Genomic DNA, 72,089 nt, shown 5'->3' with positions numbered 1-72,089 from the left:
GCTAGGAAGAATTAATATCGTCAAAATGGCCATCCTGCCCAAAGCAATACACAGATTTGATGCAATCCCTATCAAATTACCAACAGCATTCAATAAACTGGAACAAATAGTTCAAAAATTCATATGGATACACCAAAGACCCCGAATAGGCAAGGCAATCCTGAGAAGGAAGAATAAAGTTGGGGGGATCTTGCTCCCCAACTTCAAGCTCTACTACAAAGCCACAGTAATCAAGACAATTCAGTACTGGCACAAGAACAGACCCACAGACCAGTGGCATGGAATAGAGACTCCAGACATTAACTCAAACATACATGGTCAATTAATATATGATAAAGGAGCCATGGACATACAATGGGGAAATGACAGCCTCTTCAGCAGCTGGTGTTGGCAAAACTGGACAGCTACATGTAAGAGAATGAAACTGGATCATTGTCTAACCCCAAACTGGATCATTGTCTAACCCCATACACAAAAGTAAATTCGAAATGGATCAAAGACCTGAACATAAGTCATGAAACCATAAAACTCTTAGAAAAAACATAGGCAAAAATCTCGTGATAAACATGAGCGATTTCTTCATGAAAATATCTTCCCCGGCAAGGGAAGCAAAAGCAAAAATGAACAAGTGGGACTATATCAAGCTGAAAAGCTTCTGTACAGCAAAGGACATCATCAATAGAACAAAAAGGTATCCTACAGTATGGGAGAATATATTCATAAATGACAGATCCGATAAAGGCTTGACATCCAAAATATATAAAGAGCTCACGCACCTCAACAAACAAAAAGCAAATAATCCAATTAAAAAATGGGCAGAGGAGCTGAACAGAGAGTTCTCCAAAGAAGAAATTCAGATGGCCAACAGACACATGAAAAGATGCTCCACATCACTAGTCATCAGAGAAATGCAAATTAAAACCACAATGAGATATATCACCTCACACCAGTAAGGATCGCCACCATCCAAAAGACAAACAACAACAAATGTTGGCGAGGTTGTGGAGAAAGGGGAACCCTCCTACACTGCTGGTGGGAATGTAAACTAGTTCAACCATTGTGGAAAGCAGTATGGAGGTTCCTCAAAAAGCTCAAAATGGAAATACCATTTGACCCAGGAATTCCACTTCTAGGAATTTACCCCAAGAATACAGCAGTCCAGTTTGAAAAAGACATATGCACCCCTATGTTTATCGCAGCATTATTCACAATAGCCAAGAAATGGAAGCAACCTAAGTGTCCATCAGTAGATGAAAGGATAAAGAAGATGTGGTACATATACACAATGGAATATTATTCAGCCATAAGAAGAAAACAAATCCTACCATTTGCAACAACATGGATGGAGCTAGAAGGTATTATGTTCAGTGAAATAAGCCAGGCGGAGAAAGACAAGTACCAAATGATTTCACTCCTATGTGGGGTATAAGAACAAAGAAAAAACTGAAGGAACAAAACAGCAGCAGAATCACAGAACCCAAGAAAGGACTAACAGTTACCAAAGGGAAAGGGACTGGGGAGGATGGGTGGGAAGGGAGGCATAAGGGGGGGGAAAGAAAGGGGGCATTACAATTAGCATGTATAATGTGGGGGGAGGCACGGGGAGGGCTGTGCAACACAGAGAAGACAAGTAGTGATTGTACAGCATCTTACCACGCTGGTGGACTGTGACTGTAATGGGGGTTGTGTGGGGGGACCTGGTGAAGGGGGAAACCTAGTAAACATAATGTTCCTCATGTAATTGTAGATTAATAATACCAAAAAAAATTGGCACACATCAAAGTAAAATTCATTATGTCTACCACCCAATCCTGCATATTATCAGACATGCAAAGGCACAGCAAAACATAACTCATAGAGAGAGAAAAAAATCAATCAAAACTGACCTAGAAATGGCAAGAAACAGAATTAGTATATAAGGAAACTCAAGTAATTATGAAATCATATTACATATGTACAGCAGGTTAGGGAGATGAAATATGTGAAGTAGAAAGAAGGAAGATACACAAAGACCAAAATCAAACTTTCAGATATGCAAACTATAATGGCTGAGATAAAAATTACACTGCATAGTAATAAAAGCAGATTATATTTGTAAAACAGAATATTAGTGAATCTGAAGACACAGGAATAGAAATAACCCAAAATGAAACATATGGAGAAAAAAAGATAGAAAGAAATGAACAGAGCCTTAGTGAGCTATGGGACAACTTCAAGCAGCCTAATATAATATACATGTAATTGGAGACCCTAAGAGGAGAGGGAAAGAAAAATAAAACTTAAGAAATCACGGCTGAAATTTTTCCAAATAGATGAGAACTATAAACACACATCCAAAAAACTAAATGAACACCACACACAAGAAACATAAATAAAACTACAGCAAAGAACATCATAATGAAGTTGCTTAAAACCAGTGATAAGGGAGCCAACATGGCGGCGTGAGTAGGACAGTGGGAATCTCCTCCCAAAAACATATATACTTTTGAAAATACAACAAACACAACTAGCCCTAAAAGAGAGACCAGAAGACGCAGGACAGTGGCCAGACTGCAGCTACACCAGCGAGAACCCAGCGCCTCGCGAAGGGGGTGAGATACAAGCCCCGGCCCTGCGGGACGCGAGCGCCCCTCCCCCCAGCTCCCGGCGGAGAACAATAGGCAGAGCGGGAGGGAGACGGAGCCCAGGACTGCCGAACACCCAGCCCCAGCTATCCGGGCCAGAGCGCAGACACAGTATATGCCCAGGGGGCCCTGGATACTGGGAGAACAGGGGGTAGACCTCAGAGCGGGTGCTGAAGCTGATGCCCCTGTGACAAAGAAAAGCGGGGGCTTTTTTGAAAGTCTTAAAGGGACAGGGACTTAACAGCTTGACGGAAACAACCCAGGTCACAGTACGGCAGCTGGAAATTACAGGGAAAACCGGGTGCACTAACCCCCTGGGCAACAGCTCTGAGACCCCTCACGGAGGCAAACAGTCAAGCAGCCCCCCCATCCATCACCCCACCGGGCGCTGCGAAAGCAGAGAAGCAGCCTGAGACAAATTCCGCCCACAGAAAGGGAAATTTCTCCCTTCCGGCCAGGCAAGACACAAAGACCCACTCTACACGCAATTACCCAACACAAGCCACTAGGGGTCGCAGTTGCCCCAGTAAAGAAAGGCCAGTAGTAAGTGAAAATTTTGGCCCTCCCAGCTGACAGTCAATAGCACCTGTCAACATGAAAAGGCAAAAAAAATATGATTCAGACAAGACTAACCCAGACAGCTTCGGCATCTGCTACATCTTCCCCTGAGAAGGAATCTGGGGAGATAGATTTAGCCAGTCTACCTGAAAAAGAATTCAAAACAAAAGTCATAACCATGCTGATGGACTTGCAGAGAAATATGCAAGAACTAAGGAAGGAGAATTCAGAAATAAAACAAGCTCTGGAAGGACTTCAAAACAGAATGGACGAGATGCAAGAGACCATTAATGGACTAGAAAACAGAGAACAGGAACGCAGAGAAGCTGATGCAGAGAGAGATAAAAGGATCTCCAGGAATGAAAGAATTTTAAGAGAGCTGAGTGATCAATATAAAAGAAATAATTTAAGAATCATAGGCATTCCAGAAGAAGTAGAGAGAGAAAAGGGGATAGAAAATGTCTTTGAAGAAATAATTGCTGAAAATTTCCCCAAACTAGGGGAAGAAATGGCCTCTCAGACCACAGAGGTACACAGAACTCCCATGACAAGGGATCCAAGGAGGGCAACACCAAGACACATAATAATTAAAATGGCAAAGATCAAAGACAAGGACAAAGTATTACAAGCAGCCAGAGAGAAAAAAAAGGTTACCTACAAAGGAAAACCCATCAGGCTATCATCAGACTTCTCAACAGAAACCCTACAGGCCAGAAGAGAATGGCATGATATACTTAATGCAATGAAACAGAAGGGCCTCGAACCAAGACTACTGTATCCAGCACGAATATCATTTAAATATGAAGGAGGGATTAAACAATTCCCAGACAAGCAAAAGTTGAGGGAATTTGCCTCCCACAAACCACCTCTACAGGGCATCCTACAGGGACTGCTCTAGATGGGAGCACTCCTAAAAAGAGCACACAACAAAACACCCAACATATGAAGAAGGGAGGAGGAGGAATAAGAAGGGAGAGAAATAAAGAATCATCAGATTGTGTTTATAATAGCTCAACAAGCGAGTTAAGTTAGACAGTAAGACAGTAAAGAAGCTAACCCTAAACCTTTGGTAACCACAAACTTAAAGCCTGCAATGGCAATAAATTCATACCTTTCAATAATCACCCTAAATGTAAATGGACTGAATGCACCAATCAAAAGACACAGAGTAATAGAATGGATAAAAAAGCAAGATCCATCCATATGCTGCTTACAAGAGACTCACCTCAAACCCAAAGACGCGCACAGACTTAAAGTCAAGGGATGGAAAAAGATATTTCAAGCAAACAACAGAGAGAAGAAAGCAGGTGTTGCAATTCTGGTATCAGACAAAACAGACTTCAAAATAAAGAAAGTAAAAAAAGACAAAGAAGGACATTACATAATGATAAAGGGCTCAGTCCATCAAGAGGATATAACCATTATAAATATATATGCACCCAATACAGGAGCACCAACATACCTGAAACAAATATTAACAGAACTAAAGGAGGAAATAGAATGCAATGCATTCATTCTAGGAGACTTCAACACACCACTCACTCCAAAGGACAGATCCACCAGACAGAAAATAAGTAAGGACACAGAGGCACTGAACAACACACTAGAACAGATGGACCTAATAGACATCTACAGAACTCTACATCCAAAAGCAACAGGATACACGTTCTTCTCAAGTGCACATGGAACATTCTCCAGAATAGACCACATACTAGGACACAAAAAGAGCCTCAGTAAATTCCAAAAGATTGAAATCCTACCAACCAACTTTTCAGACCACAAAGGCATTAAACTAGAAATAAACTGTTCAAAGAAAGCAAAAAGGCTCACAAACACATGGAGGCTAAACAACACGCTCCTAAATAATCAATGGATCAATGACCAAATCAAAATGGAGATCCAGCAATATATGGAAACAAATGACAACAACAACACTAAGCCCCAACTTCTGTGGGACGCAGCAAAAGCAGTCTTAAGAGGAAAGTATATAGCACTCCAAGCATATTTAAAAAAGGAAGAGCAATCCCAAATGAACGGTCTAATGTCACAACTATCAAAATTGGAAAAAGAAGAACAAATGAGGCCTAAGGTCAGCAGAAGGAGGGACATAATAAAGATCAGAGAAGAAATAAATAAAATTGAGAAGAATAAAACAATAGCAAAAATCAATGAAACCAAGAGCTGGTTCTTCGAGAAAATAAACAAAATAGATAAGCCTCTAGCCAGACTTATTAAGAGGAAAAGAGAGTCAACACAAATCAACAGTATCAGAAATGAGAAAGGAAAAATCACAACAGATCCCGCAGAAATACAAAGAATTATTAGAGACTACTATGAAAACCTATATGCTAACAAGCTGGGAAACCTAGGAGAAATGGACAACTTCCTAGAAAAATACAACCTTCCAAGACTGACCCAAAAAGAAACAGAAAATCTAAACAGACCAATTACCAGCAACGAAATTGAAGCGGTAATCAAAAAACTACCAAAGAACAAAACCCCCGGGCCAGATGGATTTACCTCGGAATTTTATCAGACATACAGGGAAGACATAATACCCATTCTCCTTAAAGTTTTCCAAGAAATAGAAGAGGAGGGGATACTCCCAAACTCATTCTATGAAGCTAACATCACCCTAATACCAAAACCAGGCAAAGACACCACCAAAAAAGAAAACTATAGACCAATATCCCTGATGAACGTAGACGCAAAAATACTCAACAAAATTTTAGCAAACCGAATTCAAAAATACATCAAAACCATCGTACACCATGACCAAGTGGGATTCATCCCAGGGATGCAAGGATGGCACAACATTCGAAAGTCCATCAATATCATCCACCACATCAACAAAAAGAAAGACAAAAACCACATGATCATCTCCATAGATGCTGAAAAAGCATTTGACAAAGTTCAACATCCATTCATGATAAAAACTCTCAGCAAAATGGGAATAGAGGGCAAGTACCTCAACATAATAAAGGCCATCTATGAAAAACCCACAGCCAACATTATATTGAATAGCGAGAAGCTGAAAGCATTTCCGCTGAGATCGGGAACTAGACAGGGATGCCCACTCTCCCCACTGTTATTTAACATTGTACTAGAGGTCCTAGCCACGGCAATCAGACAAAACAAAAAAATACAAGGAATCCAGATTGGCAAAGAAGAAGTCAAACTGTCACTATTTGCAGATGACATGATACTGTACATAAAAAACCCTAAAGACTCCACCCCAGAACTACTAGAACTGATATCGGAATACAGCAAAGTTGCAGGATACAAAATCAACACACAGAAATCTGTGGCTTTCCTATATACCAACAATGAACCAACAGAAAGAGAAATCAGGAAAACAACTCCATTCACAATTGCATCAAAAAAAATAAAATACCTAGGAATAAACCTAACCAAAGAAGTGAAAGACTTATATTCTGAAAACTACAAGTCACTCTTAAAAGAAATTAAAGGGGACACTAACAGATGGAAACGCATCCCATGCTCATGGCTAGGAAGAATTAATATCGTCAAAATGGCCATCCTGCCCAAAGCAATATACAGATTTGATGCAATCCCTATGAAACTACCAGCAACATTCTTCAATGAAATGGATCAAATAATTCAAAAATTCATATGGAACCACCAAAGACCCCGAATAGCCAAAGCAATCCTGAGAAAGAAGAATAAAGTAGGGGGGATCTCACTCCCCAACTTCAAGCTCTATTATAAAGCCATAGTAATCAAGACAATTTGGTACTGGCACAAGAACAGAGCCACAGACCAATGGAACAGACTAGAGAATCCAGACATTAACTCAGACATATATGGTCAATTAATATTTGATAAAGGAGCCATGGACATACAATGGCGAAATGACAGTCTCTTCAACAGATGGTGCTGGCAAAACTGGACAGCTACATGTAGGAGAATGAAACTGGACCATCGTCTAACCCCATATACAAAAGTAAACTCAAAATGGATCAAAGACCTGAATGTAAGTCATGAAACCATTAAACTCTTGGAAGAAAACATAGGCACAAACCTCTTAGACATAAACATGAGTGACCTCTTCTTGAACATATCTCCCCGGGCAAGGAAAACAACAGCAAAAATGAACAAGTGGGACTATATTAAGCTGAAAAGCTTCTGTACAGCAAAAGACACCATCAATAGAACAAAAAGAAACCCTACAGTATGGGAGAATATCTTTGAAAATGACACATCCGATAAAGGCTTGACGTCCAGAATATATAAAGAGCTCACACGCCTCAACAAACAAAAAACAAATAACCCAATTAAAAAATGGGCAAAGGAACTGAACAGACGGTTCTCCAAAAAAGAAATACAGATGGCCAACAGACACATGAAAAGATGCTCCACATCGCTAATTATCAGAGAAATGCAAATTAAAACTACAATGAGGTATCACCTCACACCAGTAAGGATGGCTGCCATCCAAAAGACAAACAACAACAAATGTTGGCGAGGCTGTGGAGAAAGGGGAACCCTCCTACACTGCTGGTGGGAATGTAAGTTAGTTCAACCATTGTGGAAAGCAGTATGGAGGTACATCAAAATGCTCAAAACAGACTTACCATTTGACCCAGGAATTGCACTCCTAGGAATTTACCCTAAGAATGCAGCAATCAAGTATGAGAAAGATCAGTGCACCCCTATGTTTATCGCAGCACTATTTACAATAGCCAAGAATTGGAAGCAACCTAAATGTCCATCGATAGATGAATGGATAAAGAAGATGTGGTACATATACACAATGGAATACTACTCAGCCATAAGAAAAGGGCAAATCCAACCATTTGCAGCAACATGGATGGAGCTGGAGGGTATTTTGCTCAGTGAAACAAGCCAAGCAGAGAAAGAGAAATACCAAATGATTTCACTCATCTGTGGAATATAAGAACAAAGGAAAAACTGAAGGAACAAAACAGCAGCAGAATCACAGAACTCAAGAATGGACTAACAGGTACCAAAGGGAAAGGGACTGGGGAGGATGGGTGGGTAGGGAGGGATAAGGGGGGGAGAAGTAGGGGGGTATTAAGATTAGCATCCATAGCGGGGTGGGAGAAAGGGGAGGGCTGTACAACACAGAGAAGACAAGTAGTGATTCTACAACAGGTTGCTACGCTGATGGACAGTGACTGTAAAGGAGTATATAGGGGGGACCTGGTATAGGGGAGAGCCTAGTAAACAAAGTATTCGTAAGTATTCGTCATGTAAGTGTAGATTAATGATTAAAAAAAAAAAAAATGCAGTTCCTATGTGGTGACCTCTAATGAGTTCTACACAATAATATAAAGGACATATAAAAGTGTAGGCAAAGGGTCTGTTTGTGTTTATACAGAGGATCAAAGCCTAATTTGGCTACCCCGAAAATGAACTAAGAAACGATATGAAAGAGAACTTCCAACATCAGCACTCTCGGGAAGACTCATGCCAGAAGATGATCATCAAAAAACCCCAACAAAGATCCACGCACTGCTACAGCTGTAGATGCACTCATCCCACCAGCTCCTGGACTTGCCATGGGAATGAAGGAGATATCTAAGCTGGCCTGTGCATACAGTAAAACAACAAAATTGGACTGGATCTATACTGTTGGAACTCAACCAAGAATTAGGAGAAGTGCAAATTGTAGCGCTCCAAAATCTTACAACTACAGACTATTTACTGTTAAAAGAACATATGGGATGTGAACAGTGCCCAGGAATGGGTTGTTTTAATTTGTCTGATTTTTCTCAAACTATTCAAATTCAGTTAGATAATAACCATCATATCATTGATAAGTTTTCACAAATGCCTAGGGTGCCTAACTGGTTTTCTTGGTTTAACTGGAGATGGCTGGTAATTACAGGTATGCTTTGGTTATGTAACTATACTCCTATTATGTTAATGTGTGTGCGCAATTTAAGTAGTAGCTTAAAATCTATACATGCTGAAGTTACTCTACAAGAAGATATGTCAAAGAAATAATCAATCTTCCCATGTTTTCTCCCGCCTGCTACTTCTATAGCTTTTCTTCTTCCTTCCTAATTACAACGAATTCTTAAATAGAATTCGTGCCTCATATCAAATTTACCGAGTATCATAACTCCTCCAAGTGGTAAAGATACCTCAAGACAAATGCTGGGCATAGAAGCCACAGGGCATAAATATGCAAAGAAATAAAAAGCTAACCATTTCAAACAATAAGGCTTCTCTCTCACTTACCAACTTAACATTTCCCTGTGTGGCCCCGGAAGATGACTGGTTAGCCAGAGACGGGTAAGATTCCTCAAGGGAGGAACAACCTAAGACAGGCACAGTCGCTGGGGGGTCATCAGGTGAGAAATTGGGGATCAACAGAGGTGAGGCTTAGAACCTCACCCCCCCTGTACTGAGAGAAATCTTCTGCATATGTGGATGTTTTATTGCCCTTGTCTAGCTTGGATTAACACATAGTCTACAGGCACACACCTGATCATCTACATTTGCTCTCTTACAACACTAAACTATGTTTTCTACCTTTATGTTGTATCTACCTACCACTTCAGCATCTTATTAAAAATAATAAAGAGAGAAATGTGGTATCCACATATAAATCAAGTATAAAAATCAAATGTGTATTCATATTTGAACTGACTGTTTATAGTTCATAATGCATGAGCAAAACCAAAAGTTTCTGTGATGACTGCCCTTGTACTGTTCACCATGTAACTTATTCACTATGTAAGAATTTGTTCTCCATGTAAGAACTTGTTCGTTATGCTTCAGAAGATTGGAGACTGACGAAAATTAGGCTTGGGGTGGATTAATGATTGTGCATTGAGCATTGACTCCCCTATACAGAATTTTATTGTTGTTAACAACCATTTGATCAATAAAAATGAGAGATGCCCTAACAACAACAACCAAGAAAAAGTACACACTTCCAATTGTAAAATAAATAAGCAACCGGGATGTAATGTATAGCATAAGGAATATAGTCAAAATATTGTAACAACTTGGTATGGTGATAGCTGGTACTTAGAATTATCATGTATATAAATGTTGAATCACTGTGTTGTACACCTGAAACTAATGTAATGTAATACTGTGTGTCAACTACCCTTCAATAAAAAATAATTATCTAAAAAAAAAAAAAAAAAAAAAAAAACCAGTGATAAAGAAAAAATATTAGAAGTGGTCAGAGGCCACTTCATATCAGCTAGGAATGCTATTTTAAAAAAGACAGGTGTGTTGGCAAAGAAGTCAAAATTGGAGGCTCATACACTTCTGGAAAGAATGTAAAATGGTGCAGCCACTTTGGAAAACAATCTGGCAGTTCCTCAAAAAGTTAAACATACAGTTACCATTTGATCTCACAATTCTGATGCTACCCAAAAGAAATTAAAACACATGTTCACATAAAAACTTGTACATGAGTGTTCTTAGCAGCATTAGTCACAATAGCCATAAGGTGGAAACAATCTAAATGTCTATCAACTAGTGAATGGATAAGCAAAATATGGTATATACATTAAATGGAGTATTACTTGGCCATAAAGAGAAATTACTGACACATGCTACAACATGGATGAAATTTGAAAATATTATGCTAAGCAAAAGAAGCCAGTCACCAAAAACCCAAACATTATATGACTCCTTTATATCAAATATCTAGTATAGGCCCATCTGTAAAGACAAAAAGTAGATTAGGGCTGAGGGAGATGAGCATATCAGGGAGGTGATAATAGCTAAAGGGTATGGGTGCCTTTTTGGGGTGATGAAATATTCTAAAATTGATTGTGGTGGTTGCTGCACAACTCTGTGAATATACTGAAAACCATTGAACTGTATACTTAAAATGTGAATTGTACAGTATGTGAATTTTTATCTCAATAAAGCTGTTACAAAAAGTAAAAAAGCAATGAGATTGGGAAAAAGATATTTTACATACAGAGGAACAAACATAAGGATGACAGATTTTTATTTGACAAAATGCATGTGAAAAGTGGGTGTAACACCTTTAGAGTACTAAAGGTGGAAAAAAAGTTAACCTAGAATTCTGTAACTAGCAAAAAATCTTTCAAAAATGAAAGAAAATTAAATGTTTTTAGTCATACAAAAGCTGAAAGGAAATGTCCAGTGAAGTCCTCTAGGCAGAGGAAAATGATGCCAGATGTTAATCTGGATCTACAAAAAGGAATGAAGAACACAGGAATGATAACTATATGGGTAAATATAAATACTTATTATTTAAATCTCTGCAAAAATTACAAAGGTATTGTGGATGTATAAAATAAATAGAAGTAAATTATATGATAAAAATAGCATGAAAACTGGTAGTTACATGAGTGTATACACATGCCAAATTCATCAAGCTATACATTGAAATTTGTATTTTATTGTCTGTACCTTAATATAAAAAATTTTTTTAAGATATTTAATTTTTAAAATATAGCATGAAGACCAGAGGGGAACAATAAACGTGTAACGTAAGATTCTTACACTAACTACATGTGAAGTTGGAATATCACTTAAAAGTGGGCTGTGATAAGTTTGAGATACATACCTTAAACTCTAAGGCAACCACTATAATAACATAATTAAGAGCCCTAGCTAATAAGTCAACAGAGGAGATGAAATAGCATAACAAAATATCCATTTCACTTAAAACAGGAAAAATGGAAAAGTGGGGACAAAGAACTGATGATTTTAACTCAGCCATATCAATAAGCACATTCAATGTACATTTAACATTCCATTCAAACACAGATTGTCAGATGAATGAAAAAGCAAGAACCAAGTATATGCTAAAGGAAACCCATTTTAAATATAAAATATAAATCAGTTAACAATAAATGGATGGAAAAAGATATACCAGGCTAACATTAACCAAAAGAAAGATAGAGTGGCTCTATTACTATCAAACACAAAGATATGTCTACCATAAGGAATAAAGAAGGTAATTTCATAATGACAATGTGGTCAGTTATTAAAGAGGCTATAACAATCCTAAACACTTATTCACCAAATAAGAGAGCTTCAAAATATAAGCACAGCTGATAGAACATTAGGGAGAAACAGACAAACCCATAATAATAGATAAATATTTCAACATCCCTCTTTCAATAATTAATAGAACTAGACAGAAAATAAGTATAGAAGACTTGAATAACATTTTAATAAATGATCTAATTGACATTTATCAGACATTTCACATAAAAACAGAAGATATTACTTTCAAGTGCACATAGACATTTACCAGGATAAACCATAGTCTCAGTCATAAAACAAATTTCAAAAAATTCAAATGGATTAAAATCATAAAGGTATCTTCTTTGACCAAAATGGAATTAAATTAGATATCAATAATAGAAATATATGTGAAAAATCCCCAAACATTTGGAAACTAAGTAAATAACACTTCTAAATACGCCAGAGGTGAGAGGAAGAATAAAAAAGAATAGAATTTTGAACTGAATGAAAAATAGAAACACAACATACAAAATTTTGTTGAATGCAGCTAAGAGTATTTAAATGGAATTTTGTAACCCTAAATGCTTGTATTAGAAAAATAAATTTCAATTCAGTAACTTTAGCTACTACCTTAAGAAACTAGAAAAAGAAAGCAAATGAAAAAAAAGTCAGACAAAATAAGAAACATAAAATAAACAGAAGAAAATATAAAGATTAGAATAGGTAGCAACAAAATAGAAAACTAAAAAGACAATACAGAAACATCAATAAAACCAAATCTGGTATTTTCAGATCAATAAAATTAACAAACTTTTAGCCATACTGATCAAGGAAAAAAAAAAAAGAAGACATAAACTACCAATTTCAGGAATGAGAGACATATTACTCCAGATTCTGTGAATAGTAAAAGGGATAAAAAGAAGATATTATGAGTAAACCCATGTTGATGAATTTGACAATTTAATGAAATAGACAAATCTGGAAAGATACATGCTACCAAAGCTCACTCAAGACTGAATAGATAATTTGGACAGTATTAGATCAATGAAAGAAAGTGAAATCATAGTTGAAATCTTTCCAACAAAGAAAACCCCAGAGCAGACTTCACTGAGGATTTCTACCAAGTACTTAAGGAGGAAATAATTCTAAATCTACACCAGCTCTTCCAGAAAATTGAAGAGGAAGAACTATTTTCCCACTAATTCTGCAAAGGCATCATTATTCAGATACCAATTCAGACAAACAAATATAATGAAAGTACTAATATTCCTCTTGAACATAGATAGAAAAATTCTTAACAGAATTTTAGCAAATCAAATTTAGTAACATATGAAAAGGTAACCACATAATGACTAAGTAGGGTTCACTTCAGTAATAACGGATTGATTTAACATTTAATCAACATAATTCACATAACAAGTTAGAAAAGAAAAATCACATGATTTATCTCAATAGATGCTGAAAAAAATTTTTTTTGACGAAATTCAATATCCATTTCTGAAAACTCTTAGCAAACTAGGAATAGAAGGAAACTTCCTTAACCTGATGAGGGCATCTATGAAAAAATCAACAGCTAACATCATACATAATAAAAAGGCTTTCTCCCTAAGGTCAGGAACAAGACAAGGATATCTGACTTGCCACTTTTACTGTACATGGCACTCTAAGTTTTATCTAGGGCACTTGGGCAAGAAATAAATACATAAATAAAAGGCACCCAGACTGGAAAGGAAGTAAAACTGTCTTCATTTGCAGATGACAGGATCATTTTTGTAGAATAGCTAATACTTACAAAAATAGTGCTAGAATTAACATGTAAGTTTAGCAGGGTTCAGGATATAAGATTAATTTCCCAGATCAACTGTATTTCTTCATATTATCAACAATCAGAATGAAAATTTTTAAAAATACCATTTATCATATCATTAAATATATGAAAAACTTGGGGATAAATCTGACAAAAAATGTGTAAGATCTGTATACTGAAAAGTACAAAATACTTAGAGAAATGAAAGAATATCTAAATGAATAGAAAGATATATGGTTTATGGTTTGGAAGACTCAGTATTGTGGAAATGTCAATTCTCCCCAAACTCAGTGCAATCCCAGTTAAAATCCCAGCAGGCTTTTTTTTTTTTTTTTTTGGTGAAAATTGAGGAGTACATAAATGTTCTTCGTAGCATTATTCAGCCAAAAGGTGGAAGTATTCCAAATTTCCATGTACAGATGAATGGATAAACAAAAAATGTGGGATACATACAATAGGATATTCAGCCTTAAAAAGGAAGGAAATTCTGACATAGGCTGTAACATGCTTGAACCTTGAAGAATTATATTAAGTGAAACAAGCAAACTTAAAAGGAAAAATACAAAATGATTCCACTTATATGAGGTACCTAGAGAAGTCAGATTCAGAAAGACAGAAAATAAAATAGTTGCCAGGGACTGGGAGGAGAGGGGCATGGGGAGTTACTGTTTAATGGGTACAGAGTTTCAGTCTGGGATGATGAAAAAGTTCTGGAGATGGTTGGTAGTGATGGATGTACAACAGTGTGAATGTACTTAATCCCACTTAACAACCATCTAAAAATGGTTAAATGATAAATTTTGCTATGTATATTTTACCACATAAAGAGTTGTTGATTCTAAAATTCATGAAAATGTAGAAGATATAGAAGAGTGGGGGAAAAAACTTTGAAGAAGACCAAGATTGGAGGATAGAGCTAGAGTATTATTAGACACCAAGACACTGTGGTGTTGGTGTAAAGATAGATGCAAAAACAATGGAACAGACTAGAAAGTACAGAAATAGACCCACACAAATATGGCCAGCTGATACGCAAAGACAGTTCAGTGAAGAAAGCATAGTCTTCTTTAACAAAGGAGCTTTAAAAAAATCAACATACATATGCTAAATTAAAAAAAGGAACTTCAATCCATACTTCACACTATACAAAAATTAATTTAAAATGATCATAAGGGCCATGGGAATGAGGAAGGAGATATCTAAGCTGGCCTGTGCATACAGTAAAACAACAAATTTGACTGGATCTATACTGTTGGAACTCAACCAAGAATTTGGAGAAGTGCAAATTGTAGCGCTCCAAAGTCTTACAACTACAGACTATTTACTGTTAAAAGAACATATGGCATGTGAACAGTCCCCAGGAATGGGTTGTTTTAATTTGTCTGATTTCTCTCAGACGGTTCAAGTTCAGTTGGACAATATCCACCATATCATAGATAAGTTTTCACAAATGCCTAAGGTGCCTAACTGGTTTTCTTGGTTTCACTGGAGATGGCTGGTAATTACAAATATGCTTTGGTTATGTAACTATACTCCTATTATGTTAATGTGTGTGCGCAATTTAAGTAGTAGCTTAAAACCTATATATGCTGAAGTTACTCTACAAGAAGATATGTCAAAGAAATAATCAATCTTCCCATGTTTTCTTCCGTCTGCTACTTCTATAGCTTTTCTTCTTCCTTCCTAATTACAACCCTTAAATAGAATTCGTGCCTCATATCAAATTTACCGAGTATCATAACTCCTCCAAGTGGTAAAGATACCTCAAGACAAATGCTGGGCATAGAAGCCACAGGGCATAAATATGCAAAGAAGTAAAAAGCTAACCTTTTCAAACAATAAGGCTTCTCTCTCACTTACCAACTTCACATTTCCCTGTATGGCCCCGGAAGATGACTGGTTAGCCAGAGACGGGTAAGATTCCTCAAGGGAGGAACAACCTAAGACAGGCACAGTCGCAGGGGGCCATCTGGTGAGAAAATGGGGAGCAGCAGAGGTGAGGCTTAGAACCTCCCCCCCCCTGTTCTGAGAGAAATCTTCTGCATACGTGGATGTTTTCTTGCCCTGGTCTAGCTTGGATTAACACATAGTCTACAGGCACACACCTGATCATCTACATGTGCTCTCTTACAACACTAAACTATGTTTTCTACCTTTATCTTGTATCTACCTACCACTTCAGCATTTTATTAAAAATAATAATAATAAAGAGAGAAATATGGTATCCACATATAAATCAAGTATAAAAACCAAATGAGTATTCATATTTGAACTGATTGTTTATAGTTCATAATGCATGAGCAAAACCGAAAGTTTCTGTGATGACTGCCCTTGTACTGTTCACCATGTAACTTATTCATTATGTAAGAATTTGTTCTACATGTAAGAACTTGTTTGTTATGCCTCAGAAGATTGGAGACTGACGAAAATTAGGCTTGGGGTAGATTAATGATTGTGCATTGAGCATTGACTCCCTTATACAGAATTTTATTGTCGTTAACAACCATTTGATCAATAAATATGAGAGATGCCCTCACAAAAAAAAAAAAAAAAAAAAAAGACAGACTTCCAATGGTAAAATAAATAAGTAACCGGGATGTAATGTATAGCATAAGGAATATAGTCAAGATATTGTAACAGCTTGGTAGGGTGATAGCTGGAACCTAGAATTATGTATATAAATGTTCTACCACTGTGTTGTACACTTGAAACTAATGTAATGTAATACTGTGCGTCAACTACCCTTCAATAAAAAATAATTATTTAAAAAATAAATAAATAAATAAATAAAATGATCATAAGGGCACTTCCCAATTCATTTTATGAGACCAATGTTACCGTGATACTAAAACCAGACAGACATCACAAGAAAAAAACATTACACCTAATATTCTTTATAGGTAAAAAAAAATTCCTAAATAAAATACTAGCAAACTGAATCCAGTAGCCTTTAAAAACAATTAAACAACATGATCAATTAGGATTTCAGGAATGCAAAGTTGGTTTAACTTACGAAAATAAATCAATGTAATATACCGTATTAAAAGAATAAAGGACAAAAACGATATGATCATCTCAAGAGACATAGAAAAAGCATTTGACCAAGTCAAACATCCTTTCATGATAAAAACTATTCAATAAACTAGGAGTAGAGGAAATGTCCTCAACCTTGTCATAAATTTTTTTTTTAATTGAGGGACTGTTGATACACAATCTTATATTGGCTTCAAATGCACAACACAGTGGTTTAACAGTTATTAGTCACCCCCATTACTGTGATTACAACATAGAAAGATATTACAGTATCACTATGTTCTCCATGCCGTACTAGTATTCCCCTGACCAACTTATATTATGATTGAGAATTTTTGTGCCCCTTTCTCCCCCTCACTTTCCCCACCTACCCACCCCAACCCCTCCTATAAGTTATTTAAATTAATCATGAAAGACTGAAAGCTTTTTTCCTAACATCAGGAATACAACAAAAGAATGTTCACTCTGGCCACTTCTATTCAACATTGCCAGAAAATTAGGCAAGGCAAAAAAGGGTACCCAGATTGCAAAGGAAGAAGTACAACTATCCCTATTTACAGAAGACATGACCCTGTGTATTAAAAAATCCCATGAAATCCACAGACTATTAGAGCTAGTAAACAAGTACAGCAAGTTTGCAGAATACAAATTAACATGTAAAAACCTATTGCAGTTCTATACACTAGTAATGAACAACCAAAAGTCAAATTAGGAAAGCAATTCAATTTGCAATAGCATCAAAAAGAAAATAATAAAGAATGAATTTGACCAAGGGTGCACAAAACTTGCACAACAAAAACTACAAAGCATTGTAGAAATTAAAGAAGGTATAAATAAATGCAAAGATATCCTGTGTTCAAGAACTAGAAGACTTAATGTTATTAGGATGGCAATACTACCAAAAGAGGCCTACAGGTCTATCAAAATCACAACTGCCTTTCTCTCCCCATAAATGGACAAGCTACTCCTAAAATTCATATTGAAATGCAAGGGACCCAGAATAGCCAACAAAATATTTAAGAGGAAAGAGTTGGAAGTTGACACTTCCCAATTTCAAAACTTCCTATAAAGATGCAGGGTGGGTAACTGGATTAACATATATGTAAATGGAATGGAATAGAAGAATCCATATACAAACCCTCACCTTAATATTCAACTGATCTTGGTAAAGGTGCCAAGGTTCAATGCAGAAATAGTAGTCTTACAAAATGTGCTAGGACAAGAATACATCCACATGCAAAACAATAAATTAGACTCCTACTGCCCACCATATGCAAAAATTAACTCAAAATGCAAGAGATAAAATGATAAAATTCTTAGAAGAAAATGGAGAAGTAGATCAAAATGATGTTAGATTAGGCAATATTTTCTGAGACATGACACCAAAAGCACAAGTGACAAAAGAAAAAAATAAGATAAATTGGACATCATCAAAATTAAAAACAGTTTTGCTTCCAAGGAAACCAGAGAGGAAGTACAAAGATAACATACAGAGTGGGAGAAAATATTTGCAAATCATATCTGGTTAGGAACTTATGTCCAGGCTTTATAAAGAACTCCTGCAACTCAACAATAAATAGACAACTAGGCCAAGTAAAAAATGGGCAGAGGATTTGAATAGATCTTTCTGCAAAAAAAAAAAAAGCAAATATGCAATAAGCACATGAAGATGCTTAACATCATCAGTCATCAGGGAAATGCAAATCCAAACCACAATGTAATATCACTTTATATCCACCAGGATGGCTAATAAACAAAAAGATGCACAATAACAAGTGTTGGAGAGAATGTGCAGAAATCGGAATTCTCATGTTTCCCACAACTGCTTTGAGAAACAATTTGGCAAATGATCCAGCAACTCCACTTATAGGATTGAGAACTGAAAATATACATCTGAAGAAAAACTTGTACGTGAATGTTCATAGCATTATTCATAATGGCCAAAAAAGAGAAACAAGTCAAATGCCCACCAACTGATCCATCAGCAAAATGTGGTATAGTCATACAATGGATTCATTCATAGGAAGGAATGAAGCACTGACATACACTACAACATGGATGAGCCTTGAAAATATTATGCAAAGTGAAAGAAACCAGAAACAAAATGCCACATATTGTCTGATTCCATTTATATGAAATGCCATAATAGGCAAATCCACAGAGCCAGGAAGTAGATTAGTGGTTCCTAGGAGCTGAGGTGAGGAAGAAATGAGGAGTTACTAATGGATATAGAATTTCTTTTAAGGGTGATGAAAATGTTCTAATTAGATATTGATGATGATTGCACAACTGAATATACTTAAAACCACTGAACTGTATACATTAAAAGGGTGAATTTTATGGTCTGTTAAATATATCTCAACAAAGTTGGTATTAAAAACTGTATCATTGACCTAAATGTAGAACCTAAAGTTATAAACTTTATAGAAGAAAACACTGAAGTGACCTATGTTTGGGTTAGGCAGAGATTTCTTAGAAACACTACCAAATTCACAATCTTTACAGGACTGATATATAAGATTTTAATTTTTAAAAGAGTTTATATAATAAATAAATATAAGAAAAATCTTTAAAAATAAAACACTTGGGTCTTGAAAAGATGAGGTTAAGTCAATGAAAAACTAGCCACAGACTAGAAGGAAACATTTGTGTATCACATGTTTGATAAAGGACTTGTACCCAGAATATATAAAGACCTCTCAAAATATAATAGTAATTAAAATTTAAAATGGGTAAAAAGTCAGACACTTCACTAAAGAAGATATATGAATGGCAAATAGCACAATGAAAACTAGTCAACAGGAATGCAAATTAAAACTGTAATGAGATACTTATTATCAGAATAGCTGAAATTAAAAAGACTGGCCATATCATGTGTTGTCAAGGAAGTGGAACACTCATATACTGCTGGTGAAAATGTAAAGTGGTCAGCCACTTCAGAAAACAGTTCCAAAATTTCTTAGAGAATTGAATAGATAACCTACCATATGATCTAGCAATTTCATTCTTAGGTATTATGAGAAATGAAAGCAAATATCCATGAAAAACTGGTATATGAACGTTTATAGCAGCTTTATTTATAATATTCCAAAATTGGAAACAATGCAAATGTCCACTGATAGTAAATGGATAACCAAACAGAAGCAAACAAAAAAATCTTATTCTGTAACAAAAGGAGTGACACCTGCCACAGTATAATCACGAAATAATTATGCAGCATAAAGGAAACTATACAAAAAGCACATACTGTATGATTCCATGTATATTAAGGTCTAAAAAATTCAAATTAATTTACAATGTCAGAAAGCATGTCAGTGGTTGCTTGGGGATTGGGGAGGGGAAAGGGTTGGAGGGGGCTTACAAAAGGACACAAGAAAATCTTTAGGGGTGATACATATGTTCATTAACTTGAGTATAGTAATGATTGATGGTTTTAGAGCTGTACACATGTCAAAATTTATCAAATTTTGCACAGCTTACGTATGTGCAGTTTATTGTATAGCAATTAAATCTTAATTAAAATGTTTAAAATAAAATGAAAAGGATAAAAAAATATTTGAGCATTTGAAACAATAATTAGACTAAGAGAAAAACACTACTGAATTCAGTACTAGTGTATTTAACACTGTAGGTAACAGCAAGAGTTGACAACCTAAAGTACCAATTAAATAATTATGTTACATTTACATATAATTAAATATTACACAGCTATAAAAAGAATAGGAAACTTTTCTGTGTATTGACAAAGAAAGATGTCCAAGTATATTAGTAAGTGAGAAAGGTAAAGGGCAAAATGGTATGCTTACTATTATTTTGTTCTAGAACTATTTGTACAAGAAGGAAAGGTAGTAAGAATGTGAATATGTGTATGTTAGTATATATATAAAGAAACTTGGTAAGGATATGCAAGCACCCAGTTAACCAGGTTAGTAACAGTGGTTGCCTGGGGTGAGGTTGGTGGTGGTTATTGATGGACGCTGTACAAAAAGATGTTGAAACTTCTTTATATACATACATACTAACACCCATACACACATATATGTATATACACACACACACATATAGCCAAAAATAGTAACAACTGAAAATTTTTTAAAGAATTGGGATAATTACATATAAACTTGGGAAAACTGGAAGGAAATAAAAGATCATTGGGTTGTGGGATTAAAGTAATTTTAATTTTGTTTTATGTGCTTTTCTATAATTCCCAAATTTTTTAAAACAAATGTGTGCTACTTTTGAAACCAGAATAGCAAAAACAAATGTTACTTAAAGTAAGTAAAAGAGTAAAAGTAGTAGAGAAGAAAAAAGTAAAAGAGAAACAAACAGCAAGACACCATTAAAACACCAGAAGTTGTTTGGCTAAAAAAAGTCAAATAGCTCTCCTTCTGTATGGGTGAATAAATGAAAATTTAAGAAAATGTAATTCAAAAAGTGAACCACAATTTTGTGGAACTCAGCATTGGTTTTCCTTCAGAAATAAATTAATTTCTCAGAAACAACAAAAAATTAGACCCTATGTCTACTTTATGTTCTCAGCAAGACTGAAGTGGATTTTGTATTTGTCTAACTTCATCAAGTAAGTTGTCACAGAAAATAAACAGCAAACAACTAAATGGAAACATGGTTGTGGAATCAAAAAGTGTGGAGGAGGAGGTGAATGGCAGATTGTACATGGGGATTTTTGGATTAGGGAATATAAACTATGATATCTCCCAAAAGAAAAAGAAGATAAAAAATGATTTTTTATAGAAGCTTGTGGAAATGATATATGTAAGACAAATCCCTAAAACAAAGAAAAGAAAAAGGTAGAGAAGAAATTAGGCAACAACAAGATTTTTCCTGATCTAAAGAAAAACTTAAATTGACCAAGGAGCCAGAAGTCACAAATCTAGAATGGCCTTGAAAATGAGCAGTCCAGAAATTCATGAAATCTTGGGGAAAACTTGATATTCTTCAGGCTCAATTTTTGCTAATCTGGAGGACTTGCGCAAGCCACCAGCTGACATTCTAACAATATTTACAATATAGAATAGCATTGAGAAATTCCAGCTAAACATGGTGGATTGAATATATTAACCTCAGCTCCTTCCCCAAATGCACTCTAATGATAAGAGAAAAAAGGCATAAATAAATGAACAAGGAGAATAGGAGAGAAAATAATAGCAACATATTTCTGGAAGGTGAAATTCATTTGGACAAGTGCTTATTAACTGACATAGCAGATCACAAAATCAGAGGTCTAAATCAGAAGTGCAAAGCCAGATTATTCACAAGTGGAGAAGCCCAGAGAGAATCAGAATATGTAGGGAGCAGATACTACTGAAGGAATGCAGGAATGCAGGTAGGGCGAAAAGGCTGAATACAAAGCAGCTCAGCCTGGCAGAGGAATGGAGGCTAACTCTCTGGAGACATTCAACTAGAGCAATGGTTTCCTACCTTGGCTGCACATTGGAATTACCTGGGGAGATTCTAAAAAGCCTGATATTAAGGCAACACCCAGATATATAAAATCAAACTCTGGAGGTAGGATCCACCCAGTCTTCAATTGTTTTAAAAGCTCCCCAGGTATGTAGCCCTTGTGAGAACTACTGAAGGGTCTGTACTTGAGGACATTAGGCACAGCTATAAGCAGATATACTATAATGAAACAGGGAGATCAAGTCTACATATTGAATGAAGCCTATTTGTCTCCCAAAAAGTTCCTGGTAGTCAGTTTTGTAATTATACTTTACCTCCTCTATCTCATTTTGAAGAGTACAGTATTGCTCTCTGGAGAAACTAGCCCAAGAAAAATGCTTGGAAGATATTGGTAACTGGGGATCCTCCAGTGAAATGATCCAATCAGATCACCCTACAATAGAACACACTTGACAAATATTACACACAATTTCTAATGCAAAGAGCATAAGAAAACCTTAAGAAAAAGAACTATTTTATCTCCACAAGCCCTGTTATAGCCACGAAAAAAAAACAGGATGTTATAAGAAGGGAACAATAAAAAAGAATTCTGAGAAATTATAAATATGCTAGCAAAAATTAAAATTGGAAAATGTTTAGGAAACTTCATAACATAAAACAGATGGAAAAAAGGAGAAAACAGTAAGAAAATTGGAAGATCAGTCCAGGAAATTTAACATCCAAATAACAAGTCCCAGGGGAAAAACGGAATGGAGAATTTTATCCCACAGGTAATAAAAGAATGTTGTCTAGAAATGAAAGAGATGAGTTTCCAGACTGGAAAGGCTCATAGAGCACTCAGCAAAATAAATTTGGAAAGACTCACATCAACACACATCATTAGATTTTTTTTTAACACATTCAGGATAAAAGGAAGTTCCTAAAACTGACTTGGAGAAAGAAAAAGTCACATAAATGGATTAGGAGTCAGAATGGCTTTGAACTCCTTATCAGCAATGCTGGAAGCTATAAGGAATGCCTCCAAGTGTAAGTGAAAATAATTTCCAACCTAGAATTCCATGCCCTAATTATAAATTAAGTGTGAGGGTGGACTAGAATATGTTTTATATCACAGGCTCTCAAAAAATTTACCTTGTGCAGCCTCTCTCAAGAATTTACTTTGTGCCCTTCACCCCAAAGGAGGAAGCCAATCTAGAAAGCAGAAGAGAGTGAATGGAAGACAAAAAGACCCAGTGCAGGAGAGAGGATGAGGAAAATTCCCAGGATAATAGTAAAAAGGATCATAGCTATGTGGCAGGCCTAGCAGACAACCAATTATTGTAGGAATAGATTTGAAGAAGGTTTTAAGAGAGTTATCTCAAGAAAAACAGAAAAAACTGAAAGAACATGTAGTTCATTGAATATACTAAGTAGTTTATATATTTTGGTGATCTATAGGAAACGGAACACTTTTTTAAATGAGCCAATCATTATTTCCAGGAAAAACAAAATTTTACATGAAAAGAATCCTAAAACACACTTGATTCTAAACAATATAGAGACATAGTAATGTACACACCACTTTGATTTAACCCAAATGGTAAAATTATTATTTGGAGGTGGGAGAGTATATATTATGGGGGTGTGGTGGGGAGGTTAAAGTCAGCAGTAGCTAATACTTGAAACTGAAAAATTAGTAAGGAGAGTATACTCTTCACATATAAGAAGTTTTTTGTTTGTTATTTAAAAAAGAACTAGCAGAATTGGGATAAATTGTCTCTGCAGAATTGAAGTCAGGGTGTAATAGGTTCAGGCAGGAGATTAGAAGGTTTGTTGTACTGAAGAACTTTCTGACTTTTTAAACGTGCATGACTTTGTTAGAAATAAAAACAAAATAATTTAAAAGCCTGCAAATTGACAATGTGTATTATGAGCTGGGAAAACCAGCCATTATAGACAAAACCTGGTGGAAATATCAAGGTGGTGGGAGGATAGAGAATCAGGTTGGTTTTGGTTAACTCTAAATACCCTTAAGCAATGTAATTTTGTATTGGCACTTTTATTCTGGTGACATTTAACTTTTTCAAACTGTAATGGGCCGTTTATGTTTCTGTAATCATGGTAATTTTTTAAAAAATTGTACAGCAAAAAGAAGAGTTGCTGTTTTAAAGAACTAACTGCAACTTCTGCCCTCTAATGGCATAATTCATCACAGGGGAATTGTTCCTTGGTTCAGAAAAATGCCTTCAAAGATGAAGAGTATAGGACACAAAAGAAGGGATGACATTGTGGATAAGAGATTTCAACACTCCACTCACTCCAAGGGACAGATCAACCAGACAGAAAATAAGGAGACAGAGGCATTGAACAACACATTAGAACAGATGGACCTAACAGACATCTACAGAACTCTCCACCCAAAAGCAGCAGGATGCACACATTCTTTTCAAGTGCACACAGAACATTTTCTAGATCATATACTAGGCCACAAAAAGAGCCTCAGTAAATTAAAAAAGATTGAAATTGTAACAACCAGCTTCTCAGATCACAAAGGTATAAAACTAGAAATAAATTACACAAAGAAAACGAAAAAGCCCACAAACACATGGAGGCTTAACAACATGCTCCTAAATAACCAATGGATCAATGACCAAATAGAAACAGAGATCAAGTACATACAGAGACAAATGACAACAATAATTCAACCATGCAAAATCTGTGGGACGCAGCAAAGACTGTGCTAAGAGGGAAGTATACTGCGATACAGGCCTACCTCAGGAAAGAAGAACAATCCCATACGAACAGTCTAAACTCACAATTAATGAAACTAGAAAAAGAAGAATAAGGCCCAAAGTCAGTAGAAGGAGGGAAACAATAAAGATTAGACCATAAATAAATAAAATTGAGAAGAATAAAACAATAGAAAGAATCAATGAAAGCAGGAGCTGATTCTTTGAGAAAATAAAATAGATTAACCCCTAGCCAGACTTATAAAGAAAAAAAGAGTCTACACACATAAACAGAATCAAAAATGAGAAAGGAAAAATCACTATGGACACCACAGAAATACAAAGAATTATTAGACAATACGATGAAAAATTATATGTTAACAAACTGGGTAACCTAGAAGAAATGGACAACTTTGTAGAAAAATACAACCTTCCAAGGCTGACCCAGAAACAAACAGAAAATCTGAACAGACCAATTACTAGCAATGATATTGAATTGGTAATAAAGAACAAAATCCCTGGACCAGATGGATTCAATGTTGAATTTTATCAAACATTTAGTGAGGACCTTATACCCATTCTCCTTAAAGTTTTCCAAAAAATAGAAGAGGAGGGAATACTTCCAAACTCATTCTATGAGGCTGGCATCACCATAATACCAAAACCAGGCAAAGACACCACAAAAAAAGAAAATTACAGACCAATATCCCTGATGAACATAGATGCAAAAATACTCAATAAAATATTAGCAAACGAAATTCAAAAATACATCAAAAAGATCATCCATCATGATCAAGTAGGATTTATTCCAGGGATGCAAGGATGGTACAATATTTGAAAATCCATCAACATCATCTACCGCATCAACAAAAAGAACAAAAACCACTGATCACCTCCATAGATGCTGAAAAACATTCAACAAAATTCAACATCCATTCATGATAAAAACTCTAAACAAAATGGGTATAGAGGGCAAGCACCTCAACATAATAAAGGCCATATATGACAAAAACACAGCCAACATCATACCTAACAGCAAGAAGCTGAAAGATTTTCCTTTAAGATTGGGAACAAGACAAAGATGCCCAATCTCCCCACTTCTATTCAACAGACTAGAGGTCCTAGCCACGGCAATCAGACACAAAGAAATAAAAGGCATCCAGATTGGTAAAGAAGTTAAACTGTCCCTGTTTACAGATGACATGATACTGTACATAAAAAACCCTGAAGACTCCACTCCAAAACTACTAGATCTAGTATCTGAAATCTGCAAAGTTGCAGGAAACAAAATTAATACACAGAAATCTGTGGCATTCCTATACACTAATGAACTAGCAGAAAGAGAAATCAGGAAAACAATTCCATTCACAATTGCATCAAAAAGACTAAAATACCTAGGAATAAACCTAACCAAGGAAGTGAAAGATCTATACCCTGAAAACTACAAGACACTCTCAAGAAAAATTAAAGAGGACACTACATGCAAGAGAATGAAACTGGATTATTGTCTCTCCCCACACACAAATGTAAACTCAAAATGGATCAAAGACCTGAATGTAAGTCATGAAACCATAAAACTCTTAGAAGACAACAGAGGCAAAAATCTCCTGAATATAAACATGAGCAACTTTTTTCTGAATGCATCTTCTTGAGTAAGAGAAACAAAAGCAAACATTAACACATGGGACTACATCAAACTAAAAAGCTTCTGTATAGCAAAGGACACCGTCAACAGAACAAAAAGGCATCCTACAGTATGGGAGAATATATTTGTAAATGACATATCCGACAAGGGGTTAACATCCAAAATATATAAAGAACACACATGCCTCAACACCTAAAAGGCAAATAACCTGATTAAAAAATGGGTGGAGAATATGAACAGACAAGTCTCCAAAGAAGAAATTCAGATGGCCAACAGGCACATGAAAAGATGTGCTAATTATAAGGGAAATGCAAAGAAAAACCACAATGAGATATCACCTTACACCAGTTAGGATGGCCAGTATCGAAAAGACTAAGAAGAGCAAATGCTGGCGAGGATGTGGGGAAAGGGGAACTCTCCTACACTGTTGGGTGGGAATGTTAAAAATTAGCTCAACCTTTGTGGAAAGCAATATGGAGGTTCCTCAAAGAACTAAAAATAGAAATACCATTTGACCCAGAAATTCCACTCCTAGGAATTTACCCAAAGATAACAAGATCCCAGATTCAAAAAGACATATGCACCCCTATGTTTACTGCAGCAATGTTTACAATAGCCAAGACATGGAAGCAACCTAAGTGTCCATCAGTAGATGAATGGATAAAGAAGAGGTGGTACATACACGATGGAATACTATTCAGTTATAAGAAAGAAACAAATTCTACCATTTGCAACAACATGGATGGAGCTGGAGGATATTATGCTCAGTGAAAAAAGCCAGGCGGAAAAACAGATACCAAATGATTTCCCTCATTTGTGAGTTTAACAACAAAGCAAAATTGAAGGAACAAAACAGCAAGACTCACAGACTCCAAGAAGGGACTAGCGGTTGCCAAGGTGGAGGTGTGGGGGAGGACAGGAGAAGGGAATTGAGGGGTATTATGATTGACATACATGGTTGGGGGGATCATGGGAAGACAGTGTAGCACAGAGAAGGCAAATGTGACTCTGTGGCATCTTATTACACTGTAGGGCAGTGACTGCAATGGGATATGGGTGGCGACACAATAACACATGTGAATGTAGCAACCACACTGTTTTTTCATGTGAAACCTTCGTAAGAGTGTATATCAATAATACCTTAATAAAAAAAATTAGCTAAAGGGTATTCCTCATGTGTGTCCCTCCAGATTATGAGGTGCTCATAATGTCCAAGATCTTCTATTTGTACTTCACAAGAGGTCATCTGCTTTCTCAAGGAACGGATTTCTGGGTGGGTGTCTTTACTTCTTCTTTAGAACAAATAAAAAACACTTAGGAAATGTGGCATTATGGCAAAATCTCACATTTCTGGCTGTCTGTCCCCATCCTTTCCCTGGTTTTAAGCACTGATGTAGCTTCATTTGTTCCTTCTATGCAAAATGTTATTAAAGTTTAGGACATGAAACAGCTTTTTATGTCAATAAGCCTGGGTTAAAACATATTTATAAACAATTACCAGAATTTTATTAAGGTGCCAATGTTTCTACAAAAAGTGTTTTGAGTCATAGATGTATGTCTACTCTTGTATCTTTTAATATTAAAGGCTTTAAAAATGGCTAATACACAGAAATCTGTTCCTTTCCTATACATTAACGATGAACTAGCAGAAAGATAAATCAGGAAAACAATTCCATTCACAATTGCATCAAAATAATAAAATACCTAGGAATAAACCTAACCAAGGAAGTGAAAGACCTATACCATGAAAACTACAAGACACTCTTAAGAAAAATTAAAGAGGACACTAACAAATGGAAAATCATCCCATGCTCTTGATTAGGAAGAATTAATATGGCCAAAATGGCCATCCTGCCTAAAGCAATCTACAGATTCAATGCAATACCTAACAAAATACCAACAGCATTCTTCAACAAACTTGAACAAATAGTCTTAAAATTCATATGGAACCACAAAAGACCCCGAATAGCCAAAGCAATCTTGAGAAGGAAGAATAAAGCAGGGGGGATGTCACTTCCCAACTTCAAGCTCTACTACAAAGCCACAGTAATCAAGACAATTTGGTACTGGCACAAGAACGGACCCACAGACCAGTGGAACAGAATAGAGTCCAGATATTAACCCAAACATATATGGTCAATTAATACATGATAAAGGAGCCATGGATATACAATGGGGAAATGACAGTCTCTTCAACAGCTGGTGTTGGCAAAACTGGACAGCTACATGTAAGAGAATGAAACTAGATCACTGTGTAACTCCATACACAAAAGTAAATTCGAAATGGATCAAAGACCTGAATGTAAGTCATGAAACCATAAAACTCTTAGAAAAAAACATAGGCAAAAATCTCTTGGACATAAACATGAGCGACTTCTTCATGAACATATCTCCCCAGGCAAGGGAAACAAAAGCAAAAAATGAACAAGTGGGACTATATCAAGAAGAAAAGCTTCTGTACAGCAAAGGACATCATCAATAGAACAAAAAGGCATCCTACAGTATGGGAGTATTCATAAATGGTAGATCTGATAAAGGGTTGACATCCAAAATATATGAGCTCATGCACCTCAACAAACAAAAAGCAAATAATCCAATTAAAAAACGGGCAGAGGATCTGAACAGACAGTTCTCCGAAGAAGAAATTCAGGTGGCCAACAGACACATGAAAAGATGCTCCACATCCCTAAACATCAGAGAAATGCAAATTAAAACCACAATGAGATATCACCTCACACCAGTTAGGATGGCCACCATCCAAAAGACAAAAAACAAATGTTGGTGAGGGTGTGGAGAAAGGGGAACCCTCCTACACTGCTGGTGGGAATGTAAACTAGTTCAACTATTGTGGAAAGCAGTATGGAGGTTCCTCAAAAAACTCAAAATAGAAATACCATTTCACCCAGGAATTCTACTCCCAGGAATTTACTCTTAAGAACACAGCAGCCCAGTTTGAAAAAGACAGATGCACCCCTATGTTTATCGCAGCACTATTTACAATAGCCAAGAAATGGAAGCAACCTAAGTGTCCATCAGTAGACGAATGGATAAAGAAGATGTGGTACATATACACAATGGAATATTATTCAGGCATAAGAAAACAAATCCTACCATTTGCAGCAACATGGATGGAGCTAGAGGTATTATGCTCAGTGAAATAAGCCAGGTGGAGAAAGACAAGTATCAAATGATTTCACTCATCTGTGGAGTATAAGAACAAAGCAAAAACTGAAGAAGCAAAACACCAGAAGACTCACAGAACCCAAGAGTGGACTAACAGTTACCAAAGGGAAAAGGCCTGGGGAGGATGGGTGGGAAGGGAGGGTAAGGGACGGGGGAAGAAAGGGGGCATTATGATTAGCATGTATAATGTGGGGTGGGCTGTACAACACCAAGACAAGTAGTGATTCTACATCTTACTACGCTGATGGACAATGACTGCAATGGGGAATGTGGGGGGAACTTGGTGATGGGGGGAGTCTAGTAAACATAATGTGCCTCATGTAACTGTAGAGTAAACGTAGAGAACCAAAAAAAAAAAAAAAATGACAAACTAAATTGGAAAAGATTCACTGGCCAAGCCAACTTCATAGCAAATTACTGAATAGGTACATTTCAAAATGGAAAAGCAAGAATCAAGCCGGTGCTGGCATTAATATGAGATCCTATTCATAATCATCCTCCATTGGTTTTTTAAAGTGCATAAAGAAATTAGCAACAGCTATTTTTAAAAAGTTTTTACATCTTAAAAATAACCTCAAGGGCTTATAACAAAAAGGAGCCTGGATAAACCATTTTGACTACATTACTGAAAGAATTCACGTGAGATCTTTGAATGTTCCTTTTAACCTTTCTTTCACATTAGTGTGAAGTGTTGTCAGACACAGCAGCTCATTATCTTTTATCAAAGATATAAGTGGCTTTCTTCAACTCTCTATTCTTAAAATTAAAAATGTTGACGTCAGAAGGATGTTTATGATATATGAAAAGAAAAAGCAGGGTACACTTACACATATCTACGTATTGGGCTTTTTCTGGTTAAAGCAGGAGACATGCTTAAAGTAGTTAAAGTAAATGGCAGTAGCCTAGGCTTGGAGAAGTGCATGTTCTAAAGCACAGGCTTTGTTCCATATAGTTTTAACAGTAAGACCAGCATTCCTTAAAGGAGCCTTAAAAACAGCATTCATTAAAAGACAGGAGAAACTGTACAAGATGAGGACACTCGCAAAAATTGGGATGAATAAAGCATTAGCTTTCTAACTCTCTTGAAATCCCAGCTTAAAAATTATGGTGGGGATGTAGCTCCCTTTATTCAGCACACTGAAGCAACTAGTTATTGGAAGGATAGTATCTTCCAAATCTACAGTATTCCAAACATTTCCCCCCTTAAAAAAGCTGACATTTCACTGATTTCCAGGAAATTTGCAAAATGTAACTTCAAAGTGAAAAATTCAAAATTGTGTGCAAGGCATAGTTTGGCTTCTCGAATATAAACCACACACATTCTTTCTGAGGCACTCACACTCAGTTCGGTGAGACAACCAAAGCCCATAGACAACAGTTTTGAGTGTTATTACAGCATATTCAGTGATGCAACTGCATCTCTGTATGGGTGGGCAGGGAGGCACCACAAGGGAGTACTTCAAAAAGGCTAGCTAGCTGCTGAACAATGAGTAGGAACTTGTGAGGAAGGCAGAAAGAAATGTCAGTCAGATGAAACGGCCAAGTGCAGAAGACAGAAGATGGTTTATGACCAGCAAAAATGGGTGGGTCTCACAAGTCTAACTCCTCCACATGGCAGGGATGAGCTGGAATGGTTAGGCACTGGGCTTGAGTATCCAAGGTTGGACTTTTTAGGCAATGGAGTTTCCTGCTCAAAGTAGCATTAGACATCATGAGTCACATGTTTAAGGATCAAATAAATAGAAGCATGTGGCACCATACGTGGCAAAGGTGTTTATTTTCTTTCAAACCTTTAACTCTGGAAAATTATCATAGGAGTAGACTGTAGTTAAAGTGAAGGTCAGCTGAGCTTAAGACTAAAGAACACGAGCCTAGAGAATAACACTGACCTCACCCGACGGCATGATAAAAAGTGAGTTGTGGGTGCCCAAATCCTCAGTCAATGTGATATAATCTGGATTTGGGTCCAGATTTTAAGAATTAAGAGAGCAGTCTAGCTGAAGTACCTGAAAGTAGCAGTAGTATGCTCTGTGTGGGGGTGGGGCGGGGCTGGAAATCAGTAGAACATAACTCATCACTAGTTACACAGATGTCTGGGAATAAACTAATGTCACTTAAGAATCACAAAAGTAGAAACCGTTACAGGAAAGTTGGTTTCATTTAAGGGCAGCATTTCACAAACTTAACTCAGTCTTGAACAGTTTTCATGATGTTGATAGTATTCATGTCACTCATGTAATTTTCCTTTAAATGTTAAGTGTCGTATTTAGGAAACATTCAATTAAGTTTGTATACCACCTAAAATTGATTGCCAATGATAAACAGTCCCATAAAAATGGCATACTCAAGGTATTGGATCAAGACAAGGGGGCAGGTTAAAAGAAGTTGCTGCTGATGTCAGTACCTTATTCCATACCAGTCCCCTGCCAAAGTACTCTTAAGATTACTACCATAGACTAAAACTGGTCTCTTTTCCTCCTTCTAGCCAGGCTTCCTGATCCATTTATACTGCCATTTTTAAGTACTATTTTCACCCTAACTCCCCAAATCCTTTCAATAGCTTTTCATTGCCTACACTATACTTACTTCCAGAACACAGCCAGTAAGGAAATCTATCACAGTCTTCTCGACCTATTGCTGCTTGCTTGTCAACAGGGCAGAGTGGGTTAAGGCCACAGAGGCTCACCAATATGCTTTTTAGCTGGCATTTTATCAAGGAATGTGCTACTCATTAACAGGGCTTCAAGGAAAGTACATGACCATAAACAAATCACAAGTCTTCATCTCCAAAATTCAAGTCCAAACTACTAATTATTATATTCAAGACCCTTCTATATTTATTCAACTAGACCTCCAACTGATCCTCATTTCTTCATTATTGGTCACCTACAATCAGCCCACTGATGAAGTATACCTTGTTTACTTCAGAATTTTGTATATTCAATTTAGCTCACACTGAAGGCTCAAAGGAAATTTTAAATAGGCAAATGGAAGGCGGAAGAGATATGACACTACTTTCTTCAAATAATGCAAATATCCAACATTTGAAAAGTTTACTGAAAACTTTTATTGTAATCAAAAAGTGACATAACGGGGTTGTAATGAATTCAGCAAATCATTCTGCTGATATTTTAGAACTGATACCAGCTTTTGCCAGGCAATTAAAAAAAGTCAAATGTGAAAATTTCACAGTACAGTAAACTCCACCCCAACTAAATAATGGTGGTTAAAAATAATAGGCCCTAGCAAAACCTTTCATGTTACATGGTCACAACTCACAATTCTGTACAAAAGTCCATGTTATAAAGCTCGGATGTAAAAATCGAATAATCAAGCAGCAATGTTTTAAGTGCAGCACAGGGTCTTCCATGTCATTATATTTACAAGGCTCGAATCTCTTTACACTATAAGAAAATTTAATACAGATGACTTAGTAATTAAGTCAATTTTAAAAATCTGTCCTTTTTACACAGTGACAGATTTCACTTTTTGGTCATCTTTCTCTTTCTCCTTCTCCTTTTCTTTATCTTTGTTCTTCTTTGACTTCTTTTTCTTGTGTTTGTGTTTTTGGCTTTTTTCCAATTCTACTTCAGTGCCTGCATGCTTCTTATGCTTCTTATGCTTCTTATGTTTCTTGTGCTTTTTCTTTTCCTTCTTTTTCTTCTTCTTCTTGCTGTCCTGACTTTCTGCAGAGCTGGCACTGCTACTGTGGCTTCGAGTTTGGCTTCCAGAAGGGCTATGACTTCTACTTGGACTATCACTGGGGCTGCTTTGACTCTGACTCCTGGTTATGCCTACCTGGCTGACTGTTGCTGTGTCCAGGGTCTCTTTTCCTTTCTCCATTACTTTATCTTTCAGTTCCTTAGCAATTTTTCCTGAAGTTTCTTCCTCTTTTACAGATACATTGCTTTCACTGTCACTTTCATTATAGTCTGGTTCAAATGCGGCTTCATCAGTTTCTCTAGTTAAGTCAGAGGAAAGTCTAGAGGAGTGACTTAACTGGGGTTTAGGCTTGACAGTATTCTTGTCAATTTGCCCAGGAGCTTGCTCTTTTTCAATCTGTGGGTCTGGTGGGTTAAGTATATAGAGTAATTTATTGCCACTTGGCTCTTTATTGTTCCTTGTTTCTAATATAAGTTTCTCACGATCCTTGCAAGGATTTTTATCTACAGGTTTTGTCTCTTCACTTGAGCGTTTAGTATCATAAGTGGGTTTGTGATCATAAGGTTTTTTCTCTCTTGAGGGACTAGAATTACTTTTTTTTGACTCTCCTGTCCCTTTTTTAGGCAAATCTCTCTCCTCCCTTGGCTTAGTTTTCTGTCCAGATGCAGAGTCTTTACTCCGAGAAGGAGAATCTTTTCTTCTTGTTAATTCATTCCTTTCATCTCTCCGTTTGGAACTTGAATATTCTCTGTTGTCATAGTCGGGTTTTTTCTCTTTACTGGGAGTGAAATCTTTATTTGAGGAACCTCGCACTGCATCATGTTTATCTGAAGATCTAATCTCTTTGGAAGACTGAGACAGACTTTTAGTATTTCCTTGTTCATTCAGACGGTCCAAGTTACTATCTTTCTCTGGCTGAGTGCTATTCTTCCTCTTTTCAGGGTTTTCCTTTTCCAACACTGAATGATCACGATCTTTGGTTTTCCCTTTTTCACTCGACACAGAGTTTTTTGAACTTTTCACCTCATGCTGTGTAATTTCATGGCTCACTTCCTTGGTGAGTTTCTGAATTTTCTCTGATGGCTCACTTTCTTTTTCAGTATACTTCACTGTATTTAATGGTTTAGTGCTAACATTTTTTATAACACTGGCAGGTTTTCCCACACTTGATATAGGCTGTGTGGATTTAACATCTTCCTCTTCAGATTCAAAGTCATCTTTATCCCATTTGGACTGAGGAACTTGTATCATAATAATAACGTCTTCAGCAGGAGCTGTATTGTCATTATTATATTCTTCCATAGTTTTAATGACAGTTCGCTTTGTATCTGTTTTTTCTTCAGACTTCCGCACAGGACTGCCTCCAGTTGAGCTTGTACTGAAAAGAATTAGAGTGTTGTTAATTAATGAAGAATTTACTATTATTAAACATTGACAGATATAAAAAAGCTAACTTAAACTTGATAAATATCCTTTTAACTTTCAAAAACCAATATTTTTGCTCTAATACAGATGTAAATAATTTAAGTATGTGATTGTATAAAAACAAATGTGGCTTACAACCCAAATCTACTTACAACCCTATCTTTCACAATTCTTTAAAGACAAGAGCAAACTGGCCTAACAGCCCCAACATTAGCACATCCTTAACTAACATGCTCCACTTCAGTGAAAAGTACAAGCATGGATAAAATTAAAGGAAATTCTTTCCCAGAACTACATCCACACCCACAAACCCCTAATCAAATACCTGGTATAATCCACAAGAGTCGAGGTGGATCCTTCTGTTCCGGTTACTTTTCGTCTGACCTTTCCTTTGACTTTTTCTTGTTTAACTTTGCTAGATGTTGACTCCAATTTTTCAGTGGATTCTTTAGTATTAGATACATTTTCTGTACCTGCAATTTTTTTACCAGTTTCTCTGTTGAGCTTGATTTTTTTGGTTGGGGCAGTTGAAGAAATTTTGTCTTTTTCAGGGCTCCTATCCACCTTTTCGGTATCAGGTTCCAATTTGAGCTTTGGTGATGGTTTTACTATTTCAGTTACTTCTAGTTTAGAGATTTTCATTGATGACTCAAAATCTTTATCTACACCTTTTTCTTCAGTTTTTCTTTTTCTTTTTTCTCCCTTGCTATCAAGTGGCTTACTTTTCTCATTAGGCTTCTTGGCCTTTTCTTCCTTGTTAGTTAGCTTTTCTGATTTGACATCTTTTGAATAGTCCTTCTTCACTTTTTCCTCTTTGACTGGTTTTGTCTCTTGTTCTTTTGCTGACTTGGAGTGAGCTTTTCTGGGGGTACCAATGGTCTTTTCATCTTTTTGAGAGGAAGATGATGATTTAGCACTGTCAGTCTTTGGAGCCTCCTCTTTGGCTTTTTTAAGTGGAGGTTCAGATCGAGGAGATTTTTCACGTTCTCCATCTAGTTTTTCCTGGGGTCCTTTAGCAGGTTTTACAACATTTTCTTTTTTGGGCACAGCAGATCCATCATTTTTTCGTTTGGTTTTGTCACCTTTTGCTTTTGGTTTATCCTTTTCCCTCTTGTCTTTTTCAGACATTGATTTAAAAGTGATGGATTCTGCATCCATTGGTTCATCTCTAACAGGTGTAGCATCATCTCTACTTGGGAGAACAAACAGTGAGTCTGTTTTATTTTCTTCACTACTTGCAGGTTCCCTTGATTTCCTAGAAGCCTCTAACAGCTCTGGGTTTAGAAAGCCTTCACTTTCTTCTCCCTTCCTTCTTTTTCTGTGTTTCTTATGTTTATTTCCTTTAGCATCTCCTGGAGCATTTTCACCTTCCTTCTCTTTTGACTTTGTATTATCCTTCTGATTGTGACTGTCTCTTGTTGAAAGCTTTTCTGGATAGTTGCCACCTATGTTTCGACTTCTATGACTCTGTCCACCAGAATAATCTTCTCTGCGGCCTCTTGTAAAGGGAGAATTCCTGATATTAAGTGGCAAAAATCTCTCTGGAGAAAAGTTTTCTCTATTTGCTGATGGTCTAGGCTGTGCTCCAGCAGCATAACCTTTATAATATTTTTCATACCACTCTCTATATTTTCTCTCCCATTCTCGGTAACGCTCTTTTTCAAATGGATCTCTAAAGTCAACACTCCTCCCGTAATAAGCTTTCATATCATAAGGTGGTGGAACTTCTCTGTATCTATTAAAATATTCACGTTCTGTTTCCCCTTGAGGTACATTACGTTTATTGGGAGATTGTCCCCTAAATGCTTGAGGAGATCTTGATCGTGAATGGTATCGTCTATATGGGGGTGACCTTGACCTAGATCGATGATATCCATGAGATCTAGACCGTGAACGGTAATTTCGACTCTTGCCTCTGCCTCTTCTGGGGTATGGAGGTGACCGTGAATAAGAACGAGAGTGTGAGCGGCTAAATGATCGAGAATAAGAACGTGAACGTGTTGAACCAGATCTTGATTTAGAGTAAGTATATGAACTTCTTGAATATGATGAACCACTATAGGGAGATTTAGACCTAAAAACAAGAACAAAACAACAGTTGATAGTTGAGAAATATATACAAATAAAATACAGTCTTCAGACTTCAGCATGCTCTCCTCACAGTTCAATCTCTCTTTATATCAAATATCTTGGATGATTAAAGAGGCACAGTGACCTCTATTGGAATGGAATAAACTACACAAAGATCAGAGCAATCATTTGTTACAAAACAAAAGTGAAATCTTAACAATTAGAGTGAAGTGCATTAATGTACTGTGAGTATTATGAGCTAATTAACTTAATATTAAACAAAATGCCAATTAAATTTACGTTTTAATTCCTATCTGCTTATGTAAGTAGGAATAATTTGGTCTGATATAGGTCAATGTCTCACTTTAAAATGAACAACATATCAAGTGAAACAAAAAAATAAAGTCTCTAAAAAAAATAAACTTCCAGGGAATTTTTGTAATTCAGTGTTTTTATCAATAAAGCAATTTATATTCTACCATACATACTCATAATTACACAGGTTAATGTTCCAGCAAGAAGCTGTAGCCTTAGGTAAAAGGGTCCTCAAAAATGTCCTTTGGCTGGTCCCTATTTCTTTCCCTCCACAAACATTTCCCAATCATTTCATATTATAAATAACTTTGAGGGACAAGGGCAATTTAACCCTGTAACTGCTAGTTCTACACAATAGAATTTACACGGAGACATTATTTCAACAAACAGATATTGGGAAATAAACTACATCTCCATTTCTGTAAGCCTAGACCGAATCAGAAAAATTCCGTAAGTGCAATGTTACTTATATCCATAGCTAATCCCTGGATATTCAAAGTCCCATTTGTAATTCTGTTGTGAAGGCTTGTAAAACACTAACCTGGAAAATGAGCGCCTACGCTCCTTTTGAATCTTTTTGTATTCCATCAATTCCTTAGCAAAATCATTTGTAAACTCATCTAGCTTGGACTTTTTCTTTTCCCTAGTAAAATAAAGTTAAAGAGTGAAAGTTAACAAAAACCATTTAAGAAAACTAACAAGACAAATGTAATTAGATCATGAATGAAATGAATGAAATTGCCATCAGTTTTCTACTTCAAATCTATAAATAACTAGGAATCCCTGAGAAGTTGCTTGTATGGCTTTGGTTTAATTTTTAGGTGATTTTCCTGTTACTAACTGGAAACACTGGAAAATGTTTCCACAGATACCTATTTAATGTTACATCAGAAAATGAAAGTGTGTAATAATTTCAAATTAAAACACTTACTCTTCTTTTAGTCGTCGTTGCTCTCTATAGAACTCTTCCCTGGACAAAGGTGGTGCTTGTGTTGTTGGGATGGTATTTGAATGAGCTGTCTGCACTCCTGACGATACCCAAGGTGTTGATAAATTGGCCGGAGCTGGAGGAAACCCAGGAGGGGGGACACTATACCCTGCAGGTGGTGGCTGGCCAGGAGGAAACTGAGGAGAAAACTGTGGTGGAGGAACACCTGGAGGGAGAGGAAGTGTATGGGGAGGAGGTGGATACAAAGGAGGGGGTGGGACAGGCACAAAAACTGGAGTTGCTGGTAGTGACGGGCCTTGAGTTCTCTGTGATCTTTCGCTGTGGTGTCGTCCACGGTTTATACTTCTGGAGAAATAAATTCCAAGATATTATTCCTTCAAATTAAAATAATCTGAGACAAGCAAGCTTCTCTTCTATCCACAGTCATTTTCAAACTTATAAACCATTGAATAGAGGCAAATATTCAAATAAATAAAGGAACACTGATATCATTTATATATAAAAATAATTTTTAAGGCCACTTAGGGACTGAGATGATATAAATTCAGGGCCTTCTCTATATGGAGATGCTATTTTGAAAGTCCTCTTTTGTGAAGTTCAGATCTATTTTCACTCCACAATGTTCTTGTTACTTTCTAATCTGTCCTTTAAAGGGACTGAAAGGATAATGTCTGTGGCCTAGTTTGCCCCAAAATGCCTTGCAAGACCAAAAGCTTAAATGAAGAATCATCACTTCCTGTGATCTTTTTAAGAGTAAATGTGTAAAGAACCTTCAAAGTAGAATAAATACCAGTTTTAACATTTGTAATTAACAACTGAAAATCTCAATGTTTTCTCTCAAAGGGTTAGGTAAAAAGAATAGTGCTTGCCAAAGTTTCTGATTTGTGCTTCAGTGTCTTTAAGAGTGGGCTTACTTCTGTTAAGCTAATGGTTTTTCAAATTATAGGTAATTAGTACACAACAGTAGCAGTGGCTTAGATTTTAAGCCTCTTTCCAAGAGTCTGAACTGGTGAATATCTTCTAATTACCTGTGATCTAGTAACAAAGTAGTAAACTTTCATAATCTTTGCAATTTTCAGTGGAGCACTAGAAGATGCCCTTAATATTCTTGTCATAAAGTTAATTTGGAGGACCCTTTATTCTGGTGGCAAATGTAACTTAAATAAGACCTATGATTTACTTCTTAGATTAACATTGCTTGTGCCTGTCCAGGGCAAGAGCCCATAACCACCTCGTCTCTTTTGGAAAAGAGAAGGTGGGAGAAAACTGGGACAACTGCATCTAGAAGGGAAATAAATCAATTTATTTTACACTTGGGAGCTGAACTGTTTAATTTTCATCTAGAATTGACATTTTAAAAACTGCTTGGGCCTTAAATGATTCCCTTCTACTCTCAAAAGAGTAAATATAAGCCAGTATTCTGCTGTGTGTTGACACGGAGAAAGTAGTCACTGGGAAGAAGTATAGTTTTTAAACTATCATTTAAAATACTAAATGTAATACTCTTGTCTAGACCTCTTAAAGGCAACTACTGAGGACTTAAATGAGATATGTGTAACCAAATACCTATAATCCCCCTACCCACCATCCACAACCATTGCTGTGTTTTAATTTCTGTTATTTTCTTGTCACCGGATTTACAATTTTTTTTCAGGATTTTTAGCAAGCCTACCTGTAGCAGCTTCTCTCCCCCCTTCTAATTTGCTGTGGTGGAGAAACCAGATATCCAAGCTTGTTGGAACTGTGCAAAAAGAAGATAAGATAGGCTTTAGAATAATATATGACCTTTTAGTGTGTAGACTTTAATAAAGACACCTATTTTAAGTATGCTGAAAACCTTTTCCTATTCTCTGATCCCGATTCTTAAACTTGTTCCAGATAAAGGAAATATGAGTAAGCATTATTTACTTTTTTATGATTAACCTATTTTAACTATAATTAAACTTCAATATAGAACATTTTCTGTAACACTGTATTTTAATTGGCATTCTGTATGTTACTCTGTTAAGTTATTGCTACAGAAGGAAAAGAGCCCTTCTACGTGCTGGGTGTTATGCAGGCATTTTACAGGTGGGGTGGGTAGCACCCTTCCAGTTACAAATGAGGAAATGGAGGCTGAAAAGTAAAATGACATGCCCTCTGTTATGTAGCTAGTAAATGCAAGGAGCTGAGATTCAAAACCAGGTCTATTTGTCTCCAAATCCCACGGTTCTTTCTACTGATATATTCTGTTAGTCTCTCATTTCACATACTTATTTCAAAAAGAAATTCTGTATTTCTTTCAAACAAAAAGACCTGAGTTTTAGAGTATTAAGTCAGTTTATATAAATATATAAGCCTGTTTATATGGGTTATATAAACAAATGATTGTATAGAAAAACAAGAAATAAATCTGATTTTTAATGCCATAGAACATTCTGTAGATCAAAGTTCTTTGTATTTCAGGGCTGAAAATCATACCTAATTTATTTTAATATGCATTAAATTTCATTAACACAGACTATTCAAAATAAATTCTGTGTTTGGTAGACTTTAATCATAGTTATGTGTTTATTTACTCAAATCAGTGTTTGAACATCCAAATTAAGGACAGGAAAAAGTTTAATCTGTTAGGCTAGTAAGTGATTCAGTATTTAAAATATGCTTTCAAGTAATTCTATTCATTAATTGAGATCCTGTAAAGATCACCAATTATTGAGACATGAAAGTAAAAAGGATTTATATTTTCTATTTTAGAAAAGAATTACTCATTATTTTAGAAAACAATCATAAAATCTTGAATTTGTAACATTTTACATAAAAACTATGTTAACATGGCAAGTAGAAGAGGAGCTTACAATAAAAAACATTCAGCCACACATTGCCTACATAGTAATTTCCATTATCTTGTTTGAAAGCAATCATCTGAAGATTATTTTAAACATGTACTTACTGTTCCCAACCTGGCCGACCTCCACCTGGACGAGCAGCATTTATTCTTACTGGACCTTGGAAACAAAAACAGTATGTGAATATGAAACTGTGTGTTATAAAAAGCCTAAAACTTTCTAAAGGAAAAAAGTTCAAACTAAAATGGTTTTCCTCACCAGTTGTGGGGATCAACTGTCCATGCAATAATGACTGCCCAAGCAAAGATGGAGTTCCAAGTACAGGCACCTGGTAACCCTTTAGGAAAAAAACACAAATAAAAAGAAAAAAAATTAAAAAATCCAAACAACTCTACTGTTACTACTAAAAAAAAATCTCCAATTTAAAAGCCAGTAAAACTTACCTTCTCTTCCATTAGAGCAGTAATGGCAATTGAAGAGGTTCCTTTTGAATGTTCTGATGCAAGGGCCACAGCTGGCAATATTTTATTATCAGAATCCCTAGAAAACAATACATCAACATCATCAGAAATGGAGGATTAAGAGTACAAATCATTTCTTCTTACTAACTTTATTCATCATTTGCATTAAGATGAGTTAAATCAAAGATGATGAAAACTTTTGAGGAAGGTAAGAGAAGACTGGACTTTAGGAATGTTCTTCATATAGAAAGTGAAAAGTAAAGAGAAACAACCTCCTTAAGAAATATTACCTATGATAGGTATGATAGAAATTGGTTTGTCTATAAGAATAGTAAAGCTTAAAAAAAAAAGTGTGGGATCAAAAAAATGCAGGACTAAGAGCATATTCTACTTCCAGCTCTACCATTAAATCAAAGGGGTAATCTTAGATAAGCCCATGAACTCTCTGGGCCTTATTTCTACTATTAACCAAGCAGGAAAAATCAGTGGGATCTCTTAAATCAAATAACCAATGGGATTTCTTAAATACACATATATACAAAGGTCCCACTCCTAATGATTTTGCTTCAGCATATGTGAAACAGACCTCTGGCATCTATTCTTAAAAAGTTTTTTTTATTAAGGTATCACTAATATACAATCTTTTGTTCAGGTTTCACATGAGCAACACTATGGTTACTACATTCCCCCCTATTATCAAGTCCCCACTACATACCCCATTACAGTCACTGTCCATCAGCATAGTAAGATGCTATAGTCACTACTTGCCTTCACTGTGGCATCTATTTTTTAAAAGCCAGTTGTTTTTAAGAATTTGTGAGCCACTGAATTATGTGATCAAAGTCCCTTTCATTTCTGAATTGGGATTTAAGTTAGTTTTCACTACTCTCCTACATAATTATGCTCCAACAGTTACTATTTCTGACCCCTGTACTTTATCAGTATTTTATCCCCTTTTCTCCACCTATCCAAATTATTCTTAGTTCTGCTCAAATCTACTCTTTTCTAATACCATTATTATGACAAGTGAATTCTTCCTCTTGGGAACTGTGGAGCTATTATGGTATATATGAGTCAACATTTAACAGGTGTTGGCAACTTGTATAGTGTTTGATCATGGGATGCTTAATCATTTGCCAAATGAAATCTCCTTCCTTTGCCTGTTCCTCCAAGACTAAATAATTTCTTACAAGTCACTCACCTTACTGAGCACAGTGGTCCACAAGGACAGTACATACTGCAAGTCACTACAACTGTTAAAGCAATATACAACAATACAAATCTACATCAATGATCTCACTTGTTTCCTAACAGTGAGAAATACATACTTACCGGAAAGGTCCATCTGATTTTTCTGAATGGACTGATATGGAGACTGTCGCAGTTATATCAGGTACAGGAGCTGGGGTAGAAGATGGATTTCCAGGCCCTGGAGGGGCCAAGGAAGATGGATTAGAAGTTAATGAAGATATAGAGGGAGCTGGGTGAGCTGATGAAGATGTCACTGGAATCATCAAAGGATCCTGTTGTCTTGATATTGGAGATCTCATCAGAGGTTGTAGGTTCCGCTGAATGAGTGGTCTTGGAGGTGGTATTGGGGGTGGGGGTGGGGGTAACTGTTTTCGTAGTCTTTTCGTATAACCAGTTTCATTTTTGAAGTTATTAACAGCCTATAGACACCAAACATAAACATGAATAAATACATAGCATTTACTCAAATCAATCAAAAGATTAAAAACTTTTTTTCCACGAGAGAGATACCAAGATAGCTACCTGTCGTAAGAATTTATTGGCAATTAAAGCATCAGGAGAGACATCATTTTGATGACATGTTGGACATGTATGTTCATCTGATTCCAAGAGGGCTGTTCTGATACCTATGCACACAATTTTAAATATTAATGAAAGCATAGTAGGAACTTGGTGTTTAAGGAATGAATTTTTTAAGACAGTTTATAGTTTTCTATTCAGTTATATTACTGCTTTCCAAGCACACACATTAATCATTTCTATTCTTACATTAAGAAACTTAAAAGTAAAATATCTTGCCTGATAGCACTCTTTTGCTCTAACTTCTCTCTACCTTAAGAACAGGAGTCATGGGTATAATTTAAACAAATATTTTAACTGAGAGAAAAAGTATTCTTTCTAAAATACTCGTTTAGCGAGTAATTGAAATATTACCGGGGAAAAAATAGAAATGAGATAGACTATAAAGAGATAAAAACTTTACATGACTAATATAAGGTTTTAAAAAAAGCATCTCAAGAAAAGGGAATCATAAAACACAGAAGCATTATTGAGGCAAAGAAATCAGAGACATCCAAAGCACAGTAGGTGGGAAAAACACTGAATTACAGATTCACTGATTATGCTTCAACATAGTAAAAAAAAAATCCAGTAATAAGTGATTTGTTAAATTCAAGACACATTTTCAAACAAATCTTAAGTGACCTCTTGACTATGATCTTCACTGAAGAGGCCTGAAAATAAAGATTTACATTCCAAAACTATCTTTAGAGATGAAAAAGGCCAGAGCAGTGCTGAGCAGGGAGATTTTCTGGTGACACCATTATCACCTGGGTAATAAGGGACAAACTTATGATAAGTGGCACACTTAAAACCAATTGCTAATATAAATGATCAGAAGAAAATGATCACCAGTAATCACACGGCAAATTCTGGATAATGTTTATAGATAGCAGTTCTCAATGAGGAATTTTTGATTAAGCTTATTTTTCAACAATCCTGGAAAAGGATTTAGGTACCTTTAAAAATATTTAAAAGCTCAGGCTTTTAAAATTTACCATTAAAAATATATAGGGAACAAAATTCCTACATTTTATGAAACCTCAGAGGTCACCTTGATGAAGGTACAGTAGGTGGTCAATTCTAATATATAAAAGGACAAAAAGGCTGTTGTTTAAAAAAAAACAAAAGCAGAGTTCTTGCTATTAAATGCTCAATGAACAAATCAACATTTCATGTTTTATTAAAATGTACAATGCTGCTAAGAGCCTTTGCAAGTACACACACACACACACACACACACACACACACACACACACACATATATACAAATACATGTCTTCAAAGGTTCAACATTTCTTACATTCATCACAATAACTGTTTCCACAGCAGGGAATGACAACGGCATCAGTCATAATATCTTTGCAGATAAGACACAACAATTCATCCGGGATGGGATCATCTTCTTCTGAAGAAGAAGATGGTTCCTCTGGTAAGAAAGGTGGTTTTTCTTTTTTTCCAATTGCATATGCTTCTCTGTAAAAGAAGGTTTTAGCATTTTAACATTGTGTAAGGCAAAATATTTCTAAGATATTTACATGTTCTACTATACCATAATAAGAATACATAATTCAGTAGAATGCCAAATTAATTTACACAAGCACAATATACCTTCCAAAATAAGGGAGCAGTTATGAACATACCTCCCCCAAGCGATGAAAAGACATAAACAAAAGAAACAAATAAATGCTATAAAAGTAGCTAAAAAAAGATCTTAGAATTCATAACTCTTAAGTGAGGCCCAAAGAGGTAATGTGACATTCAGTGCCAGATAGTTGTATTTAAGTGGCAAAAACAGGATTTGAACTTAAGACATGACAGCACCATTTAAAATTTTCTCTACCTTACCATGTTTCTTGGGGGGAAAAAAAAAAACCTCCCCTCCACAGTCTAACAGTCCCCATAAATGAGGGAGCAATCCAAGGGAAGCAGTATGTCACCAACCACACCAATATCCATAATTAGACTTCAAAAACAGTGGTGGTTTTATTTATATACGTATTTAAATTTATTTATATATTTATTATAATTAGTATTTTAAGATATTTAAGAAACATAACTTAAATGATTAGAGTATATGTTACAGAAATACAGAGTATCATTTCATTAGATACTTTGGGTCTTTTTTTTGAAGAAATGTTGGATATTAAATTAAAAAAAAAAACTTTGTTCATACTTGTCACCACTGCTTCTAACACCCCATCTTCTCTGTAATCAGGCAAATTTGTAAAAGAAAGGAATTCCTAGGGAAATCCTTTCTATTTCATTTAGGAACAGTGTGTTAATCTCCATGATGAAAATGAAAATCTCAGCTGTACAGAGTAGGGTACCTTAGGTGTGTTATTTGTGTTGCAGTTGCTCCATAGACATCACCACGATTCCAGAAATAAGTATCAATTTGCTTATGCCCCATTGTTCCCAATTTGTGAAAGAGGAGTCTCCCACTGCCCAAAAGAGAGAAAAGAAAAAAAAAAAAAAAAAAAAAGAGGAGAACAGAGGATAGAAAAAGAAACAGAAGAAGAGTCTGAGTTGCTTATCAGTGGTGTTAGTGGAGAGGGTGTAAGTTTCCCTTAAAATATCTGGGCTCCCATTTTCCCCAAATTATTTGCTGTGTGTTTGGCACAAATGGACTTTTGTATTTCAGCATTCAAAAGCAATGAAGTTAATTATTAGTTAGGGTTCACAGGTGATGTTAATTTTTCCGACACAGATTTCTATTTAAATACTTTTACTTCTACATATTAAGATGACGTGGGCTGCTCTTAAATTGTGTCTGTAAAAATCATCCATTTCAACCTAGTTGTCTGGAAGCATGTCTGAAATGTCTAAATTAGAAAGAGCGAACAACAGACTGCTCTAAGATGAACCACAAAAGCACAGGATGGTGACTGATAAAAAAATAGATGGGGGTGAAGCTGAGAAAGAGAGGGTTGGGAGTATAGGAAAACATTCTTATCTTTGAACTAAAACAATGTATTTACTCTATTAAAGTATATACTCAAAAACACCTAATCTTTTCAGTATCATTCCATAGCATAGCCATTTTCATCAGCCTCAGATGCTCACTATAGTGCATTTCTACAACATAGCACGAAGCTGGGGAAAACTGCATTCTTCTATACAATTCCTGTCATTGAGAACATGGACATCTGGTCTCTAAACTGATGTTTCTCAAAGTGTGTCCCGAGGATCCCCTAACTTCATAATTTCCCAGAGGACTTGTTAGAAATGTAGAACTAGATTCCTATCATGAAATCTCTAAATCAAAAACTGGGATGTGGAGGACAGGGCAAGAGATTCTTATGCACAATAAAGTTAAGAGAAGAACCACAGTCCAAAGAAACAATGTTTTGTTGTATATTATGTGAGTTCACAACCGTTGAGGGTAATAAAAAAAATAATTAGATGCACTAATAAGAGCAGGTAAAATGGGAAGTTTCCAGTTAAATTATGAAACTAGGCTTTCATTAAAAATTGGCTCATAAAATATGAAAACACATTAAAAATAAGCATAAAGGTATAGTTTATAGAGCTGTAACTGATTTGAACCAACAGTTTATAAAATAAATAATTTAGAATCTTAAGACTTGCATGGTGTATCCAAACTTTTTCAAGATACATCATTATTCACTTCCTCTCAGCAACTGTTTGCCTTGATATCTTTAAGAATTTTTATTCTTAAGCCTCATTTCTCAAAATGATTAAGATATATGTCTGGTTCACTTAACTGCAAACAGCATATAAGATAATGTGGGAGTATGTATGTGAATGAGAAAGAAAGGAGGGAATGACAGAAAAAGAAAAAATTAGAAGACTATAAGGGAAGTGGCACTCAATGATAATAAAAACCCCCAAATCCATTTTAAGTTTGCTTTAAATGGAGCAGACTGCAGCCTCTCACTCTTACCACAGAAATGCAACATGTGGAGACTAACCATTTTGTATACAGTGTTCACAAGGAGAACAGGCAGCCAAGTTATAAGCCCGGATTAAATCAAACACTATAACCTGCACTGTCTATAGTCTCCAGAGGTCTACCTGATTTGAATACTTACGCATCTATAGTTGGTATTGCGTACTTTCCAGTGTTGGTAAGCATTGCACCTTTCATGTTAGGATCTTTCACTTCCATCATAAAACTTCTGGGAATTCCAGTGCTCTTTTTAATCCTAGGACCTGATTCAAAGTTCTTATCCTATTTGAAGAGGAAAGGAGAGAGGAGAAAAATTTACTTGTATTTAACATAGCCAACATGCAGTGCTTACTATCCACTTATTTACAGTGCTTTACATACATCATCTCTTTTAATCCTCATAATAACCATGTGCATTAAATGCTACTTTTATATCCATTTCAAGAGAGTAACAGGCTTGGAGAAATCAAGTGACTTGCCCAAGCTCATTCAGATATTAAGTGGCAGAACGAGGATTTGAAGCCTGGCAATCTGGCTCCAGAGGCTGTGCTCATGTGCCATTGTTAATAAAGAAGGGAGTATTTACCAAGAAAAATAAGTAAGAGGGCTAAGAAATGATTTTAAGAAAAACAAGATATATCATAATTTCTACTTTGTACTTACCCCATTTGTTGGGCAATTCTTAATATAATGGCCAGGTTTGCCACAACGGAAACAGGTATAAGAGGGAGGTGGTGGACCCAGAGGTTTCTTCATGTAACTGGAAGGGAAAAAAAATTACATGTACATAAAGACTTGAAAAAATAATGCTTTTGATTTGGTGGGGGAGGGACCCACCCCAAAGAACCTACTAGAATGTAGTATTTATGGACTTACTTGATTGGGTCGTATTCATGGCCAGATTGCGACATCATTGCTTTAATTTTATCTTCTTCAGAAGCATTGGCTTCGGCCAGATTGGCAGTCTGTTTAACAGGTAATTATTTGACACATACATTAGAAACACATTTAAGACCACACAACCAAAGACAACACCACTCATCCTGTAAAGAGCAGTATCTAATCTTGCATAAGAACAGCTATTTACATGTATAGCTTAGAAGAGTCACTGGGAGTTCCTTAGGTTATTACATCATGTTTGGGTGCCTGCAGGGCTGAAGAAAAGACTTTCGAGGGCACTCAAACCTTAGACCCTGTTTGTACCTTAAGATTTGCATACCATTCCTCTAAGAGTTAACAACTGAGATTACATTAGAAGTGAAACACTTGATATTTTAAACCTTAAAAATAATTCAAGTGTCATAGCATTAAGGCTATAAATTATACTTACAACTTGGAGGTAGGGTTGTGGGTAGACAACTGAACACATGCAGCAGACATTAGTAGACAGAGGATCTTTTGGTAGTGGTGTCAGTTTCAAATTAAGTGCAAAAGACGTGCATTGAGCACTCATAACTTTAAATCTACTCTCCAAAGTTTTATGAACTTCAGGTATTATACAGAATACTCTAGATATAAGCAGGGTCTAAGGGAGTTGAGTCCTAATAAATTGAATCTTCAAGCATCTAGCACTCGTATCAGCCATTCATTGGGTTTTATCTTACATTCATCCACAAAACAAGCAACCAGTTTTAACATTTTATTGTAATTTTATATACAAAGAATGCTTAACATTAACAGAGCTGAGAACAATGGCAACATTTACAGAAAACTGGATTACAGATATTGAACAACTAATTTGTTTGAACCCAAACATTAATTTACAAATAGTTAAAAAAAAAAATCCCCAAACCTTCAAATTTTCCCATGTTTCCCACAAAGAAACAATGGAAGGAATAAACCAAAACCCAAATATGGTCCTTACAGTACATAGGAATTAAAATGATGAACTATAAAACTGCTAAAAATATTAACTATATGCTAAACTATTTTGCATGAGAAAATTATGAGAGGATGGTTTTAGCCCACTTTGTTTTAGAATCATCAATTCTAATGTTCAGTTTTTCTAGAACTATTTGTTAAAAAACGATTTGTTACCAGGACATTTTTTGGGATACAATCTAGGGGGAAAGGACATAACCTCTAACAAAGCTAAGGACAAATATAGGGACAGCACTAATGGAAAACCCATTACTCAATCTTGGTTGCTAAATTTGGTTTTATATTTCTGATAGTTAGGAAAAATTTTTTTGGAAAACTTCCTTCTTGGCCCTCAAAAATCTGCCTATTCTGTAATACTTGCTTTTCTTTTTAAAGGCACAAATTGCAAGCTAAATCTATTATTTTAAAAAGTAATCCATCACTAGTGCTTTCCCAAACAAAAAGGTACACATGTTGAGCAGAAAATGCAAGCAATCTTATCGCAAAACATGACATATACAATGATTTCAGGAGGTAACAATTTGCCCTTCTGCCAAATACACACACATTGGTATATTCCTGCAAAACAGCTTTATACATTTACACAATTCATGTAGTCTGTGTTCAAACAAATTAGGTTGTTTAAAACTTCTCTAATGCAGACAGACTACTATAGCATAAAGAAACAACAATTGTATTACATTTAAAATGATGACCTTCATGGGATCAATTCAAATATTCAAGAAATAATCACACAATCGTCCATGTAAAGCTTCTATTTTGGCTGCTTAAAGAAAAAGTCCACGTAATATACAGCCAAAACCAAGGAATTCCTCCAGAACTTAGTTTCCAACGTATAATTAAACAAAAATGTATGAGGGAAAAAACGAGTTAAGTGTAGCTTCATGTTTCTTCTGTCTTGAAGATGAACAAATACTCCAACATTATGGTGAGCAGACAAATTACTCCCCCTACCTCTCAAAACATCAACTACTCTTTACAGGATAGTAATAGTATGTACAGTGTTTTTGCAAAGTATCTCCTCCCCCAGCCCCTCTTAAACAAAATTGTTCCACATTAAAAAAATATTAGAAAAAGACATATTTTCAAGAATATATATATACCTTTGTAAGCTGGGCCAGAGAAATAGATGCAGAAGAGTCATCAATCTGTTCACAAAAAATTAAACACACATTCAAGTTTCACACTGAAAACATCTGAAAGTGATCATTTAGTCCCTACTGCCGCTTAAATGTTTAAATATTGGGCATTTTCTTAGAAGTTTCCTGAAGAATGTTATTTTCTGTTTTAAAGCTGAAAGTGTAGCTCACTCTACTTTATCCCTCTTTTACATTATTTCACACACAGAAACAATGGCTAAGCATTGAGGGAAACTCCACTACAACGAAAAAAATGGGGTAAAGAAAAGTATATCACATAGGAAATCTGTTCAGAGTAGTGGCCTAAATAAAAAGTCCTGTGCCTATCAATGGTCTCTAAATTTGTAATACTCAAGATAATGTACACTAGGAGAGAGTACAAAATATTTCTTTCCTGGAATGCCATTATATAACATTGTAAAAATAAGTAGCTCTTTAAAGCTCAGATAATTGCTTTAATAAAACAGCTCCCACATAATTGCTACTTCTTGTCTTTTTTTGAGCATGTACTACTCAGTCTGAATAAATTTATTTATTCTCCCATACAATGAGGAACAATAGTTTCTTGCCAAAGAAACCACAGTTTTATCAGGGCAAAGTTGTTAAGCCAAAAAGAATGGGAACAATAAGGTATCCTGGCACAAGGGCAAACAGAGCTGAATATATGACGACAGGCTTTAATGTGTGAAGTTAATTTAATCAAATGAAGCAAGTGTTATATATGGATATAAGAGCTTTAAAAAATATACTTTCAAATGTGACACTTTAAGACTTTTCATTTGATACTCTGAATTTTAATGTTTTTTTAAAAAGCGTATACGTGTACATACACGAACATCTTTAGCATGTAACTGAAGATACAATTTCCCTGTAAGTGTACCAAAATGAAACCGTTAGTTTCCTATATAATAAATGGGCTGCTTATTCAACATGTTGTAAATTTCTCATGCATTACATTGGTCAGAACTCTTGTTTAAAATGGAAAGAATGTTAACAAGATGTCTGGATCAAAGAACAACAACAAAAAAGAAGTGGGTCTTCATCAGGTATTTTTCAAGTATTCCAGAGAACTAAAAGTATTAAAAGCAGCATGATTTAGAGCCCCAAATAGAAACATAAGCAGTTTCAGTATGAAGTTATTAGCGAAATGCCCATCACAATAGGAATTTAATAAATGTAAATAAAAGTAACACTGGTTTATTTTAAAATATATCCTATGAATATCTTAAGGTTTTAAAAGTTAGGTTGATGGATATTATTACTGGGTTCTCAGCTACACACTGAGGGGCTGCAGAGTTCATAATGCACTAATCCCACAGTCCTAATACAGAAGCATATAATCCAGAAATGGGTTCTCTCTTGTCCAGCTTTGAAGTGTTTTCTTTAAAAAGCTAATCTCATGGGGTAATAAAAAGAAAAAGAAAAAAAGGGAAGTAAACATAAATATCCTATTTTTTTATCCAGAGTAAATTCTGACAGATTCCAATCTACTTTGAAGGTTACATTTTGCATCAACCAGGCATTATTTTCATTTAAATAACAAGGACTGAACAAACTGCTATTAACCATCACCTATACTATGTTTCTAACCAATGAAACAAATTAAAGCCTTTAATAATAGTCCATTACTATCTAGAATATGAAAACCGATCACTTTCTTAGGAAGAAAGCAATCAGTTATATTAACTTTCTTACCACCAAAACTAAAAAACTAACATTTTTAATTTTTCCCACGCCTAATACTTACATAATAGCTGTCTCTTTGCTCTTATGTTGGGCTTTCTCATCTTTTCTTTTTTAGCTTTCTGTACTTGTTATTTATTAGTATCACATATTTATTCAGTCAAGTGGTTTCAGATATTCAACAGCATCTAAATCACTTTTTTTCCACCAAATAATTATAGAACCTAAATACCTTATAATCCACAGAAGTCAAATTACACACATTCAGAAAGCCATCCAATTGTTTTCTACATAGAGCAAGGTATTAAGACATTAAGTGAAAAATGCTGACAAGGAATGGTTTAAAAATGACTAGCAATTTATATATACTAAACACCAGTAAATACAGTAACTCTCAGATACTAATGATAAAAAAAATTCTCATTGAAAAAAGCAGTCTTCAAAGTAGTTGGTCAATGCACAACACTGTAGACATTAAAATTAATCCTCATCCCACATCTCATTTGTGGTCTTGTTCCTAGGAGCAAGAATCTGAAATCTTTTATGCCAACTATTCTTGTTTGAAACAAAACGATCCTAACAAATTTAATTCTGATGTTAAGTTGCAAAGAGGAACATCCAGCTTTGGAGTACCAACATGGAAGGATGATCAAATAAAACAAATCTGAGGAACGTAGAAACAGCCATCCTTGATTAGAGTTGGCTTAAGCTACCAAAAATGTACATATTTACTTTTACTAATCAGAATTTTAAAATTTGGTTTGATGACTCTATTATACTTGGTTTTGGTGAGTGTGTACAAGTGATTCTTAAGTCTCCTAAGGTTGGCACTAATTACATTTGATGAGTATATTCTCTCATCCTGTATGTCAGCAAATGTACCCCAAGCAAATAAATGATGGGGATACTGTTTTCTAATGTCTCCATTGCAGTTAATTCTACCTAAAAATTAAAGCCACTTTTTAAGTATATAAAAAAAAGAGAGAAACCTAAATAAGCATAAAATAAACTGCTTCTTGTAAGTGTAATACAGACATGCCAGGGAACACACAAGGCTAAAAGAATGTTAACTTTATTTATGAACATGTGATTTGTGTTTATACACATGCTAATAAACAAAAAGGAAGTAATTATTTTCAAGAAATAAAACTTCATCTGAATTAAATACTATATAAAATGTACTTTATACAAAATGTGTTACATTAACTACTACAGTCACCAGGATAGTCAATCTAATTTGTGCTAGCATTTGGATACATAAATCAGTTTTAAACCAATCACCAGCAAAACAGAAACTTGGACAGGTTTTACAGCAGTATGCTTCAAAAAATTTAAAAAATAAAGAAAAGCAAAACAAAAAAATTAAAAAGCCCCCCAAACCCCCATATACTCCCAAAAGGGGAGGGTGGAAGACCCAAAACAGTAGGAGTTTTGATCTTTGAATCACTATATTTAGTTCCATGAGAACTAAAGGCCATATACTTTAAAGAACAAGTCCAAAGTTCAGATATTCTACATTACCATATTTAAGATGCAATGATCCAAGGTTAGTAAAATGCCTGACACACATTTAAAGATCAAGTAGTACTTCAAAAGGATAAAGTGAAACAGCAAGCAATACCCTTGAATTCTAAATGAAGACTTCAGACATCTTGTATTGTGCACAAATCAAGCCTGAGCAATTAAATGTCTAGAGAACCATCAAGTTTAAAGGACCCAGTTATTATAGACCAGTGTTCTGAAACAGATGCTTTACCCCATACCTTAGGAATGCTGCTGCCTTTTACTATTAAGAGCTCACAGTCAACATGGCATTGTACTTAAAGTTAATCCTTGATAATAAAAATTAGATGTTACCCTGGGTTAAAGGTTACCTTTGATAAGCTACAGCTTTCAATTAGTTTACAATTAATGCAGCATTTTAGTATCTTAGAAAGAGGGAACTTTTTAAATTTGGACAACTGAGCAGAGTGCGAATGTTAGAACTTGTATTGAAATTTGAAAACAATGTACTCAATTATATATAATCACCAAAATTTATATACTCTTGGTGGGGCCCAATTTCAGGTTTTTCTTTATAGTATGGATACAAAGAATAGGAGCTCTAAATTGCCAAATAAGGCAAAACTAAGTAATAAAGCTGCATCAGTCATCTCTGGATAGCTCTTTTCTATGTGTCTGAACCTAGAGTAAGCATCAAACTTTAATATGGATTTGCGTGTTGCCAAAGCACTTTTCAAAGCCATCAATCAGGCAGGAAAAAAAACTAACAAAAACTAAGTGATACACGTGAAAATGGCAAAAATACACTCCAAACATTTTTTTTATTGCAAGAAACAAAAAGCACACAACAGCCTGTACATACATACAAAATACTAACTATAGACAGACAGATGTAGAACATGTTATCATGTTCATTAGTCTAAAACCTACACGATCTAAAAAGGATCATACATCAACTGTACAACACAGTGTCATACAGGGAAATACTATCATATTTAATATGAAACAGTGTTTTTTTTGGGCACAAATTACCCATTTCTACAAAGTAAGTGTGCAAATTATGCCACATATATCCATATTCAACTGAGCTGTTATCAAAATACATTTTGTTTACAATATGTACTATGATCATTGGATATTAAGTTCTAAAATGATTTACTTCACTGCTACATTAAAGGAAAAAGTGTGAGATTGTGTTTTTACATACTGCTTTTGAAGTCCCCATCACTGGTTCAGTTCGACTTCTAAAAAACAAACACAAACAAAAGTAACAATATTATGAGGCAACTATTTATGAATTTTTACGCTAAAAAATCTTAATACATATCTCCAATCACACATTTTTAGGAACCCACAATTTTCGTTTGGTACAAAGATTTAAAAACAGCTGATTTCTGAAGCAATAAATATACTATTTTGATTAACCTTTACCACCTCTGAACAGTTAAGATGAATTTGTGGTTAAAAAAAAATCCACATTGGGGAATTCTAAAATAGATGTACCTTGCCACTTACAATAAATTCTTTCTGAAAGGTTGTATGAAGATTTTGTTATATTAAGGAACTTTATGGTTATTTCTTAATAGACTGAATAATTATATTACTCCCTAGTTTTTTAAAAGGTACAGGTGTACATTTTCATATGTCAGATTTTCTTAAAGCAGCATCACTTTTGTCAGCAATTTTAACTTGGATCCCTGCAAAATTGCTGTGCTCCAAAACTAAAATTTTCAAATCCAGAAACACCAGCATTTTATGAGGCAAATATATTACAAACTAAATTATACATACAGTGAATCAGCATGCTACTCTGTAAGAGGCAACTTACTATCCCGTGCACTTCAAATAATTCTTGCTGCAGTGTTTCTGAATATCAAAAAATCTACTGAAACTGAATGTTTGCCATTTTAAAAAAGCACTCGGTAAACTAAAGTATAACTTCACATTAGATTCGAGCAATTAATTCTTCCCTTATAATTTCTTAAAATTACATAAATTTAAGAACACACAGTTCATCAGTTCATGTGGTATTTACAGCAAAATAAAGTACTCAATTTTGTAAGTTGTTACTATACAGAAGATACTATACAAAAGAACATCCAAATGTTAACATTTGGAATAAGACTTTACAGCAAACTAATGAGAATAATCTTAGAATGAGTACTTGCCCATGAGGTACATCATCACAAAATAAGTTATTTTACTTTAATTCTAAGAACACACCATATTTCCTGGGACTGGCAAACTCCAGAATATTTCACTGACCAAAAGCAGAATTTGCCAATACTTCAAATTGGCTATGTAATTTCTAAGTGGAAATCTAACCTTTTAAATAGCCCAAGTTACTACCCATTTCACATACTGTAATTCTGTTACCACCATTAAAATTAACAAGGAAGCAGAGAAAGTTAAAGATATAAAGTTTTAATCCTGCCCCTTTAATGAATTTCTTAAGCTCTAGGTTAGTGCTAAAATAATGCTGTGTTCTGACTCCAGTGGATATCTACCACCTGGTAGGCACTCTTTAATCCTTACAACTTGAGTCAAGTACTCATATTCCTATTTTATTTTGAAGAACCTGAGGCACAGACTTCAGGTAACAACTGGTATGAAGCAGCCACACAATTGATGTGAAGCAGTAAGTAGAGTCAAACCTCAGCCTGATTCAAGCGTCTGTGCTCATAAATCCTATAAACTCTATAGCATCCTAACAAAAGCCCTTTAATTGATGAGGAGCAAACGTTAGCATTACTGAACTCTTGATACTGTCAAAATATCTAGGACAGATCTCTTAAGACACTAGTATTTTTTTTTTGGTATCATTAATATACAATCACATGAGCAACATTTACTAGATTCCCACCCCCATTATTAAGTCCCCACCACATACCCCATTACTGTTTATCAGCGTAGTAAGATGCTACAGAGTCATTACTTGTCTTCTCTGTGCTATATACTGCCTTCCCCATGCCCCCCCTACGTTATGTGTGCTATCGTAATGCCCCTTATTTCCCTCTTCTCCCTCCCTTCCTACCCACCTTCCCCAGTCCCTTTCCCTTTGGTAATTGTTAGTCCATTCTTGGGTTCTGTGAGTCTGCTGTTGTTTTGTTCCTTCAGTTTTTACTTTGTTCTTAAGCTCCACAAATGAGTGACATCATTAAGACACTAATATTTTTGTAGTGAAAAAACAGTAGGTGAAAAAAAAAGAAAGTGCACAGGCAAATAAAAACCAAAGGTACAGAAATATTTTTTGTTATTTGAACATCACTTTGTCTTTGAAAATATTACCTATGTGAGCAAAAATTCTTCCTTAAAACTCTTATTGCTAACTACTGGTTAACTGGGGGAAGAAATCAGGAAAAAACAAATCCATCCTCACAGTTTTAAGGATTGAGCAGACATATTCATTAGGGTTGAAATAATGAGTTCAGTTCTAAAATACCCTTGACTTTTCTTATAAAATAAAAGTCTATTTTGATAACTCAAAATGAAATTTGATGAATACTTACATAACATATGTCTTGCTTGTAGATTTCACACCTCCAATAGGAATTCTTCTAACAATTACAGATGAATTCTTAGGAATGAGAGCATTATCATCAGTATATTCTGTAAATAAAAACATAAAGAACTAAGTATCTATTTGGGGATTTGGGTAAGTTATACTCCTCCATCAAGAATTAGAAAACTTCACCCAAACACAAATTTCATGGGAAATCAACTTAAACATGAGAACACTAATAACTACATGTACCTTCCATCTAGATTACTGATATTATTAGAATAAGTATCCAAAGTTGTAAGGACTTATTCTCTTCAAAGGACACCAAATAATATCAGCGATTCCTGGTTCTTGCACCTCTACTTTCATGGAACCCCAAACCTCAGCAAAACTAAGTCATTCTCTAGTTTATTTAGCCAGTAACGCTGACCACCTGAACTATGAGAAAAACCTGTATTTAGAATGAAGAAAGTCTTTCTCTCCTAGCCCATAATGTATGACTGGTGAAGACAAACTAAAAAAATTAAATTAGGACATGTTTTGAATACAGAAAAAAATGTTTTGTAATAAAGAATTAAAAGTGGGATGCAACTTTGTAAGTGTTGATTCAAGGAAGGCCCCTCTGAGGAACCATTTGAGACTTAAGGGCTGAGAAGCCAGGCAGATGTGTGAAAAGCTGGACAAAAGAGTGTTTCAGATGGAGAGAAAAGCATATGAAAAAAATGACACAAAAAGCCCAAAATTGCTGAAGAAAATGCAAGAATGACTTTAAATACAGGTAGAAAGATACAGATCATACATTGACTTATACCGTTTCTACGTAGAACAGGAAGGACATCATCAAAGTATTTTAAATGAAAATGATGACAATATATGTTAAAAGCAAAACAGGATAACTTATCTAAGGGGATAATGAACCCATAGAGAAACAAGTGTAGAAACAGGGCGACTAGTAAGGGGGCTGCTGTCCAGGTTAATGACGGTGTGTTCTGGGATGTGACAGAGAAATGGAGTCAGAATGTTCTGACGTAGAATCAATAGATAGGCTTGCAGATAGACTGAATGGAGGAGAGGAGCAAAGATGAAGGAGAAAAAGGAATCTACTTTGTTCTTAAACTAGGCATGAATTCCTAGTTTAAGCAAACAGATGAACAGTGATGTCACTTTCTAAGATAAACAGAAAGGATCAATGGATCTTATTTTTCTCCTTGGGCTATTTATTACTTTCAATTCTTCTGTTAAGAATAAAATTAAAAGAGAAACTGGACCAATGAATTTAACTACATACAGCAAAAAAATTTACTAAGGGAAGGAATCTGTAAAATTACTGAAAAGAAAAAAATAACCCCTTACAGGGAGACAGATATAAAATGTACCCACGATTGGTTAATCATTCTTTTAAGGTTACTGAGTTTACTTGCTTAAGTTACTCAGTACCAAGTGGCTGACTACCACTGTTCTACCAATTACATCAGGTTTATCACATATGTAAGCATTTCAAGCTTAACTTTTTCAGCTCTATTATTTTTAATCCTAACACTAAAAATATCTCGTTATAAACTAAACTGTTCAGGAATTTTCAGTGTACTTCAATAGTCGGCTGTATCTCACAGTACCCAGTTAGAGTGATACAATTTCCTAGGTGTAGGCATACCAACGTAAGACTATCATTATTTGTTGGACAGTTCATACTTGGAACTATTATCCCAAATTCCAAGTAAGCTTTGAGTAAGAAAAATTTGGAGGAGGGTAGATAGGGAAATCTTTAAAAAGTAAATTCTAGAAACATATGTTGTTGTCAAACATCCATTAAGTTCCTGAATATGTAACAACTCTCAAAAGCATTCACTAGGGTGAAAAAACAACTAATGTGTTCATGGTAGCTTTCCAAGACAACTTAGTGATTAGGTCAGCCTGGTAGCACATCACACTAAAAGTCAGGTGCCCCAATGCGAGATGCTGCAATTGACCTTTTAAGTACCTGAATTTCATTGCTGATTTTCTACCCTTAAAACACATCAAGAAGTAGCCTGTTAGCTTCAAAAGATCCTAAACACCAGTGTAATTTTTGATCCAAAAACATGAAGACCATGGACGGAATGCAACACAAGATGATGGGAGAAACTGAAAAATAAGGAGTCTTAAATAAAATACTTCATTTTCAGCTTCTCAGTCTTTCACACCAAGTTCGGAATGAAGGTTGTTTTGCTGTTTTTTTGGAAGGTGGAGAAGAAGCAGAAAAGAAAAGTAATTTATATAAAAAAATTATATTGGAAAAACATCTCAAAAGATCATTTGGGATTCATTTAAAAATACAGCCTAGAAATAAAGTAGGCTTCGTAAATCTAAACATGAAATTCTGATTCAAGAATTTTGGTCTAGACAAGATTTAAGAGTCCTAGACTGTATGGATAGACTTCTAAAACTGTAAGGACTGTTTTATAAAACATAGATTAGGTAACGTAATTTAAACATTAATTCAAATTAAAGATACCCCAGTTCAGCATTCTCTCCTAGGCAATCTCCTAACTGCAACTATAAACACTTATTTTGTACCCTTTAATTCACTGGATGGTGCTAAAACCAAGCAGCATTTTTACTCAGCTACTTTTAATACTGAATACTGTAATTCCCTATAAAACTCATTAAATGACTATCCTCTGCACTACTATCAATGATACCTTTTTCTTCCCTAATTTGAGGATTGCATAAAATGAGCATTTTCTCCCCTGAAACTCCTTTCTCTTAACGAATCTAATATCAAAGCTTTCTACAATTAAGACAGTTCACACAAATATAAAAAGAAAATACATGCTGGGCAAAGTACTTCCCTGCCCTTCAGGGTGTGTACAGTAAGGTATCACATAATTTCCCTGGGTTAGGAAAAAAAGTAACACAATGTCACAAAGCTCAAATTTGTAGACAAGAATTCAGTCAACCATAACTTACTCCAGTTTAACAAAGTTGCATTCAGTTATTAGGTGGAAAAGATGGACAAAGTCTAGCGCCAAATGATTAAATCATGTGATACTCCAGTGAACTAGTAAACTTGTACATGGTGATTAAAACTGCCTTAATATTCCAATTTCATTTATATTTTCTTTCCTCTCATTCATAAGTATCACCAACATAGTAAGGATGGTCTAAAATTCTTATAAATGGACTCACTTGTTTAATGTAACTAAATACTTAAGGATGCTTTCAGTCTTAAAAGAATATTTCCCTTAAGGAATTTTTTTGTGTAATATTTTTAAAAACTGTTTCTCAACTGTTCCTGGCTATCAACAATTTTTCTTCGTCCTAAGTTGAGGGATGCTAAACATAATTATAATTACCAAAGCCTCACACACAGTGTCCCTTAGGTGTGACACCTTTGAAAAAAGGGGGAAGTGGAGAATATTCTTTGATGTGTTACCGTGAGTCAATAAACTTCCCTAATGAACATTTCTGAGTCATGATATGCTTGCTAGCAGTGCTGTTCTTTAACATAACACAATTATACTTATGTCTGGATGTATATAGAAAACAGCTCTTTTACATAATTAGATTTACTCTACCTACCAAACTATAGGCTAGGAGTGGAGGACCTTCCCCCCAATTTCAACTAAAAAAAAAAACACCATGTGACCCTTAAGCCAAATTTAGCTATTAATAATATACCCTAACCTAATTAAAACTTTTTTTCTTCTCATTCTATTGATAACTCAAAAGATTGCTTACTGAAAACTACACATCAGCATTAGTCAGTATTGAGAAAAAGAAACCAAAACAAGGTCAGAGTCAGAATCTGAAAACGCCATTTGTCACATTTTCTTATCTATTAATTCCCAGTATTATAAAACGTTTTTAAAAAGGAGAAAGAACTTAAAGCTACCAATCAGTAGTCTATTTGTTTATTCATGGTAGCAGCCTATTTTTTCAGTATTTTAGTTATCAACATGATCATGTAAAGTCTACAAATTACCACTTTAAAAAAGAAAGATCTGTATTTTTTATTTTTACTAAATTTCTAAATTTTAAAAGTAATGTGAACTAAGGGTTCAACTACGTAATTACTAATTCTGGAATTTACACACAAGACCAAAGAGGTCACATCACAACATACCAAGTTCCAAAAGCCATTTCAACCGTTAAGACGGGCTGGATAAGATCCTTCAAAATTATTTAAGCGAGAATTTCTTCTCTACAACACAGTAAAAATACACAAATAGGGGACGGGAGAAGAGTACATTAAATGTTGCCATTGAACCCTAAATCGTTAGTAGGTTACCAAGTTACTTATTTCTATTGCTACTCTAACAAGTAAAGAATCTGGATTAATATCTCCACACTCTCCGACCAAAATCATCATTTTAAAAAACATTTGAGAGGAATAATCAAACTTCGCCCTTTTTGGATTAGCCTGTTACGGATGATCCAAGCATGCAGATACCAAATAAACCAGTTAAACTCCAAGGCCGACTGCTGCAACCCGAGGCTATCAATGAAAAGTTGTCTCAAAAGTATTAGAACGAACTCCCACAGGAGACATAATGGCGGTTAGTCTTCTGCCAGGCACCTCACAACTACTATCTATCTTCACCAGCAAATATCTTGGCCCCCTGTGGCTCTTACCTTCTTTCGTCTGCGCGTTGGTGATCTGCAGGTCGCAGTCGGCAGCTTTCAGCTTCTCTCTCCCCATAATCTGCTTCTTTAAGTCGCAGAGGGAGATGTGGAGGCCATCAAAGGTGACGGTATCATAGTTGAGTTTAGAGGAAAATTTATAATGCACACAGGACATGGTGCCAAAGGATTCCTAAGGTTCAGCCAGGAGATGTGGATACTCTCAATATATGTATATTTATAAACTCAAGAGCAAAATATGTACACACACAAAACACTCAAGATACCGAAGGACCCTAAGGCCTCAGATTAAATACCCCCCAACCACAAATTGGGGTTCGTAAAAACAGTAATCCGAACCCGCCCTCCGAAACTGAGAATCACTTCATGTGGGAGGAAGTGGACGAGGACGGGGAAGAGGGAAATCGAGAATCCGCCAACGGGCACAATGTCACCCGGCTGGGTCCCCCTCGCTCATGCTAAGGGCTGGCAGGAGACGGGGGCAGGCGGTGCAGTCAGTAGCGGTCAGTCCACACAGTCCAAATGACCCCGCGGGGTCAGGGGTCCATAGCGCGGCCGCGCCTCCCGGCTGGTTTCTTTTTCCGTGGATTGGGGTGACCCAGGCCCCGGGAGAAGGTTGAGGGGAGAGGGCCTAGGCCCGGAGTCCACGAGCGGCCTCTCGCCTCCTCCTGGCTTCCGGACGACCGGCGTCAGCTTCCCCAGGCCCAGGCCCCCACCGCACACAAACCCTTTCGCCTGCTCCCCAAAGGCCACGAGCGGCCCGCGGCCTAGGCCAAAAACGCGCGGTCGGCGGAGGAGAGGCCTTCCCGCAGGCCGCCCCCGGCTCCGGCTCCGCCTCCCCCCCGCCGCCGCCGCCGCCTCAGACAGAAGGCCGGTACTAGGCCTCAACTAGGCCTCGAAGCACTTCCTCACCACTCCGGGCTCCGGCCAGCGGCCGGGTGGCGTCGGCGGACCCTGCGGACGCCGCCGAGGCTCCCTGACGCTTCCTCTCGTCGTGCACTCCGGGGTTCTCCCGCCTTTCGCTCCGTCGCCTTTCGGCCCAGAACCGCGAAAATGGGCCCGGAAACCGCCGGGCAACGGCAAGAGCTTCGCCGCCTCCCTTTTTGTTTTGCCTCACTGCCGCTCTCCGGCCCTCACCGAGCGCCGGCAACACCTCCAGGCCAGGAACTATGGCGGATGCGGCCAGGCTGCGGGTGAGCGCCCAACTCCGGGGTCTCTCAGGCAGGGATTGCACGGGCGGCGCGCGCGAGGCGGGGCTGACGTGCGCGGATAGGCGGGCCGAAGGGCGGGATCCTGACGTCACATAGTGCAACCTCCCGCCCACGTGACCACGCGCTTTGTGACTCCCGAGCGCGGAACCCGTACATGCCCGGAGAGCGGAAGAAACCATCTGCCTCAAGAGGGAGGGGGAGGCCGCAAAGAGGCCCGGCTCCGAGGGCGGTCTCTGGAAGGGAGTTCACATTTCAGCTGCTATTTTGCTAGCTTCTACGACAAAGTGAGGTGCCAAGGGGCGACCGGCTAACTTCTCCGTTCCCGCTGTCCCCACCAACTCCCTCAAGTCCCCCAATTCAAGTAAACATTACGGTTGCTAAGCAGTAAACTATGGTTGCTATGCAAGCGCCCCCTAGTTTCCCCTGCCAACAAACTGGCTACCTTAAGCTCCTCCTACGTGGAAATTCTGGAGCAGCCCCTGGCTAGAACTGATTACAACTGCCGTAAAGATTTATCGTGCTCTTACCAAGCGCAAGGCGCAGCGCAAAGCACCTTGTCACACTGTCCGGCTTTGGAGCTGAGTTGTGTGGGTTGGAACCCTAGCTGTAGGACTCTAGATTTAACTCCTTCGTGCCTCTGTTTCCTTGGCTGTAAAATACCATTAAAAATAGTATTTGGTTTACTAGCTTGTATGCATTAAATAAATGAATACGTTTCCATTGTTTAGGACCATGCCTGGCACATGGCTGAATGTGTTTCAATAAATGTGGCTCAATAAATGTCAGTTTAACAACTTCAACAAAAACCCCAAAGTGGTCAGCATTACCATTATCTTCAATTTATAGATGAGGGACCTGAAGCTAGTAATCACGCACTTTCCAAATTTGCAGAATCAGGGGAATGCCTGCTCAGTGGAGGGGTCTGAAATCCCATTCCTAATTATAAAAGCCGGGAACTGTGCCTAGAACCCTCTCAGTGGACTGGAATATTGTTTCGTTGGGTTATGGGGAAGTTATTATATCCATAAAATTCATAATATGATAAATTGCATTCATAAACTGTGATCACTATCATTTACAATGCGTTTTCCTCATCCTCTCTGTATTTTACAGGCTTAGGCTCAGAGAAGTTAGTCACTGGGAGCAAGATCTCACAGCTGAAATGTGGCACAGTTTGCTAGGGACTTCCTGAATACACAAATTCTTACCGAACTTCATTTAAATCAATCATCATTTTGTCAGAAAAGTCTTCCTAAGGCCACCTTACCTGAATAGGATGGCCACCATTCTCTATCCCTTTACTTTTTCTTATTTTCTTTCAAGGACTCATCACTACTTGATGTGGTATGTGTTTTTAATTTTCTGTTTCCCCCACAGCTGAGACCAGGGATTTTATCTCTTTTGGTTATATTGTATCCTCAACACAATGAATGTGTTGAATAAATACATCTTTATGTGATCTATAGAAATACAGTGGCAGTAAGATTTTGGCAAATCAAGGGCAGCCCAGGAGACACAAATATAGTTTAATTTAACCACATGATCAGCATCAGTAATTTTCTCATGTAACAAATTTCTCTCACCTCTATCTTCTTTCGTACCTTAACAAAATTTTTTTGTTCTTGGGTCCACTTAAAAGAGGCTGCTTTCCTTGAAAAATCTGTGTGTGAATGAAAGGGGGAAAATCACATTTAAGGAAAGCAAAACTGGACAAGAAAATGACGCGAATCATCTTGGTATTCATTCACACTTCCAAAATAGTGAATCTATAACCTTTCACTTATCTTTGGCTAATGCCTTCATATTGAATTTAATGCTAATATAATCAGCCTGGATGGGGCTCAAAAGAGGCCACATACTTAGGGTAGAGTGAACCAGAATGCTGCCAGAAGAGGAGTATGTTTCCTTGGAAAGAATAGGGTCAGTGTGAAGATGGGTCCAACAATTCTCATCAGCCAAGAGCCCTTAAAAATCTATATTCACCCTGGGCAATATTATTTATGGAGACCTCATTCCATATTGCATCAAAAGTTCAAAAGTCACCCACAGCCCACATTAAATGTACTTATGTGATGATATTTGAGCTGCTTGACTAATTGACAAAATGATACATTTGGTCCTTTCATCAAGTTCTTTTTCTAATCTCAGTTTCGTAAATTTCTTTTGGTAAAATCGTGCCACTTTTCTCCACTACCTCCTACTCCAGTATTTTTGTAAACCTTTGAAAAGCCTTTTGTTCTATACCTAAGATGAATGAAACATCCCTTTCCAAACTCCTGTGTAGCAATTCTGGAGCTCCTACATCCTAGGATTTTAAACCTTTGTCATTCTCAAACATAATATGCCCTCACACCTACACCAAATGCATACATTTAGTAGATCTCCAACCTTATTTCCTTCTGCCTAAATTTTAGTTTCAGAGTGCAGAATTGAGAGACCCAAAAAGCTCGGCCTGTCCACTGCAGGACACTTGCCCCCAGGATCCCTAAGTGAGAATGAGATCTACCCCTGCAGAGGCTGTCGTAAGTACTTTTAATCCAGTCCCACCCAGTTGTCACCAGATTGAGCCTGGCCTCCATGCTGTCAGCCCAAATTCACAAAAAATGGATAGATATGTCCTTTATATCACCAAAGTATCTTCCCTGGTGATAGACAGATTGCCTTTATATAGCCTTTACATTGTATTTATTTCTTATTGAAGCCTACAAAAAGTTTTGCAGTTTTAGGTAATAAGATCCATCCACCTTTTCTCCTCACAGTTTTTACCTTTATTCATATACTTAGAAAAGTAGTTCCTAGCCACTCAGCACCCACCTTAGGCATTTATTTGCTTATGTTTCCTTCCAGTTTATTATGAGAGTCATGTTTTTAAACTCTGTAATCTATTTGAATATTTTTGTGTATAGAGTAAAGATCATTGTATTCCTTTCTAATGTGTGAAATACATTGTAAATAAAGAATAAAAGCATAAGATATGCATTATGGTTTGCTGTAAACTATACATATGTTTTTTTTCTAAAACATACATATGTTTTATAAAGGAAATTTCTATCTTTTTTTTTTTAAGTATAACAATTTAGAACAGGTGGGATAATTTTAGTTTTTAGGAGATTTTTGCAGCATTATAGTTGACTCCTTTTCGTTTTGTCTTCTCAGCAGCATTTTAAATCACACTCAATTTGTTGAAAGCTACAGGTTGTTGAATATTGAAGTCATCATATGAACTGACTTTTTGAAAATGAATGTGAACAAGCTATTGTTTCCCCTCTATTCATTCATATATTCATTCAACAGACAAAATTAAAGAGTTTGACAATGCCATATGGGACATGGGGATCGTGGGATCCCCTGTGATCATTGGGGTATATATTAGAACAATAATTTTGGGAAACTACTTGGTATTCTCTTGCGAATCTGAGCATTCCTAGACCCTCTGAATCAGTAATTCCACTCCTGAGTATATATCCAAGGCAAAATTTAACTCATGCACTTGCACAAGAATTTCATGGATGTTCTTTTTTTAAAAGCAAAAAAACTGAAATGACTGAAATACTCATGACAGGGGAATGGATCAATACATTATGACCTATCCAGACAGCAGAATATTGTACAGCAGTGAAAAAAATACAATACCATGATGTGCAACAACATGGTGATGGGATCTTTTTAGTCGTTCTTGGGTTAGAAAAAATGTATTTTATATATATATATATATATCAAAAGGTGATATATAATACCCTTTCTATGAATTTCAAAAATAACTAAAATTAAACAGTACATTATTTAGCCAGGCATACAGATTTAACACATTTGAAAAAAACAAATGACTGAAAATACAAAATTCAGGATAATCACTACCTCTGAGGTGGAAGGATGAGCTAGCTGAGGAGCCCATAGGAGATGTGAATGGTTGATATCTTATTCCTGGGTGGGTTCACAACTATGCACTATTTTACTGAAAACAAACAGAAAGAATAATTAAAAGGGATGAAACAATGATAAGTAATGAGATCAGGATTATGACTAATCTACTGATGTAAATTACTGAAAATACAACTACTGATATATTTTACTGAAAATAAACAAATACAGAAAGAATAATTAAACTAAAAGGCACAGAACAATGATAAATCATGAAATCAGGATTATGATTAATCTACTATAATCCAGGATTACGATGGGACCCGAGTTTCCATCTCTCCCCTTTTCCCACTGCCACAAAGAATCTCACAAACATTCAGACAGAAACAGGGTGTTCCTTTCAAAGAAGCAAAAATTATGCTAGCTACCTAAACTTTTTTGCAGCACTCAATGCCATCACTGTAAATAAAACTCACTGTTTGCTTATACTTTCATTATTTGGTTTTAGTTCTCTTGTGTTGAGATCAGAGAACGGGGTTGGCCATCAGACTCCCGGTGACCTGGGAACCTGGAGCCAGAACATGCCACAGTGACCTCACATTATCCAGTGTCTTCTCACTTCACTGCACTCCATTAAAGTGGGATTCAAAACCAGAATGTTATGAAGCAATGGTGCCTCACAAAATACGAGGGGACATTATGTATAGGTGAACACATGCCATGGTTGCTTCTTCTAGGAAGTCAAGCGCTCTTCCTAAACAGAAGGAAGAAGCAGGAATGGGAAAAACACATTGTGCCAGAGTCAAGCAGAGCCCTTAACCTCTGAGAAGCCTCTGCTTTCTTGGGTGAATGTGACCTATTTATTCATTCCCCTAGATATGAAATATGCAGTGAGTGTCAGTGTGTTTCAGGTACTCTGCTGGGTGCTAGGCAATTCTCCGGAAACAAATCAAAGCCCCAGCCCATAGGGAGTTTACAGTAAGTAAGGGAAGTCATAGTTTCAGAGGCTCCCAAACTTGCTGTGTGACTTTGGGAATGTAACTTGACTTCTCTGGCCCTTGGTTTCCTCCAGGACCTGTTTCATGGGCTGTGTGTGAATGCATTCAGAAGGGCCCTTGCTTGGTTTAATGCTCTGCTGTTGCCAAGTTGATATTTCTCATAATTTTCATTTTCATTTTCATTTCCATTTTGCACTGAGCCCTGCAAATTATGTAGCTAATCTTGGTTTCCTGATTTGCAAAACAGCTGAAATAGTACCTTCCTAGAAACAAAAAGTAGGGGTTGATGGAACGGGAAATGGGAAGATGATAGTCAATGAGTACAGTTTCACTTTTGCAAGACAAAAAGTTCTAGAGATCTGTTGCACAACAATATGAATATTCTTAACACTGCTGTATTGTAAACTTAATAATGGTTAAGCTAGTATAAATTTTATGTTATGTGTTTAAAAATAAAGGACAGACAACAAAAAAACAGTGCCTTCCCTGTAAGGTTGTTAAGACAATTCCATGACAGTGACTGGTTCCGAAGTACCATGTAAGTGTTGCTTGGGAAATGAATTCAAGTGGCAAATTCTAAAGATGTTTCTTTGAAGTGCTTCCAACTTGAATAAACATAAGAACAACACAACCATGGCTGGCATTTGCCAAGCATTTCATATTTACCACACCCTGAGCCAAGTACTTTTAATGCAATCTTCCTTAAATCCTCCCAAGAACCCTTGAATAGGTCCCAATATTATCCCTGTGTCATAAATAAGACACTGAGGGTCAGAGAGGTAAGGTCACACAGGAGCCACGATTTAAAGCAGTGTGTGCCTGGCTGGGAAGGGGAGTCTCCTAACCACTGACTCTATGTTATGGCCAGCTGAGGTGTCCTATGGACTGGCCCTTGAGAAAGGGGGCCCTCTCTCCAGGTATTAGGAGCAAAGCTGGCCCCCCTGCGACAGACTGTAAACCAACCCTCCTTCTTCATTCCCCACACCCACTTTCCTTCCTCTCTCCTGCCTATTCCCCTGTCATCTTTGGGCCTCCCGGTTTAAGTTCCCACTGGGCACAGACATCATCTGCCTCATCTATGTCTTCCCTAAAGCATTTGGCAGGGGCTCTATAATTATTTGTGAAGACCCAAAATGACTCTTAATAAATGGTTCTGTCTGGCTTCTCCAGCAGTAACAAGCTTGGTAGATTAAAGCAGGACAGTTGACCTGAACTCTCCCTTCATGCTTCCAAACCTTCCTTGAGGAAGTGCAAACAGGGACACCTTCAGATGCACAGACTCTCTCTCAGGCTTTGTGCATGCCCCTTCCTCCACTCTGCCTCCAGGACTGCTGATCCCATAGGCCTGGCACTGGGCTACAGGCTTCATGCGTACTCTCTTGTGTCTCCTTACTGTGACCCTGGGAGGTGGGTCTGATACTTTCCCTGGTGGTACAACGGAGTCCAAGGTCACGTACCCTAGAGGTGAGTCCAAGGTCAAAGTGAGTAGTGATGGTGGCAGGATTCAAACTCAGCTTTTCCTGGTCCAGGGTTCCTGTGGTGCCTCTCATGCCCGTGACTGCCTTGGGTATTTGCCTTCAATTGGCTGGCTTTGCCCTGGAAAACACTGGGAGGGAGGAAATAGCAGAAAGCCCTGGTGGCAAAGGCATTAGTTCATCTCACAGATACTCAATGGATGACAGGAACAGGATAGGCAAGGCTTTTCCTGGAGTTGCCATGCTAGTGTGGGAGAGAAACAATAAGCAACCAGACAAGCAAAGAGCCCATGACTGTAGTATGTGACAGCACTAGGAAGAAAACAAAACAGAGTTGGAGGGATGGTGAGGGATAGATAGGTGGTGGGTGAGGGTGACTAACGCTGGGTGCTCAGGACAGGCCTCTGTGAGGAGATGACATTTGAGTTGGCATTTGAATGACGAGAGAGTTAGCAATGTGAGGTTCTAAGGGAGGAAGTTTCTAGGTACAGTGAATGGCAAGTGCAAAAACCCTGAGATGTGATCCAGGCTGGTGTGGCAGAAGTGTGGATAATGACAGGGAATGGCAGAGCTTAGGCCAGAGAAATATTGAGGGGCCAGGGCATGTAAGACCATAAAATCCATTGAAACAAATTTTGATGTGAGCAAGGAATGCCCTAAGGGGATGAGAAATCAGGACCATCCCGTGTTAAGGTTCAGGGCAATTTGAGTATGGCTGGTACCACAGGTTCCTAAGACTCAAGTAACAGCTGAACTATAATTACCTTCAGAAGCATCCTGGGAAGTTCTAGGAACTTGAAGGAGCCCAAGATAGCATGGGGTTGTCAGGTGTGGTTTATTTAAAAGGCAGAGATTTGATGACACATACACCATGGCTCATAGCCTTGTTCCCGATGGTCACATGATCGGGGCTATGGCTTAAGACAGGTGGGGAAGGTAGGTCCTAACCATAGCTGTTTCTTCCTGCAGCTCCTGGAGCCTGTTCCACCTGTCAAGCAGGCCGCTGATGTAGATCTGTCAGGAATGGATCAAAGGTAATCCTAATAAGTGAGGCCTGTGACCTGGCAGAGGGCCCAGAAGGTGCTGGCCATAGAGATCCTCTCCAGTGAAGCAGGAAAAGGGAGATGGAGAAGAGGGGAAGGCCCATATTTTAACACTGACGCTGGGCCAAGGCATGGAGCTTGCTCCAAATGCAGAGGCTGGAGAGGCTGATTCAGCAGATCTTTGTGGGCTGTGCAGGGGTTCTGATGCCCAGCCAGCATTAAGAACCACCACATTCTAGGCTGCACATGGCTAAGTGCACAGAGGCAGGTACTACACAGCCTCGGTTCAAATCCCAGCTCTGCCACATACTACATGAGGGGCACCGAGCAGGTCATAAAGACCCACTGGGGCCTCACCATCAAATGGAGCTGATAATACCGCATTTATAGGCTATTGCAAGGAATAAAGTACCTGAGAACAGTCCCCACACAGAGCAAGTGTTGCATGAACATGGGCCATTGTTGTGCTATTTCACTGACCTTCAGGACCACCCTGTAAGGGAAGTATCATCATTATTCAGATTGAAAATAAGAACTGAGGTTAAGTGACCTTTCCAAGGTCATAGTGAAAGTACTTTATTTGCCAAAACACAAAATAAAATAAAAATATACTCCTTTTCCAAATATTCAAATGATCTGGAGTCCAGTGCACCCATATCACCCACTGCACTGTGGACAGGAGGCAATAATAAAACTTTCCTGCAGGTTGTCCTGAAGGTGAAATGTGGCAGTTAAAAAGAATGAAACAAAATTCCATGGCCAGTAACTCCTTCTGGGTCAATTCTATGCAGATAACAGCTCTGGACAAAATGTGCAAAAACCAACTCACTACCTGAAGACGCTGGGGAATGACCAAAGCCAGGCAGGTACTAGAGGGGTATTGTCACTCGGAAGAAAGGTACAGCACTGGGTGAGTGTCCCATTTTCAAAGGCAGAGCAAATCAGTGCCAAGGGAGGGTGGCTAAAAGTCTGCTAGAAAACCTGGTTTTACTAGTCTGAAGAGCCAGAGGACAGGGTATGCACAAACACAGACTCTGGAAATTCAGGAGTAAGTAATCCTGGAAAAGAAGAGCCAGAGAAAAGGGAGCCCCCCAATTCTATACATGAACTCCATGAGCCCAGATGTCTAGCAGAACACTTTATACAGGCCAACTCCAGCTAAGGCTAAACAAAGTTAACTGATATTCCAGCGGCTGTTCACCCCAGGGGAGGCAGTCTGCAGTTTGAGTTCAGCCAAGTTAACTGCCTGCTTAAAAAAACCCAAATCAATGAGACAGCCTGCTATGTACTGGTATGGAAGGATATTCAAAATACATAATTAAGTGCAAAACTCAGTAAAAAACACTGTATAATATACTTCCAAAAGTATATATCTGCATATTTATATATGTAAATGTATATACATATACAAATATGTACATATACACTTGCATATATCTAGAATATTTCTGAAAAGCTGAAAAAATACACAAATTGGCAACCATGATTGCCTTCTGGGAAGGGGAAATGGTTGGTTGAACAATTTGAGGGGAAGAATCACTTTTTTTCCTGTGTGTTTTTTTCTTAAGTCAGATTCCTCGAAGTGTAATTTACATATGGAAAAATTCACCCTTTTTAGTTTATAGTTGCCTAATTTTTTTGGAAAACATATACAGTCATGTACCAATGACCACAGTCAAGATACAGAATATTTCCATCAACCTCCAAAATTCCCGTGGGCTCCTTTGCAATAATCCCTCCCTCTCCATCCAGTCCCTGACAACCACTGGCCTGTTTTCTGTTCCCGTAATTTTGCCTTTT

At 36.7% G+C, this 72,089-nt stretch overlaps 1 protein-coding gene across 2 annotated transcripts; it reads right to left on the bottom strand.

The window, feature by feature from the left end:
• Positions 1 to 32,980: 32,980 nt before the first annotated feature.
• On the bottom strand, positions 32,981 to 61,894 carry RBBP6 (RB binding protein 6, ubiquitin ligase). 2 transcript variants are annotated; one of them, XM_036916929.2, is made up of 18 exons: positions 61,693 to 61,894; positions 57,086 to 57,185; positions 54,784 to 54,820; positions 50,355 to 50,399; positions 48,247 to 48,335; positions 48,034 to 48,130; positions 47,513 to 47,652; positions 44,761 to 44,933; positions 43,422 to 43,525; positions 42,981 to 43,318; positions 41,631 to 41,727; positions 41,446 to 41,524; positions 41,292 to 41,346; positions 40,032 to 40,100; positions 38,342 to 38,704; positions 37,952 to 38,053; positions 35,351 to 37,099; positions 32,981 to 34,978 (listed from the first exon to the last, which is right to left on the bottom strand). In XM_036916929.2, the coding sequence occupies exons 1-18, from the start codon at positions 61,856 to 61,858 to the stop codon at positions 33,403 to 33,405; spliced, it is 5,379 nt and encodes a 1,792-aa protein (XP_036772824.2). In that variant the 5' UTR covers positions 61,859 to 61,894; the 3' UTR covers positions 32,981 to 33,402. The 2 variants fall into 2 exon arrangements, with proteins under 2 accessions (XP_036772824.2, XP_036772826.2); XM_036916931.2 differs by lacking the exon at positions 37,952 to 38,053.
• Positions 61,895 to 72,089: the final 10,195 nt, after the last annotated feature.

The sequence above is a fragment of the Manis pentadactyla genome, chromosome 10 (assembly GCF_030020395.1).
Source record: "Manis pentadactyla isolate mManPen7 chromosome 10, mManPen7.hap1, whole genome shotgun sequence".
Classification (NCBI taxonomy): domain Eukaryota; kingdom Metazoa; phylum Chordata; class Mammalia; order Pholidota; family Manidae; genus Manis; species Manis pentadactyla.
This window is presented reverse-complemented; position numbering and strand designations above follow the sequence as displayed.

What these genes read in the sequence shown, in the direction of transcription:
- RBBP6 (XM_036916929.2), bottom strand. Translation starts at nt 61,858, where the DNA reads ATGTCCTGTGTGCATTATAAATTTTCCTCTAAACTCAACTATGATACC. An exon ending in AGAATTGCCCAACAAATGGG is followed by an intron (nt 47,653 to 48,033) that starts GTAAGTACAAAG and finishes CTCTTCAAATAG; the next exon opens with GATAAGAACTTTGAATCAGG. An exon ending in CTGCTCTAATGGAAGAGAAG is followed by an intron (nt 41,525 to 41,630) that starts GTAAGTTTTACT and finishes TTTTTCCTAAAG; the next exon opens with GGTTACCAGGTGCCTGTACT.